Source organism: Lycium barbarum, chromosome 6, assembly GCF_019175385.1.
Source record: "Lycium barbarum isolate Lr01 chromosome 6, ASM1917538v2, whole genome shotgun sequence".
In the NCBI taxonomy this organism is placed as follows: domain Eukaryota; kingdom Viridiplantae; phylum Streptophyta; class Magnoliopsida; order Solanales; family Solanaceae; genus Lycium; species Lycium barbarum.
In genome coordinates, this window is record NC_083342.1 from 396,643 (window position 1) to 452,146 (window position 55,504).

The window sequence follows — 55,504 nt, forward strand, 5'->3', positions numbered from 1 at the left end:
TCGCTTGCACATAATTTCAGAAAAAGCAAATTTTCATCAGAATGAAATCGTCGTATCTTCTGTGCAGAAGTTCATGAAGAGTCCTAAGTTTTCTGAAGCCAGTGCTCTCTATCGTCAGACCAAATAAAAGTTTCATAAGTTTAATGAAGAATTTACTATAGTTAGATGACCATTTAAGTTATTCACTCGGTTAACTGGAGAGTTAAACATTGTGAACACAATAACCTGATAGAAGGGTCTTTGCTAACTACCAAGCAAAACAAATTAGAACAAAAACAATTCTAAGCCTGCATGGTTAGAGTATGACAAAGGAAAACAGAGGCCATATAATTGCTTCAAACTTTCCAGATTCCAGATTAATTAATGTCAAATTGAATCACCTATAACCAAAATTGTCCATATTCTTGTTAACAATCATGTCAGGAAGGAAATCTTTTTTAATGGGTTAAAATCACAGCGGGTAGTATATTAGTTATAGAGGCATAAGTGAGCCAATAATTTGACGGTGAGGGTATTTTTGATACCAGCATCAAACGGAGGGTATAATTGATCAATTTCCAATAGTTGAGGAGTAATTTTGGATTTTTCCCTAATATATTAACAGTATAAAGTAGAACAACATACCAAGTGTATTCCCATAGTTGAAGTCTGGATTAACAGTATAAAGTATTATAGGAATTAAAAGTTAGCGATTTCTTGTAGTATGAACAATGCATATGTATCGATACTTTTTTATAATTTTCTCAATACAACAAAATAAGAACCAACGGTAAAGTAAATAATAGTGATTTGGTCCAAGATAAGCAAAAAAAGAGATTCTTCATGTGATGGTGTCGATCGAATTATTAAGATTTAGACCATTGTCAATCTTTTTCTTCTTTATATTTTCTCACTTTCTTTCCCTATATATACACACAATTCTAGCCTTTAGCAATAGTATGTCATAGCCTCTTTGTATTGCTCAAACAGATTTTAAGAATTCTTTAAATTCAATATTTCCTTTCCTTTTTACGTAAACAAAAAAAATGGAGAACCAAAAGCAACGCCAAGCTGCTTACACGAAGAGAAGCCTCTTGGACCAGGTCATATTTTTATTTAATTACTTAGTCACATGTAATTATTTCTTAAATTTAAATACAAAATTCACAACTCATTCAAAATTTAGGAAATGGGTGTGCTCTATTTGACATCTAGTACTATTATCTGAAAAGATATTAGTTTTATTGTGGAGTTTCAATTTCAAAAAAACTAAATCACTCTTGAGTCTTGATACTTGCGTCAAACTAATAAGCACATAGCTTTTCGTATACACCTTTATCTCTAACTATGATCAATAATATGTGTAATATATATTGAGATATATAAGTATTATTTTAATAATAATTTATTAATATTATTTTGTAGTCTAAGAGACGTGTCTTTTGATACGTAAGGGTTGTGTTGAGTCCAAATGATATCTAGCCAACTTACTTTAAAAGTTGTGTCCTAATCGTTGTCTTTGAAAATATTTTTTTAAAAAAAAAGTGCCTCGTCTATAATCTATGTTGAACATCATTCTTCTAATTGTCCTACTGCCAATTCAAGGATTTGAGTGGTTCTTTAAAGTTCTTGATAGTATCCTAGTTCCTTGCAACTCTTCGTCCACTCTTATTAATTCTTTTGGGTTGAGTTCTTACTACTAAAAAACTGCTGAAAACCGACCAAAAAAAATTGATATAAGCGACTACACGAGGTCGGTTTCTGAAAAAATGCGACCTCAAAACCGACCACAAAAGTAGGTCTGGTATGGGTTGGTCACAAATAATTAGCGACCTCATGAGGTCGGACAAAAGCGACCACACGTGGTCAGTACATGATTAGTCCCAAAAAAAGAAAAATTAACATACCGATACATGATTAGTCCAAAAAAAAGAAAAATTAACATACCGACCTCATGCGGTCGGTATAAGCACACATGGGGTCTGTAAATTATGAGTTTTTTTTTTCAAGTTACCGACCTCATGTGGTCGGTACATTGAATTTTTTTTTTTTTGTTACCGACCACATGTGGTCGGTATATTAACACATGGGGTCTGTTAATTATATGAGTTTTTTTTTTAGTATATTGAAAATTTTATTTATTTATTTTTCTGTTACCGACCACATGAGGTCGGTAACTATAAATTTATGAATAATGACACAATCATGAACTGACTTCATGTAGTCGGGTTCTTTAAAATCTGGATATTGATATGAACACAACCGACCTCATGTGGTCGGTTTCTTTAAAATGTGCAAAATGATATGAACACAACCAACCACATGAGGTTGGTTTCTTTAAAATCTGGAAAATGAAATTAAAATAACTGACCTCATGAGGTCAGTTTTCTGCAAAAAACAATTGGTAGCATTCTGCTACTTTTGCCACTGCCCACCTACCAACAATGCAAGCCAGTTCTATATTTTGCTAAAACCAGCTCAAATAGCTACCAACAAGCACATATAATAACGTGCTACAACCCGCACTAAATCAAATTCAACTAGAAACTACTTCAAAGTTGAATCAAAATGTAATTCAACATTCACAAAAACATTAAACTACTTCAACCTTTACAAACATCCACAAAACATTATACTTATACTAGTCTACACGAAGTTAGTCTACAACATCAAACTAAACATCCACCAAACACTTTCACATTTTTACAAATCCACCAAAAAATTTATAAGTGTGTAAGATACATAAAATTCAACCATGTCGTTCTATGTTTGACACGTGCTCCCCATCATCATCACCACTACTTGGCTCATCTACAAGTCCCAGTTCTTGACCAACCTCTCGATGTCGTGCCCTAGATTGAGAATGGGGAGATCGACGCTTGGAGCTACGAGCGTCATCAGGACAAGGGGGAATTCCCCTCGAAGAAAGTAATAAGTCTAATTGAGCTTTCATACCGCAAATTGCTTATCCCTCCGTCTCTCCCTATCCTCTGCAGCCTGTAGCTGCTCGTCCCTCCGCCTATCCCTAGCCTCCGAGGCCTGTAACTGCATAGCTAGCTCAAGAATCTTCTGCTCCATGGTCATAACACTCTGCTCCTGGTGTAATATTGCAGGACTTACAACTGCTGCAGATAGCAGCAGCTCACTTGTACTGTTGCTGGTCTTTCTCAGACATGCATCAGACCAATTTTGCTGGTTTTCACTAAGTACTGTGCAAAGTCACAAGGAAAGATGCAGAGCAAAAGTCCTAGTTTTGCTGGTTTTTTGAGAATTGCTACTGGAAGTACTAATAGATAGAAAGTGTAGTGACTCTAGTATGGATAGAAATTTAGTGGCAGCAGCAGGTTACACTTCAGGAATTTATTAGTGGACTTTGCTTAAAAAAAATGCAAGTTAGCTAAAGCAATGTGCCTATAAATTCGTTCTGATCCATTTGGAGTTGATATGTGTAGCAACTCGAACAAAGAAAGAGACCTCTTTCAAAAGTTACAAAAAGAATAACTAGCAATTGAACTAGCAATTAATATCATATAGTATAACAGAATATTTTTTATCATATTGTAAACTATATCAGCCTTGACTCCTATAGAACATCAGAATGGCATTGAGGAAACTCAACCAATGAGTTATAACACATAAATAGCAAATGGGGTAGATTTCTAACTGAATGTTGCTCATAAATCACCAAAAGATATAGTTTTATGGGAATAAAGTGAAGGCACCAAATACTACTCAATGCGCCCTTTCCCCACATAGATTTGACTCGTCCATCTATGGAAACTTGGCAAGCAATACTTTTACAATTCCCTTAATAGTTTGAGTTTGAATTAGACTTACGTAGGACTGCTTAAGCCCGTTCCTCAACCCATTTGTCTGGTTCTTGACTGTTTTTCTTCTTCTTCACGTGAGTGATTCTAAATGCCTCATCTTGAGGCAATATCCTCTTTTCTTTGAGTTCCTGCAAAAAGAATAATTGAGTAATTAATAAAGAAAATGAAATAAATTGATTATCCTACAATAGGACTAAAGGAAAAATACCAGCTCCTTCCTCACGACCGCTTGGCTCTTAACCCCACTAGTGTGTAGGGAGCCACCTTTCGTAGAATTTCTGGCCTTCTTCCCTGTTTCACTTTGTTTCTTAAATTCATCAGATGCCCAGATGCCCAGTACTACAATAGCTTGTTATAGGCCTCCGGCTGGATCCAATCAGGCTTCGCTTGGTCTTCACGAACCCTTCCTAATGCATCCTTTAGCGGCTGCCCTGCTTTCCTCTCGAAGTTTTGGGCGACATGAGCTTCATGTTCCGGGAGCCAGAAACACTTTCTCTGCAATGAATAGCAATTAGTTTATTAATAATGAATCAATCAATATTATAGTAAACTAGCAAATCTACCCGCGCTTCGCGCGGTCATAAAAAAATAACAATATGGCTAAATAATTGTGTTTTATAAAAGAAAATGTTATGATCGCAAATGTTAGGAGTTGTTTGAAACTGCGAATTGTGTCGTTTGTTCATTGTGTAAAGACCGAATCTTGAAACAAGTTCCACATTCTACAAAGGTTGTGGCATCGCAAGAACAGCAGCATAGTCAATTCGCCAATTTTTCTTGGACTTTCAACAAGAGGAATTACAATTAGGAAGCGCTGAAATTACAAAGCCGAAGAAGTTCTTGATCTCCGTTGCATATCAAGTGGTGGAGAAACTGTGGCTCACAAAGAATCACTTAAGGTTTTTTCTTCATAGAGGGAGCTGTCGTGAATGATAAATTTGTCGATTGTTGTCTTTAAAGGTCTAAATCTCCTTTCTAATTAGCTTAGTTGATAACAAGCTTTAATTATCTATACTTGCTTATTTTCCATTCCTTGAATCTACATCAACTTGTATTGGTTAATTATTGAAGAGTAGCAATTTAGTAAACACAAAGTGTAGACATGCTATTTTGCTTGAATCGAAACATTAAAATACACTAAGCATAACGTTGAGATGAACCCTAAAGTCCTTTGTCAGCTAGCACCTCTCTAAAATAACTCGACTCGCCTATATTTCGTTCATGAATCATAAAAACCTTCAGCGATCAAAGAATATCTAGCAACAGTAAACTCCAAAGGAAAACACCCTTACCCATTATTTGAATAAAAATAATAAATTCATATACCTTAAAGGTTAAATAGATCTGTCTCTTCTGATCTGGTTCCATCTTGCCCCAAGTTGGCGAGTCCGTGAAACAACCCTGTACAACCTCTTTAACCTTGGTATAAGAGGTAAGTAATGCATCGCCTTAAAAGCAACTATTTTCCCGCTATGAGCTCGCTTAAAACGAGCTTTTCCACAAAACTTACAAGATTCTAGACCGACGTCATCCTTATAGTATAACATGCATCCATTTTCACAACAATCAATTCTGTAGGACGAGAGTCCTAACTTTGACACCAATCTCTTTGTCTTGTAGTAGTTAACAGGTATCTGTAGATTCGGGTCAATTAATTCACGTATAAGGCTAATCACAGCATCCATTGCCCCTTGAGGAACATTCTAATCTGCTTTGATACTTATTAATCTAACAACAATAGACAATTGAAGTGGGGACTCCCGTCACACAAAGGCCGACTAGCATCTTTCAACTGTTCAAAAAAACAACTAGCTTCCTCATTAGGATCATCTTCAACATGGTTACCGGATTCAAAATCGGAATGCATCCCATAAGCATCCTGAATCATGTTGTGCATTCTATAATTTTGGACATCAGGTTTCGCTGCCCTACCACTTTCACCAACAACAAAGTTTTGAAATCCTCCCAAACTAGTATCCGTTTCTCCATGACTAGTCCATACTGTATAATTTAATTGAAAGCCGTGAGTATAGAGATGAAGCCTAACAATCTCTGGTGTCTCATAATTCCTACATGGACATTTCTCACAAGGACACCTAACCAAGCCTTCGATTATAAAAGGTTCAAGTGTCATTGCATATTCAACAAAGGCAACGACACCGTCCATAAATTCTTGCCTCATCCCCCCTCTACCGTCATTTGTTCTAGTATACATCCAACTACGAGATTCCATCTACATAAATTACACAAGATTTGAAATTGTTAATACACAAATTCAATGTTTAATTTAAACATTAAAATATATCGTACAGAATGGAATTTGTAGAAGTGGTGTGACATACTTGCTGTTTTGGGTTGCTGCTAAATGCTTTAAATCCTATGGGAAGAGAACATGGTGGTAATTTTTACTAACTCAGTTTTCTGTTTTGCAGGTCTTTGCTATGCAAGGGAACACATAAACACCAAATGGGGTGAAAGCTGGAGAGATGCTTGTATCACTAATCTTAGTGTCAGTCAAGTCACATATCGAAGTAGGTGAGTGCTGCATCAAAGATAAATAGCGAGAGAACCAAACCACAAACAATGGGTGCAATCATTCAAACCAAGAAGGAATCATTTTTGTATTCAAACCAAGAAGGAAAATAATTAGTTTATTCTCTAACCTGCAAACTTAGATAAATAAGTGAAGATGTGGAGGGTGATATAGTACATTTTTATATTTAAAACATTTATTTTAACTTCAATAAAATAACCAAACTTACCACAATATCCTTATTTTAAGTTCTGTGGGTGCTACCCTAAGCCTGCTTCTAAAAACAACAAATTATCGGACAAATGAAAGCTTAAAAGCTACTTCACCCAACCATCTCTGCTAGCATACATCAACAAAGCACTAAAACCAAGAGTTCAAAGTGGAGCAAAATTGAGTGAGTTGAAACGAGTAATTTACCATTTGATAAATAAACATGATGTGCCATATATTGGAAAGTAAACAAAGAGCATATTAAGCAATGAGAAATAAGAAAGAGTAGTACGAAGTACTAACCTTAACTGTTCGATAGAGTAGTACGAGCACTATCCAAACAAGCTAAGTTCGCACATTAAACGTGACTAAATCTACCAATGCTAATTTGCAGCCACCAGGCTTAGTATCTGAGAATGGAAAATAAATCGAATGGTCCATCAAATTATTACCCCTTCACAGAAATTAACAAATTTACCAACTTTCCATTTTAACCAATCAAAATCTTCATAACAGAATTAAAACCTAATGTTAATGGATGGGGGGGCTGTCATTAATAGACCTTAATCTTCAGAACAGAGTTAAAACCTAACCCTAGAACTAAAACCTAATCCTAAAAGAAGATTCTGTGATAAATCACAAAAACTGTTGGAAAACCGACCAAAAAGGAAAAAAAATACCTCGGTTGGACGGTGGACGGCGACGGCGACGGAGACGGCGGGAACTGGGCTACAGACGGCGGGCAATGAGCGATGGGCGATGGGCGGCGATAGGCGGCGATGGCTGAAATCGAGGCAATGAAAAGAGGGGGAAATGAAAAATGGGGAAAAGTGGTGTTAGCTATGTGATATCAATTTGATTTAGCGACATCATGAGGTCCGTTACCGTAATTTAATTATTTTTATTTTAAAATGTTCCGACCTCGTGTGGTCGGTAATTGAAAAATTGTTTTTAGATATTTTTAATTATGTATTCCGATCACATGAGGTCGCCTAATTAAATATATATTTAATTTTTTAAAAATATTTACCGACCTCGTGTAGTCGGTATTGTTTAGCATGACAACTTTGCGACCTATTGAGGTCAGTCATGTGTTTTGTGGAATTTATTATTAAATTACCGACTTCAGGAAGTCGGTCTTTTAAAGAAAAAAAATTATAAAATTAAAAGCATGCTTATACCGACCTCATGAGGTCGTTTTTTTTTTCCGACCTCACTGAAGTCGGTTTTAGTAGGTCGTTTTTCAGCAGTTTTTTAGTAGTGTCTTGTGGTAGAAGAAATTAAATAGCGCAACTTTGATTCCAGAGTAGGCATTGTATCTTGGGGATGGACTTTTCAGTTAACCACTTATACAGTGTGGGGAAATTATTATCCTAAAGATAGTTTCCTGGAAGCACCTTGTTATATCCCGCATTTTTCGTATTCGGATAATTTAAGGTAATTGCGGGAGATTAAGAGCAAGATATAATTTTGATCTTGTTTGGTGTACAAGTTGCTTATGAAAAATTTAGAAGCGGAATTAATGAGGAAGGTCAAGGGCATAAAGGGAAATTCGCAATATGACTCGTGGGAATATGGAGGAAAGACGAAGGGCAAATTTGGAATTCGGAAAAATTATTTTCATGAATTACAAGAATTAGCCAAAATAATTGAACTTGAAAAATTTGCAAGAAAGCCAAAGGCCCAACCGGCCATAGGGCATGGGCTAGGCCCAAGTTAAATTAATTCATGGAAATTAAATATATGACTAAGTCATCTTTTGCTAGCATTCTCTAGAAATTTCAAGATCAAGCAAGAACAAGAGAAAGAGGAGAAAAACAACTAGGGTCTTTCGGCCAAGAGAAAATTCCCAAGAAAAATTTGCAAAAATTCTCCAAAAATCATTTTCTACCAAGTAAAGGGTGCTTGACAAGGTGGAGTTGTTGTTGAAGCAAGAAAGATTCACAATCATTCAAGTTACCAAGTTGTGGTCAAGTGAGAAGTTGAAGAAGAAAGGTGAACTCTAATCTTGTTTTATATGTTATACATGGTTTATATGTGTTGTAGTATGCTAAAATAGATGAAATTCATGAAGGAGAGAAATATAGTACATGGTCGTGCATATATATATTTATGTGTAGGAGTCATGCTTCAATTATTTTAATTAGTGTTTGGTTGTTATTGTTGTGAATGATATGTGGAAATTGGAAGTTGAATGAGTTTGGAGAGATTGTAGTGGTGTGTACATGTTGGAGCCGTGTGTGTGTGCATGGTGTATGTGGTCGTGTATATGGCATATGTAACCATGTATATGTGTTGAATTATTGAGAAATAATGAGCAAGTTATATTTAATATTTTAGTTGTTGTGTTGTAGATTTCACATTTGTAAGTAAAGACTTGATAAGTTGGTGAAGCATTGGCAATTGGAAGATTGTGTATATTGAAAAAAATAATGTTCTTGCATGGATATCATGTAATGATATTAGCATGATGTTGATGGAATATATATTGTAAGGTTGCTATGGTGTTCATTGAAGTCGGAAGGTTTTGAAGAAAGTAGTAAATTGAGATCATGCATATTGAATGGAATATGTGAATTGCTAGTGTGATTGTTGAATTATGTTAATAGTTTGGCCGGGTTTGAATTCCCGGATTGTGATTGATGAGAATTTGGTTGTGTTGAATATTGAGGATGGTGTATTTACAGAGGAAATGCTGCCGAAATTTCGGTAGCCAAGTGTTTCCTTAAGATTCTAACTCTAAGAATCCTAATAAGAGTTTTGGTAAACATGACCAATTTGCAGATTTTGACGAGATTGCGACGTGAATTCGGAATAGCAAAAGAGGCGGAAAGAGGTATGTAAGGCTTCACCCTTCTTTCTATGGCATGTCTTAGTTGTAATAAGTTGGGTACGAGCCTCGGGGACAACTCGGTTCCCCGGAATCCGCACCTAAAGTTTTCCACTTTTTGTTCAATAGAATTGAACTAGAAAGTGTGCCAATTGTTGGAAAAACCTCCTACACCCTTAGAACTTGTATAAATGGGACCCGATTACCCTAAGACCCTCACAAGTAATGCTATGACACGTAACATACGTAAATCGTATACGCTACCTCATTCGGCCCGAGGTGGGCCCGTTACTCTCGGATTTTTCTATAATCGTGGTTGACTTACTTGAAGTAAATCCAAAGGGGACTTTTGATCCCAATCTCGTTACCGAATGATAAGTACTATGACTACTCTAATGAGAATGTTTCTGTGAGGATAATGATAATTACAATGTTAGACAAAAGAATGTACCTTTGATAAGTACGACCGGAACGACTCTATGACTAAGATGACTAAGCTAAGTATCTTATGTAAACATGAAAGTGATACACTAATTTGTGAATCGTATTTATATTTCCTAGCTATATCTTTATTTTCTCTGACTCCAAAGACTATGACGGTCATCTATGATGCCCACGATTTCATTCTACGGTCACTGTAATATTATTCTCCGTTGCTAGTCTCGCCTTAAAATACTTGTTCCTTCAAGGTGAGACAAAGCTATAACTAGCATTCCATAACGTAATCGGAGGTCACCGACCTTACGTCACTCCGATGGATACATGATTTTCCTTGGCTCTTGTGTGCTTATATGATATATGTATATAAAACAGGTATATGCGTATGGATATGTATATATAAATAAGATAAGTAATTGTATATGAGACGTGTATATGTATAAAAGATAAGCAAACGTATATGTATATGTGTATGGGGAAAGGGGAAGGGTCACTGTTATATCACCACCTGATTCAGCTGGATTCCATCCTGGACGCGGGATGCCCTGACGCGGGATATGGGAGAGCCGTACGCGGCGTCTGTATATATATAATGTATGCTACCTATATATGATGTAATGTGTTGGGACACCGTTGGGGAGGGGGCTTGGGAGAGCCGATTGTATTCGGCGTCTATAAATGTGAGCAAAAGGCACCGTTACTGAAATGTATTGTTTTCTGTACACGAGAATAAGTAATATATAAATGTTAATTCCTATGCTTATGAAAAGAAACGTTTCAAAGACGAAAGGACAAGCCTACATGACAGCCGGCCTGAAAAGGGGCCTTCCTATGCACAGGTTACTTTCTTGCCTCGTTATATGCCCTGTGACTCCATGATATTATTAATCGTACTCTATGTTACTGCTTGTATTATTTTCTATGCCTTACATACTCGGTACACTATTCGTACTGACGTCCCTTCTTGTGGACGCTGCGTTCCATGCCGCGCAGGTCAGCAGACAGGTGGACTTGATCCTTAGGAGCTCTGCCAGCAGTACTCTACAGTGCTCCAGTCGTTCCAGAGCCTTATTTCAGTGGTACTATTTTGTGTATATATAATCTCGGGCACGATAGTACTCGGCCCTTTCTATGTATAAGTGTACTATGTCTAGAGGCTCGTAGGCAGATATGTACAGCCAGTCAAGTATAGTTAGATATATGGTGTTTTGGCATGTTAATGTTGTTGTATAAAGTAATAACGAAGTCTACTAGTTCATGTTCAGAATGACGCTACTAATGTTAATGTTCAAAAAAAAAATGGCTCTGTTTACTCGGCTTGCTAAGAGGTAAAGGTAATATGGTAGACAAGGGGTGCTCGGTACAAGTATCGGGTACTCGTCACGGCCCCTAAGTCGGGTCGTGACACACCTTGCCTATTCGTTTCGTGTTTTCTATTATTGAATTCTCTTCCATTGATTTCTCTTTAATTTTGTTTATTAAATTTAACTTGCACAAAGTTACTCCATTGTATTAATTTGAATATTCTGCAACAATTTTAGGATATTAATTTCTTCTCCAATGGAGTATTCTTTGTTGCGTAAGCCATTTCAAGATGTGGAGAGACTCGAAAAATTCAAAAATATGGACTACAAGTTTTGGAGTACTGTCTAGCATTTCGAAAATTCTGAAGGCTGTATAAATGAAGAAATTGCTGAAACAATTCGAAAGTGAAGGATATGTTCGACGAGTTTGATTATGACAATACCGATGAAAGACCACTAGCATGGTATTTATATGATTCTACCATGTCCAATAGGCAGGAAGCAAATCAAAGAAGGAGAAAAAGAAGTTGGCTTACTAATAAAAGGCCATATGATTTTCTCTTTTATAACTGGGATATGAATATTAGACAAGATGAAAGTCTTTTTGATGAGCATGTGATCAGGCCACTTGATCATCTGGTGACATATATAAGTCTCAACTGAAGTACTGTAAGCGCAAAACAGTAAAGGTGATGGAGTCAAGTATAAAGTGGCAGTATAATCGGGTTCTACTTTCTTTACTCCGCTTGTTATTTATTTATGAATTTCTATTCTCTGTGTTTGGATGAAATTCATTGAGATAAACATTATTAGATAACTTACGTACTTTATGATGATCTTGAAATGCATGGTAAATTTAGGAATAACATATTTGATATGCTTATGGTGATTTGTTATTCCAGACATGCAAAATTTAAAACATCATTAATCGGCTTAGTTATGTCACATAAAGGTCATGTGGAATTTAATTTCAAATTGTGAAATGATATGAAGTATTTAAATTGGATAGATCATTTATCATGAATTTGATATCTCTTGAGAGAAGCATAATATATCTTTACTCTGTGTATTGTGTGTGCTTGACAAAAGAAAATGTACATTAATTGAGTTTGGTGATTCCTCTAAACTTGAGTTTATACATTATTATTTCAATATAATTGAGAATATTTACATTACTACAAGAATATATTTGTCTCCTATGTCAATGTACTTTGGCAGTACCATGAAGTATTTCTTTCTCATCTAAAGAGATTGGAGAAGGTGTGAGAGTCAACTTTAAAAGTTGCTAGGCTTGGAAGAACTGAAAATTTTGATCCTGGTAAGCTTTCAGAAATGAAACAAGGTAAAGTGTTTGGCGAGTATTTAGAGAATAGTATATACATATATTTAGAAGATATTTATGTTTAACTTATGAACTAATAAAATGTGGTGAAAATATTGGAGGAAATTATTTGCACTTGTGAATCACTATATTTTGAGATCTATTTTAAGTGATTCTTAGTCTATTTTTTTTATGAGGTACCCATTATTAAGAAAGAGTCTGCTTGATGAACAAGATTGATGATTCGCCACGGAATTTCACTTGGCGAGGTTACGAAGAATGACAGTGTCTTCTCATACAGAAGGAGAACCATTCATTCGGTAAGTACTTTGAAAATAATCGAGGCACAATTATGTGACAGTATACTTCTTGTGAAGAAACGGTACGTAAAATTTATTTGGTGAGTATCTTCCTGCAACTAATTAAATATTAACAACTTTTGAGGGGGGGAAAAAAAGAGACAAGAGAATGGTTAATATATTAAGTATGGCAACACAAGAGGCTAACCATTCTTATGTACTGTGATACTACATTAAGTGTAGCTTATAATCAAATATTGATAGATCTTCTCATTAAACATCCATTATATGAGAAGACAGTGTAGTCGTGGGAAACATTAGGCTATTACCATTTTAATAAAGATAATCTAGAATGGCATCTACTCCTTCATGTGAATGTCAGTCATAACTGAAAATTCATATTCTAAGAGTTCAATGCAAGGATTAGTCTTCATGAATTATCCTTGAAATGTTAACACTGAGGTTACATTTCCGGTGCATAAATATACTCAAGGAATAGTGGGGGTGACAATACATACAAATGAGTTGCTATTCCTTTAAAGCCCATGTTTAACTATATGCACTGCTTTTCCACAAAACGATAAGGCTGAACTTTGTTCTTAACAATCTCGAGCTTATAAAGTGGGGTGATAGAGCGGTTGTGGACACCCTTGATGATGAGATTGTCTATGCAAATAATAAAGTGAGAGGCCGCTTTTTAGGGACTTTAATGGTGAATCCTAAAGAACTTGTTGAACAGGATTGAGCGCAAGACCCATATTTAACGGCGCCGCCATTGCAGAACAAGAACTAATGTGTAATACGAATATGAATTTATATTCATATTCATTCTAAAGGTTTAAGGCTAGTTAGCTACCTTTAGTTATGTATTATACAAATACCCAATAATATCCTTCGTGCGTTTTTAAGTCCTCACGTTTTTAAGTCCTCACATTATTATTAAATAATAAGTGGGGGATTGTAATATATATTGAGATATATAAGTATTATTTTAATAATAATTTATTAATATTATTTTGTAGTCTAAGAGACGTGACTTTTGATACGTAAGGGTTGTGTTGAGTCCAAAGGATATCTAACCAACTTACTTTAAAAGTTGTGTCCTAATCGTTGTCTTTGATTTTTTTTTTTTTTTTTTAAATAGAGCCTCGTCTATATTCTATGTTGAACATCATTCTTCTAATTGTCCTTCTGCCAATTCAAGGATTTGAGTTGTTCTTTAAAGTTCCTGATATTATCCTTGTTCCTTGCAACTCTTCATTCACTCTTACTAATTCTTTTGGGTAGAGTTCTTGTGGCAGGAGAAATCAAAGCGTGCAACTTTGATTCCAGAGTAGGCATTGAATCCCGGGGATGGACTTTTCCGTTAACCACTTGTACAGTTTGGGGAAAATTATTATCCTAAAGATAGTTCCTGGAAGCACCTTGCCTATTCGTTTCGTGTTTTTTATTATTGAATTCTCATCCATTGATTTCTCTTTAATTTTGTTTATTAAATTTGACTTGCACAAAGTTACTCCATTGTATTATTTTGAATATTCTGCAACAATATGTATTATCATCTCACGCTATCACTTAACTGTAATAAGCTAATGTAGTTTGGTGTAAATATTGGACGATGGAAAAGTTTTTTCAGTTTGAGTTTTTCACTCATTACGATTAAAAAATTATTACTTCTTCCGTCCTAATTTATTTGGATAACTTATTGGAGTCGGTCAAATGATAATGAATCTATAGCTATAAATAATATTTAATACCGTCAGTGAATAAAATTTGATCTGTTATTTGTTACAAAAGTGAATAATTTAAATTATAACTAGTATTTTTGTGCAGGGATACCTTGATGAACAATTTATTCATCTTGAAGAATTGCAAGATGATGCAAACCCTAACTTTCTTGAAGAAGTTGTCAAGCTATTTTACACAGATTTAGTCAGATTTATTCGCAATATTGAACTTGCACTGTAATTTTTTTTTTATATATGAATATCATAAGTCATAATAGTGCTAATTAAGTTAACTTCGATCCCTTTTAGATTATCTAAAAAAATGGAACCATAGGCACTAATGCTTAATATTTTTTCCAGACAAATCTCTTTCTACGCGGAAAAGACAAATATTCATGAAAACTCAAGTGTGTCATCACTATTTTAAAAAAGAGTATAATCATCAATACTATCCTTGACGATAAGGGTTGTCACTAAAACTATCACTTTTTGTGACGACCTCTTCGAGTTGTAATAAAGACGTTCATTTTTGTGACAACTAAAGAAAGGCATAATGCAATAATAAGCCCTCAAACTTAGCTTCAAATGATAAGTATGACGTCAAAATTATTGTGTTTGATTGAATCATATATTATACACTGTACGTCCATCGATCTCTGCACAAATATATGTGCATGCATGTGAGTGGGCGTGGGCCTGCCACTGCACAGTGTATGCAAAGAGTAGTTTTGCATGCCCTTTGCACAAGCCTCCGTTCCTTTTGGTTACAAAAACACTACAATAGAATTGGCATGCAATAAAACCTAGCCCGTGACAGTTAGAGGTGGATTTAAAATTTTTTGAACATGGGTGCACCACTAAAAAAAAAAAAAAAGAAAGCGTTAAATGAGAATTCATCCATGTTCCTCTATGTAAATAACTAAGCTTTTCACCAAGTGTAGCCACCAATCTTTTTGGAGAAAGGATGCCATTAGATCAGTTTTAGTAAATATGTACATAAAATACCTAATTTTGCAAAGAGACCAAAGTTTAACGAGCCCTATAATTAAGGCTATAAATTCTCCGCTGGTGCCAGCAATATTAATATGTCTACTAGTAGTGCATACATAATAGAGTAGTAGAAATGCTTCTCCACCTAGTTCTATATAATTAACTATATCAATCTATGTAGTATTAGTTTTTGAATATTTTTTTGAGTTCATCACTGCAAATGACAATTAAGAGAGGTGGATTTTTAATAGTAGAAGATGTCCACATAAGATGATAATATTCCTATAGTACAGTTTGTTCCTTATCATCAGCATATACAAGAAAATGATTGGAAAGACGACCAATTTTTACCAATGAAAGGAAAATGATAGCCTCCAATCATATTCTAATACCTTTTAATTTATTAACCCATCCACCCACTTCCATAAAGGTAAATAAATATATGTGACCACGAATCTTTAATACTTTGCCATACTAGGGGATATATAGTGAGAGGTCAATGGGTTCTATTTGGTTTCATTGAATTTAGTGGAAGGAGAATAAAGCACATGCCTTGTTTTTTTCTTATATTTTGGACATTTAGTTGACATACCTTTTGATATATATAATGAGACACATTGAGGACTGTCTCTAAGTTTGTATACGTATTATTCCACACTATAAATGAAAGCCTACGTATTATGAACTATACTTGGGATATAATCTTAATTATATCATTACTTGTTATCAATTATAGTAGTAACTAGTACAAAACACGTTCATTTTGGAAAGCGTGCAAGACTCTTTTTTAATTTATGTGAACTCATTTGACTAAGCACGGAGTTTAAGAATAAAAAGAAGATTTTTAAATTTGTTGTGTTAAATGAATTACATATATTTCGTGTGGTTATAAATCATTGCTTAAGGTTAAATTATTTCCAAAAATAGATTTTTTTTTTTTGCACGGTCTAATAAGAAAATAGATTCATATAGATTGAAATGGATGGAATATTAAATCTACAAATCTTTAAGGAAATAAATGAAATGCGAAAGCGTATATGAATCCATGAATATCATGAAAATCTTTAGTTTTGCGGGTATCATGGACCTTCCAAATTAGGCGGCAAGGCATATGAATTTCAAAGAATATAATTCTCTTTTCCAACGACGCGATATTAGAAAAATAAATATGATTGCATATATTTGCTTTCTTTATTTCTAATTTGTCTCTATCATTAATCCTAAAATAGACCCTAAAATAGACCAGGATATCAGAAAATTTGGGGATAAAGCCAATTTTGGGATTGTTATTTAAAATATATCTAACATTGCAATATATTAGAGCTCGTTCGATAAGAGGTTTTAGATAAAATAGTCATGATATTATATGTGGTATTATTTTGTATCATGTTTGGTTGATATTTTGGGACATGTATAACTTATACCGGGATTACTTAATACACCAAAGGGTATATTATTTTATACCACCACTACCATGGGATAACTAACCCATAGATAGCTTATATATGGATAAGAAGCTAACTAACATAACTAGCCTTGTTTTGTTCCAAGAAACCTATAACGGCCAAGCATCCAAGGATATAATTGCAACAAATTGTTTTTTAGTTTAAAAAATAAATAAATATTCAAATGGTATCTTTTGTGTCCAGTTTTAGTGCAATGAACCAACCACCATACAAAAAATAATCTTTTGTATTACTAAATCATATACTCCCTTTGTCTCAATTTATGTGATACACTTTCATTTTTAGTCTTTCCAGAAAAGAATGATACATTTTCTTATTTGACAATAATCTAACTTTAAACTTTACCTTTTACGTTTAACGAGATGATCTATAACCACACAAATATCTTTGACTTATTTTTAGACCACAAGATTCAAAAGTCCTCCTTTATTTTTTAAACTCCTTGTCCAGTCAAACTATATCGCATAAATTGAAAGAAGGAAGTATTACTAATCCCTGCATTAATAATCCATGTATAACTTATCTTCGAACCAAATGACCTTAAAGTTTAGCGACAACTGATTTGAGCGGCCAAAATTTGTGATGTACATATGGATTCGACTTAGCGAGTTTGCTGATACTTAAGTACATCACGCGATGTATTATATTTTGGTTTATTTCTTGGTGAAATTAAACTATTTAATGTAGGTATTGTTAACTAATTAAAGTCAAAATGAGAGGTTGGCTACAAGTTCACCCAATCACAAAAAAAAATAAAAAATAGTGATCCGTTGCAAATACCTCATCGCTAAAAAATTGGGATCTGTTGCAAATACCTCATCGCTAATCATTGGTAAATAAAACTAGTGACATATATTTACTGCTTAGCGATAGAAAATTTATCCATTAGTATTTCCTGCTTTTTTAGTTTGTTGACATAAACATGTATTTTTTTTTATCATTGACAAAGTAAATGAACAAGGGTAGTAAACTAGCTTTAGAGACAGATGGATGGGATACAACAAATGGAAAATGAACTGGACACAAAAATATTGATGGACAGAACTGCTGAACAAGGTGGGTAAACCTGGTCTGGGACATGACCTACTCAAGAGAGTTGCAGACAAACAAAACACATGAACTGTGTCTGCAAATATGTTCCAACACAGGGATAAGTGCGACAAATAGACTAGACACATAGAGCAAGACAAGAGTAGATGGGCTAGGTCTATAAAGATGTTCCATTCTATATGCTAGTGTGAGGTAAGGGGAATGAACCATGTCTGAGACATGTTCTTAGAGTTTAGATATGAAGAGGTGTGCAAATACAAAAGACATGGGAAAAAAGTGTGTGAGAGCATAAGGGTCCATATGCAAACAAATAAAAACAGGGGGAAGCAGGATGTGTGATTAAGCTTATCCTGATAAAGATGGAGTTGATTGAATCAAGTCCAAGAACATATTCCAGCTCAGAGTCTTATTGCGAGCAGGCGGTGAATGAACCAGGTACTTGAACCAGGTCCAAGAACATGTTCTAGCTCACAGTCCTACTGTGAGTAGGATTTGTATTTTATGGTAAAGACTTGGCGAACAGGTTTGCCGAATTTCTTGCCATAATTGTCAAGATACTTCAGAGTCCTACAAGGATACTGAATCCGCGTTGAAAGTAAGAATCCCAAGTCAACTCAAACCCTAACTCTCATAATGGGCCTTATCACGTAGGGATTAAGTTCAACCGACTTGAGGCAAACCTAGAGCTATAAATATTCAAGTCATGCCATGAAGAAAGTTTGCACATTCACAAAGAGAGAAATCGGACTATTGAGCGAATACAATCAATGTTATATTGTGTCTTCTGATTCCAGAAGTGCCACCTAATACTATGAAGAAGATTGAAGAAATAGTTTCATAGAGTTTATGTGTTACAGTTCTTTGTTTATCGAGTTATACCTTTATCCGCTTTCATAGAAGCATAAATTATAGATATACACAATTACTCATATTTATAGATATACACAATTACTCATATTCAACTCCAAGTTGGGATAACTTGGAGTGGGCTCAACAGTCTGGGAGATTGTTGAGATAGGAATTAGAGTATAGTTCCTAGGTTACAGAGTTTGTAACTTGAATTTGCACAGGCTCACAGTTGTAGTGGATTTTGGGGAAAAAATCCTACAGAGCTGTAGGTCATGTTTTTTCGCCCTTGTGAGCTGGGTGGTTTCTACATAAAATTGTTGTGTCCTTTACTTTATTGTTCTTTACTATTCCGCAAACACTAAGCTTGGAACAGGTAGAGTACTAACGTGTTCTATCCCATAGACGAAAACTTGTTATCAACCATAATCTGAACCAGTGATTAATAAACAAGATTATTTTTTATTAATCAAAACTAGTGAAAAATAGATGAACAAAAATGTAGAAGAAGTATATAATCTTTTGAGCCCACAAGATGCTTGAGTGTCCTTAAGGAATTATAACCCCCTCACTGTTGGCAAAGGATCTGGGTGACTTCCTCCCAAGATAGAACGGAAGAACGTTTCTGTAGTAGCGGCAATGCACACCACAGAACTCCGGCGAACTCAAATAACGGAGCAAATCACAGGACACTTACAGCAGTTTGACAAAAATGATGTAGAAGAAGTTAAGAATTTTTAATGCATGAAGTTCGTTGTGCTATCAAAATGAGGCGAAGCCTCTGGAATTTATAGCCAGAATTTTTGAACGGAAATACTTGTTCTAAATAGGTATGGTGCCTGTTCGGAGAAGACTTGGCTTTTCCAAAAAAGAAAATGGTCGTTGGGAATGTTTCGCGAAAATTAAATTAAATTTTGCGCGGAAATGATATGAAAATTAAATTATGAATTTGGAAAAATAAATTTGGCCCAAAAAGATTATCAATCAATCTCTTTCCAAATCTGAAGCCAAGCCGGGCGATCACGACGACGCGAGGGGAGGTCCTGTTCTTAACCTTTTATGAGCTAGAGGATGTGTTTTGATATATAAACACACAATTCTCCCTTTCCACTACCAATGTGGTAAAAAGTGCTCTTCTAAAAGGAACTTTGCTCAAATTTTCAATTTTTATTTCTCCCTCCATTTCTCATTCACACCAACTGATCTTTAAAGCTTAAGCTTAAAATTTCAACAAATCTAATACTGCGTAAGATAGAAAGTAAGTTGTGCAACTCAACATAGTGGTTCGAGAGAAAACAAAAGACTTGGAATATATATAGAATGCGCTAGAAAATGTGTAAAACTTTTACTGGCAAAAGATTCGTCAACGTGATGTCCAATTATTTCTATTTGTGTCCATCATGGATGGGTAGGTATATACAAGAGCATGTTAATTAATGGACTAAAAAATGAGAGTTTGATCACAAGGAGAACTAAGCTTTTTCAATAATAAATGTTTGTTTATACTCAATCTTTACCTCAAAGTATATCAAATTGTTATGTTTAAATAACAAAAGTCAATGTATTAAACATATACATACATATATTTATTCACTACCAAGCTAGAAAATCACTAATTTTTGACATCGTCTCGCTGGAAATCGGCTCGTTGGCAAGGGATTTCCGATGGAAAAGCCATTGGAAACGTTACCAATGAGCTACGAATTCATAGATAAAAGTTAGCGATTTCTTGTAGTATGAACAATGCATATTTATTGATACTTTTTTATACTTTTCTCAATACAACCAAATAAGAACCAATGGTAAAGTAAATAATAAGGATTTGGTCCAAGAGAAGAAAAAAAGAGGTTCTACATGTGATAGTGTCGATCGAATTATTAAGATTTGGACCATTTATCAATCTTTTTCTTCTTTGTATTTTCTCACTTTCTTTCCCTATATATACATACAATTCTAGTCTTTATATTATTCCTCAAACAGATTTTAATACTTCTTTAAATTCAATATTTCCATTCTTTTTTACGTAAACAAAAAAATGGAGAACCAAAAGCAACGCCAAGCTGCTCACTTGAGGAGAAGCCTCTTGGACCAGGTCATATTTTTATTTAATTATAGACACATGTGATTATTTCTTAAATTTAAATACAAAATTCATAAATCATTCTAACTTTAGGAAATGAGTGTGCTCTATTTGAAATGTAGTACTATTATATGAAAAGATAATAGTTTTGTGGAGTTTCAATTTCAATAAAACTTAATCACTCTTGATATTTACGTCAAACTAATATACACACATAGCTTTTCGTATACACCTTTATCTCTAACTATGGTCAATAATATGTATTATCATCTCACGCTATCACTTATATAATTGTAATAAGCTAATCTAGTGTGGTGTAACTATTGGATGATGGAAAAGTTTTTTCAGTTTGAGTTTTTCACTTATTACGATTAAAAAATTATTACTTCTTCCGTCCTAATTTATATGGATAACTTGTTGGAGTCAGTCAAATGATAATGAATCTATAGCTATAAATATTATTTTATACTATCAATGAATAAAATTTAATTTGTTATTTGTTACAAAGGTGAATAATTTTAATTATAACTAGCTACTATTTTTGTGCAGGGATACCTTGATGAACAATTTATTCATCTTGAAGAATTGCAAGATGATGCAAACCCTAACTTTGTTGAAGAAGTTGTCAAGCTATTTTATACGGATTCAGCCAGATTTATTCGCAATATTGAACTTGCACTGTAAGAAGTTATTTTTTTTAATATAAATATCATACGACATAACAGTGTTAATTAAGTTAACTTCGATTCCTTTTAGATTATCTAAAAAAAATGGAACCATAGGCACTAAAGCTTAATATTTTTTCCAGACAAATCTCTTTCTACGCGGAAAAGACAAATATTCGTGAAAACTCAAGTGTAGTTGTCACTATTGAAAAAAAGAGTATAATCATCAATACTATCCTTGACGATGAGGGTTGTGACTAAAACTATCACTTTTTGTGACGACCTCTTCGAGTTGTAATAAAGATGTTCATTTTTGTGACAACTAAAGAAATAGCCACGGAAAATCTTATTTCTTGACATGCAAGTTATTTGTTAAACTGCCTCAACTTTTCTGTTATATAAATGCCTATATATTATTGCATGCGAAAAATGAAAAAAAAATCACAAAATGCTAAATTCGGTCTTGGTTATTACAAGTAGGCTAACATATATATAAAGCTGTCATGTATTACAAGTAGGCTGACATATAAATAAAATTGTCATAAATAGGTATATATATAGACACATCAACAACTCATCTTATTTATAATATCAACGTGATATATACTTAAAAAACAGGGGAAATCCCAACTTAATTCCCCATGTCATTCACCAAGTCATTTCTCTAATTCCTCAGCACCACTTACAATATATACATCATGCAGGAAACTATATAAGAAATTGTAATATTTGTAATTAATGCTTACCCAAATATTGTTTTTCTTTTGTTCTATGCAGGGAAAATGGACCCTATGATTTTGCTAGGCTGGATAATTTGATGTACCAATTCAAGGGTAGCAGCTCAAGGTATCATGTCCAAGTTCGCAATTATACATCTATAATTATTTAGAGTTTACGGGTATTATTTATGTACTGAAGGTACGAAAAAATATTTACACAATATATCAGACTTGAAAAATAATTGTAGGTAATTCTATATTATAATTTTAGTTGGTAATCTAGAATAAATTTTCAAGTAGCATTCTATGACATGTTAAAATACACTAATAATATAAAATTGATATGCTATTGATGTACTATATAAACTCAGATGCTATATATTTTTGTACTTACGTTGAGAGTTCACCTTTTCAAAGAATAACAAAAAAGATAGAAAAGTTTAATGAATCTATTTGGGTCCACATTTGGACCTCCCTATGAATATAGTCAAACTATAAAAGTTTGTGAATAATGATCAACCAATTATTGAGCACGGTTGAAAAAACAAGTAAAATTCTTATTTTCGTATTCCACTTAGACGTTCTAGTCATTTTTTGCTTGATTCTACAATCCTCTTTTTTCTCCTGATCTCCACATTTGTTTCACCTCAAATTTAGCAGCTTCTTTTTCCCCAACATTTTAATTGTTTTAGAGTAATAATAAACATGGTAACTTTACCAAAAAGGGAACTGAACAAATTGGAGTTTTTTTTTTTTTTTTTTTTTTGGCAGATTGGTTACTTTTCCACTTTGTATCACTTAAAGAATATCCTTATCTTTAGCGTGCGCACACACACAAAAAAAAAAACTAATTCTTTTTCTTGATTCCTAGACAAATAGATAAGTGTAGTGGAGAATCAAATCATTTGGGAGGTTGTATTATGACTTTTTCTAAGATTATGTATAGTGCTTCATTTGCATGCATGTATCTCCATATATATTTTTATCATTAAATTTCCCTTTCTCAAATTGTCCCACTTCTTTTTTGGTTATGTCTATTAATTATAGATTTATCGCATATTTACTGATAGTGTAAATAATTTTTTATACCATATTAGTGCAATTTAATCAATTGTAAATGTTGTTTACCTTATTTTTCTTGTTACTAGTTCCACTAATTATGGTCAGTTGCCTTTAATTACGTTTAAGGTAACCTGATAATGTAAGAAAAAATTATCAATATGTAAAATTTATCAAGTTGAACCCGTTTTTGTTCAAAAGGTATATATTCTAGACAAATAATGTGGCTTATTGCGTCTAAACTTAGACATCTCGAACACTAAAAGTACCCATACGCGGTACCTTCAGTATATGTATTTATCTTTACTAAAATGAATTACAATATCTAATATTAGACTTTTGTTGCAGCATTGGTGCCCGAAGAGTAAAAAGACAATGCTCTCAGTTTCAGGAATATTGTAATGCAAAAAATATAGAAGGGTAAAGTATCTTGCCTTCTTCTACTTATAGCTAGTTTCCTTGATGTAACAACAATATTTGAAAAGGTTAAGAAGTTATTTATTCTACTCTAAAGTTAATTATCAACTCATGTTTGTTATAAATATGTAGATTTTTACATGTAATTTAATTTGATTGTACAAAAGTATTATAGTGTGTCAGTGTACAAAACTTCTAACCTTATTATTTATGGACCAAATTTTGCAGGTGCAAGAACACATTCCAAGGAGTGAAACAAGAGTATGCTACTCTAAAGACTAAGCTTGAGGCTTACTTTCAGTTTCAGGTCTCTCTCTCTAATAAGATACATAGGCAAATGTAGTATAGTTGAAGAATTTTGAAACGCATATATTACCTCTGGTCCATATTAATTATCTGTCTTTTACAGTTATTGCATAAGCCAAAGACATTAAATAACCTTAATTATTAGAGTATTTAACTAAAAATATAATCTCACTTATTAATTAGCACTCCACTGTTTTTAGAGCATAACTAAGGTGATTTTTTGAAAAGAAGTCATAAATACTTTTTGTTTTTTCTAAAAACAAGTATCTTTTAAAGCAAATTCAGTTTACCAAAACGACAAACGAATAATATGGACAGGAAGTAGTGTTTATTATATTTGCGTTTATTGCCGCGACCGAGTAACGAATTCAATGATCGATCTTTTATTCCCATTGTCTTAAAATTTTGAATATGTAATTAAATGATGTTATATATGGCTCCTAACTTTTTTTTTTTTTTTTTTTTTTTTTACCATTTTAACTCTGTAGATGGAAAGGTAAAGCTTCAGCTTATGTTTGATGTCCAAAGCAGCATCAGATTCGAAATGAACAAGCCCCTCATGGTCTTCTCTCAAGTTGCTTAATAAGGATATTGCTGAATTTATATAAATGATATGTAGAATCTTCTTATCATGAAATAATATTAACAATATGGTACTGAATAAATGTCAGCCATTCTGTTGTATAAACCCTGTCAAAGCTTATTAATGCAAAGTTCTTGTTTCCAATAGAAAAGTTCCTCTTTTATTTTATATTTCCTGAAAAAGTAATCAAAATTGACACCCTGAGGCCTCCATGGAAGCATACATGTAAATACTTATCCGCATACGATTACATCAAATCAAACAATTTAACCTTAGCAGATGAAAACTACAGAACAATAACATATCCAGTGAAATCTCACAATAAGGGGTCTGGGAAGGGTAAAGCGTACGCAGACCTTACCCCTATCTCGGAAGATAGAGAGGTTGTTTCCGAAAGACCCTCTGCTCATACCTTAGGAGATGAAAACTAAAGATTAAATATCACTTAACCAAGGTTAGGTGGTAATAATGTGTATGAAAAGATTTGGTTAAATTGGTTGGGTTTTACGTCCTTTGTTTTTTTTGACTTTTAAACATTGTGTCACGTCATTAACTTGTTAAAAAAAAAAAAATCCCACTAAGAGTATATTGTGGAGCGACATAGCAATAATAAAGTGACTTTTATGTTACAAAATAAAAAATTAAAGAAAAAACTTTGTTATACCATTTTCAATAATTGAGTGAGTTTTGTATTATAAAATAAATAAAAGTAACTCTATTACACCATTTCCAATAGTTAGGTGACCATATAAGCAATCAACTCCCATAACATTATCCAACCTAACATTCCAGAAAATCATTTAGCTGAAAAATCAACTTTCAATGCCAGAAAGATGATGCTACATCATAACTAAACTTTTGAATTTCTCAAATGATCGTCCAACTTAATAATTCTTACAAAATCTTTATTTGTTTCTTAAATAAACTCAGTTATTTTCTTCTACTATAAGGATGAATGAGCTAGACGTAGAGTTATATCAACTGAAATGACTCTAAAGCGGATCCATCTGAGCAAAATGAACAACTTGGCTAAACCAAACCCCATATTAAGCCAAAAAATATATACATTTTCATATTAGTGTTTAGATTAATCGATTCAATCGCTTGCACATATTTTCAGAAAAAGCATTTTTTCATCAGAATGAAATCGTCGTACCTTCTGTGCAAAAGTTCATGAAGAGTCCTAAGTTTTCTGAAGCCAGTGCTCTCTATCGTCAGACCAAATAAAAGTTTCATAAGTTTAATGAAGAATTTACTATAGTTGGATGGCCATTTAAATTATTCTTGATTAACTGGGGAGTTAAACATTGTGAACACAATAACCTCATAGAAAAGTCTTTGCTAACTACCAAGCAAAACAAAAGAAAAACAATTCTAAGCCTGCATGGTTAAAGTTCAACAATTCTAAGTCTGCATGGTTAGAGTATGAAAAAGCAAAACAGAGACCATATACTTGCTTCAAACTTTCCAGATTCCAGATTAATTAATGTCAAATTGAATCAGCTATACCCAAAATTGTCCATATTCTTGTTAACAAACATGTCAGTAAGGAAATCTTTTTTTAATGGGTTAAAATGACAGCGGCTAGTATGTTAGTTATAGAGGCATAAGTGAGCCAATAATTTAACTGTGAGGGTATTTTTTATACCAGAATCAAACGGAGGGTATAATTGATCAATTTCCAATAGTTGAGGAGTAATTTTGGACCTTTTCCCTAATATATTAACAGTATAAAGTACAACAACAACATACCAAGTGTATTCCCATATATAGTTGAAGTCTGGATTAACTGTATAAAGTATTATAGGAATTAAAAGTTAGCGATTTCTTGTAGTCTGAACAAATGCATATGTATCTATACTTTTTTATACTTTTCTCAATATATATATATAACAAAATAAGAACCAATGGTAAAGTAAATAATAGGGATTTGGTCCAAAAGAAGAAAAAAAAAAGAGTTTCTTCATGTGATGGTGTCGATCGAATTATTAAGATTTGGACCATTTGTCAATCTTTTTCTTCTTTATATATATTTTCTCACTTTCTTTCCCTATATATACATACAATTCTAGCCTTTAGCAATAGTATGCCATAGCCTCTTTGTATTGCTTAAACAGATTTTAAGAATTCTTTAAATTCAATATTTCCTTTCCTTTTTGCGTAAACAAAAAATGGAGAACCAAAAGCAACGCCAAGATGCTTACATGAGGAGAAGCCTCGTGGACCAGGTCATATTTTTATGTAATTACTTAGTCACATGTAATTATTTCTTAAATTTAAATACAAAATTCACAAATCATTCTAACTTTAGGAAATGAGTGTGCTCTATTTAACATTTAGTACTATTAGATGAAAAGATATTAGTTTTTGTGGAGTTTCAATTTAAAAAAAAAACTTAATCACTCTTGAGTCTTGATACTTAAGTCAAACTAATAAACACATAGCTTTTCGTATACACCTTTATCTCTAACTATGGTCAATAATATGTATTATCATCTCACGCTATCACTTAACTGTAATAAGCTAATGTAGTTTGGTGTAAATATTGGACGATGGAAAAGTTTTTTCAGTTTGAGTTTTTCACTCATTACAATTAAAAAATTATTACTCCTTCCGTCCTAATTTATGTGGATAACTTATTGGAGTCGGTCAAATGATAATGAATCTATAGCTATAAATAATATTTTATACAGTCAGTGAATAAAATTTAATTTTTTATTTATTACAAAGGTGAATAATTTAAATTATAACTAGTATTTTTGTGCAGGGATACCTTGATGAACAATTTATTCATCTTGAAAAATTGCAAGATGATGCAAACCCTAACTTTGTTGAAGAAGTTGTCAAGCTATTTTACACAGATTAAGCCAGATTTATTCGCTATATTGAACTTGCACTGTAAGAAGTTTTTTTTTATATGAATATCATAAGTCATAACAGTGTTAATTAAGTTAACTTCAATCCCTTTTAGATTATCTAATTCTTAGGTAAGTCAAATATTTTTTCCACACAATTCTTTTTCTACGCGGAAAAGACAAATATTCGTGAAAACTCAAGTGTAGTTGTCACTATTGAAAAAAAGAGTATAATCATCAATACTATCTTTGACGATAAGGGTTGTCACTAAAACTATCACTTTTTGTGACGACCTCTTCGAGTTGTAATAATGACGTTTATTTTTGTGACAACTACAGAAAGACATAATGCATAAACAAGCTCTTAAACTTGATCTCAGTTAACAAATATGCCCTCAAAATTATTGTGATTAGTTGAACCATATATTATACATTGTACGTCCATCGATCTCTGCACAAATATATGTGCATGCATGTGAGTGGGCGTGGGCCTGCCACTGCGCAGTGTACGCAAAGAGTAGTTTTCATGCCCCTCTGCACAAGCTTCCGTTCCTTTTGGTTACAAAAACAATACAATAGAATTGGCATGCAATAAAACCTAACCCGTGACAGTCAGAGGTGGATCTAGAACTTCTTGAATATGGGTGCACCACTAAAAAAAAAAACATTAAGTGAGAATTGATTCATGTTCCTCTATGTAAATAACTAAGCTTTCCACCAAGTGCGGCCGCCAATCTTTTTGTAGCAAGGATGCCATTAGATCAGTTTTAGTAAATATGTTCATAAAATACCTAATTTTGCGAAGAATCCATAGTTTAACGTGCCCTATAATTAAGGCTATTAATTCTCCGCTGGTGCCAGCAATATTAATATGTCTACTAGTAGTGCGTACATAATAGAGTAGTAGAAATGCTTCTCCACTAAGTTCTATATAATTAACTATATCAATCTATGTAGTATTAATTTTTGAATATTTTTTTTGAGTTCATCACTGCAAATGACAATTAAGAGAGTTGGATTTTTAATAGTAGAAGATGTCCACATAAGATGATAATATTCTTATATATAGTACAGTTTATTCCTTATCATCAGCATATTCAAGAAAATGATTGGAAAGACAGACCAATTTTTACCAAAGAAAGGAAAATGATAGCCTCCAATCATATTCTGATACCTTTTAATTTATTAACCCATCCACCCACTTCCATAAAGGTAAATATATATATGTGACCACGAATCTTTAATACTTTGCCATACTAGGGGATATATAGTGAGAGGTCAATGGGTTCTATTTGGTTTCATTGAATTTGGTGGAAGGGGAATAAAGTACATGCCTAGTTTTTTTTCTTATATTTGGACATTTAGTTGACATACCTTTATCCGCTTTCATAGAAGCATAAATTATAGATATACACAATTAGCCAAATTCAACTCCAAGTTGAGATAACTTGGAGTGGGCTCAACAGTCTGGGAGATTGTTGAGATAGGAATTAGAGTATAGTTCCTACGTTACAGAGTTTGTAACTTGAATTTGCACAGGCTTGCAGTTGTAGTGGGTTTTGGGAAAATTTTTACACAGGTGTAGGTCGTGTTTTTTTCGCCCTTGTGAGCTGGGTGGTTTCCACATAAAAATTATTGTGTCCTTTACTTTTTTGTTCTTTGTTATTCCGCAAATGCTAAGCTTGAAATAGGTAGAGTAATATGTTCTATTCCATAGACGTCTAATACTGCGTAAGATAGAAAGTAAGTTGTGCAACTCAACATAGTGGCTCGAGAGAAATTAAAACAAAGGACTTGGAATATATATAGAATGCACTTGAAAATGTATAAAACTTTTACTGGCAAAAGATTGGTCAACTTGATGTCCAGTTTTTCTATTTGTGTCCATCATGGATGGGAAGGTATATACAAGAGCATGTTAATTAATGGACTGAAAATGAGAGTTTGATAACAAGGAGAACTAAGCTTTTTCAATAATAAATGTTTGTTCATACTCAATCTTTACCTCAAAATATATTAAGTTATTATGTTTAAATAACAAAAGTCAATATAGTAAACACAGACATACATATATTTATTCACTACCAAGCTAGAAAATCACTAATTTTCGACATCGTCTAGTAGGAAATCGGCTCGTCGGCAAGGGATTTCCGAAGGAAAAGCCATTGGAAACGTTACCAATGAGCTAGGAATTCGTAGATAAAAGTTAGCAATTTCCTGTAGCATGAATAATGCATATTTATTGATACTTTTTTATACTTTTCTTAATACAACAAAATAAGAACCAACGGTAAAGTAAATAATAGGGATTTGGTCCAAGAGAAGAAAAAAAAAGAGGTTCTTCATGTGATGTTGTCGATCGAATTATTAAGATTTGGACCATTTATCAATCTTTTTCTTCTTTGTATTTTCTCACTTTCTTTCCCTATATATACATACAATTCTAGTCTTTAGCAATAGTATGTCATAGCCTCTTTGTATTCTTCAAACAGATTTTAATACTTCTTTAGATTCAATATTTCCATTTCTTTTTACGCAAACAAAAAAATGGAGAACCAAAAGCAACGCCAAGCTGCTTACATGAGGAGAAGCCTCTTGGACCAGGTCATATTTTTATTTAATTACTTAGTCACATGTAATTATTTCTTAAATTTAAATACAAAATTCACAAATCACTCTAACTTTAGGAAATGGGTGTGCTCTATTTGACATGTAATACTATTATACGAAAAGATATTAGTTTTTATGGAATTTCAAATTCAAAAAAATTAATCACTCTTGATACTTAAGTCAAACTAATAAACACATAGCTTTTTGTATACACCTTTATCTCTAACTATGGTCAATAATATGTCTTATCATCTCACGCTATCCCTGTAATAAGCTAATGTAGTTTAGTGTAAATATTGGACGATGGAAAAGTTTTTTCAGTTTGAGTTTTTCCCTTATTACGATTAAAAAACTATTACTTCTTCCATCCTAATTTATGTGGATAACTTGTTTGAGTCGGTCAAATGATAATGAATCTATAGCTATAAATAATATTTTATACAATCAGTGAATAAGATTTAAATTGTTATTTGTTACAAAGGTGAATAATTTTAATTATAACTAATATTTTTATGCAGGGATACCTTGATGATCAATTTATTCATCTTGAAGAATTGCAAGATGATGCAAACCCTAACTTTGTTGAAGAAGTTGTCAAGCTATTTTATACAGATTCAGCCAGATTTATTCGCAATATTGAACTTGCACTGTAAGAAGTTTTTTTTATATGAATATCATAAGTCATAACAGTGTTAATCAAGTTAACTTCGATCCCTTTTAGATTGGAATCATAAGCACTAATGCTTAGGTAAGTCAAATGTTTTTTCAGCAAATCTTTTTCTACGCAGAAAAGACAAATATTTGTGAAAACTCAAGTGTAGTTGTCACTATTGAAACAAAAAGAGTATAATCATCAATACCATCCTTGAAGATACGGGTTGTCACTAAAACTATAACTTTTTGTGACGACCTCTTCGAGTTGTAATAAAGACGTTCATTTTTGTGACAACTAAAGAAATCGCCACGAAAAAATCTTATTTCTTGACATGCAAGTTATTTGTTAAACCGCCTCAACTTTAATTTTTTGTTGTGCCTATATATTATTGCATGTAGAAAATGAAAAGAACCACAAAATGCTAAATTCGGTTTCGTTTATTACAAGTAGGCTGACATATTTATAAAATTGTCATGAATAAGTATATATATAAACATGTCAACAACTCATCTTGTTTATAATATCAACGTGATATATCACTTAAAAAACAGGGCAAAACTCATTTTTCCCCAACTTAATTCCCCATGTCATTCACCAATTCATTTCTCTAATTCCTCAGCACCACTTAAAATATATACATCATGCAGGAAACTATATAAGAAATTGTAATATTTGTAATTAATGCTTACCCAAATATTGTTTTTCTTTTGTTCTATGCAGGGAAAACGGACCCCATGATTTTGCTAGGCTGGATAATTTGATGTACCAATTCAAGGGTAGCAGCTCAAGGTATCATGTCCAAGTTCACAATAATACATCTATAATTATTTAGAGTTTATGAGTATTATATATGTACTGAAGGTACAAAAACTATTTACACAATAGATCGGACTTCAAAGATAATGGTGATTCTCTATTATAATTTTAGTTCGTAATCTAGAATAAATTATCAAGTAGCATTCTATAACATGTTAAAATACACTAATAACATAAAATTGATATGTTATTGATGCATATAAATTTAGATCCTCTATATTTTGTACTTACGTTATGAATTCACCTTTTCAAAGAATAACAAAAAAGATAGTCAAAGTTCAATGAATCTATTTGGGTCCACATTTGGACCTCCCTTTGAATATAGTCAAACTATAAAAGTTTGTGAATAATAATCAACCAATTATTCAGTAGGGTTGAAAAAACAAGTAAAATTCTTATTCTCATATTCCACTTAGTCATTTTTTGCATGATTCTGCAATCCTCTTTTTTCTTCTGATCTCCACATTTTTCACCTCAAATTTAGCAGCTTCTTTTTCCCCAACATTTTAGTTGTTTTATAGTAATAAACTGTAGTGGAGGTTTTTTTTTTTTTTTTTTTTTTTTTTGGCAGAATGATTACTTTTCCACTTTGAATCACTAAAGAATATCCTTATCTTTAGTACACACACAAAAAAGTAATTCTTTTTCTTGATTCCTAGACAAATATATAATTGTAGTGGAGAATCTAATCATTTGGGAGGTTGTATCATGACTTTTTCTAAGATTATGTATACTGCTTCATTTGCATGCATGTATCTCCATATACACTTTTATCATTAAATTTCCCTTTCTCAAATTGTCCCACTTCTTTTTTTTGGTTATGTCTATTAATTAAGGATTTATCGCATATTTACTGATCGAGTAAATAATTTTTTTATACCATATTAGTGCAATTTAATCCATATTAAATGTCGCTTACCTTATTTTTCTTGTTACTATAGTTCAACTAATTATTGTTTGTTGTCTTTAATTACATCTAAGGTAACCTGATAATGTAAGAAAAAATATCAATATGTAAAAGTTATCAAGTTGAACCCTTTTTTGTTCAAAAGGTATTCTCGACAAATAATATTGCTTATTGCGTCTAAACTTAGACATCTCGAACTCTAGAAGTACCCATACGCCGTACCTTCAGTATATGTGTTTCTCTTTACTAAATGAATTACAATATTTAATATTAGAACTTTTGTTGCAGCATTGGTGCCAGAAGAGTAAAAAGACAATGTTCTCAGTTTCAGGAATATTGTAATGCAAAAAATATAGAAGGGTAAAGTATCTTGTCTTCGCCTACTTATAGCTAGTTTCCTTGATGTAACAACAGTATTTGAAAAGATTAAGAAGTTATTTATTCTACTCTTAAAGTTAATTATCAACTCATGTTTGTTATAAATATGTTAATTGTTATATGCAATTTAATCTGATTGTACAAAAGTATTATAGACTGTCAGTGTACAAAACTTCTAATCTTATTATTTATGGACCAAATTTTGCAGGTGCAAGAACACATTCCAAGGAGTGAAACAAGAGTATGCTACTCTAAAGACTAAGCTTGAGGCTTACTTTCAGGTCTCTCTCTCTAATAAGATACATAGGCAAATGTAGTATAGTTGAAGAATTTTGAAACGCATATATTACCTCTGGTCCATATTAATTATCTGTCTTTTACAGTTATTGCATAAGCCAAAGACATTAAATAACCTTAATTATTAGAGTATTTGTCTAAAAATATAATCTCGCTTATTAATTATCACTCCACTGTTTTTAGAGCATAACTAAGGTGATTTTTTGAAAAGAAGTCATAAATACTTCCTATCTTTTCTAAAACAAGTATCTTTCAAAGCAAATTCAGTTTACCAAAACGACCGAGTGACGAATTCAATGATTGATCTTTTATTCCCATTGTCTTAAAATTTTGAATATGTAATTAAATGATGTTATATATGGCTCCTAACTTTTTTTTTTTTTTTTTTTTTTTTTTTTACCATTTTAACTCTGTAGATGGAAAGGTAAAGCTTCAGCTTATGTTTGATGTCCAAAGCAGCATCAGATTCAAAATGAACAAGCCCCTCATGGTCTTCCCTCAAGTAGCTTAATAAGGATATTGCTGCATTTATATAAATGATATGTAGAATCTTCTTATCATGAAATAATATTAACAATATGGTACAGAAAAAATGTCCGCCATTTTGTTGTATAAAACCTGTCAAAGCTTATTAAAGCAAAGTTCATGTTTCCAATAGAAAAGTTCCTTTTTCATTTTATATTTCCTGAAAAATAAATCAAAATTGACACCGGCCTCCATGAAAGCATACATGTAAATACTTATCCGCATAAGATTACATCAAATGAAACAATATAATTTAACCAAAACTAAAGATTAAATATCACTTAACCAAGGTTAGGTGGTAATAACGTGTATGAAAAGATCTGGTTAAATTGGTTGTGTTTTACGTCCTTTGTTTTTTTTTTTACTTTTACACATTGTGTCATGTCATTAACTTGTTACAAAAAATATATTTTCCCACTAAGAGTATATTGTGGAGCGACATAGCAATGATAAAGTGACTTTTATGTTACAAAATAAAAAATTAAAGAAAAAACTTTGTTACACCATCCCGGATAATTGATTGAGTCTTGTATTATAAAATAAAGAAAAGTAACTCTATTACACCATTTCCAATAGTTAGGTGACCATATAAGCAATCAACTCCCATCACATTATCCAACCTAACATTCCAGAAAATCATTTAGTAGAAAAATCAACTTTCAATGCCAGAAAGATGATGCCACATCATAACTAAACTTTCGAATTTCTCAAATGATCATCCAACTTAATAATTCTTACAAAATATTTATTTGTTTCTTAAATAAACTCAGTTATATATTTTCTTCTACTATAAGGATGAATGCATTGAAACTTTAAGTCAGTTAATGCATATCGCCTAAGTCACCTCACGGAGGTTCAAAGTACCAACCTGCATTCTTTTTAACTCTCCTTCTAAAGGAAGGAAAGTTGAGCTTATTCATTCTGAGTGGTCCTCTAGCTTCCATCGGCAAGTCGCCTTCATTCAAAAAAAATTCTAGGGACTTGTATTCTTGTTGCGTATTTAGCTAGGGCATCTGCCACCTCATTTCCTTCTCTATAGCAATGTTGTATTGAGATGTTTCTATGAGCCATCTTTGACTTAATGCTTTCTATGATGCCATGTAATCTCCAAGGAGGTTTAAGGGAACCCTCAATCATTTGTACAACCATCTTGGAATCCAATTCTACTTCAAGGGCTTCGAAGGGATGATTGACACACCAAGAAATACCTACTAGCGCTGCATATGCTTCACTATAATTGTTAGTGCAGAATTGGGATGAATGTGCAAAGGACATGACCATATCCCCATTTCTGTTCCTAACAATACCTCCAGCTCCTGCTTTGTTTTGATTTTCCATGTATCTGCCATCCGTGCTGAGCTTCCAAGTGTTGCCTATTGGTTTACTCCACCTGATCATCTTACTTGTTATCACTGCTTTGAAATTTTCCATTTGTAAACAAACTTTGCTCCAGTTCTAGGTGTAGTCTATGGATTTGAATTTCTTTTTGATTGCCACCTTGATCTGAAATAAAGATTTGGAAGCATATATTAGAAGCAGTAATATTTTTGAATTCAAATTTCTTAGTGCACCTTGCTCTCCAAATTTCCCAGCATACCATCATTGGAGTGATAAGTAGGAGGAATTTGTGAACAATATTTCTTGGTTTTTGTCTCCACCATTGCCAAAGAACTGTTTGGACTGTTGAGCCAGTAATGCTAATCCCCAGAGGTCTGGTAATGATTTTCCATGTTTGTTTTGCAAGCTCACTTTGTGCAAAAATATGATTACCAGTTTCCACACATGCAGTCCTGCAACAACAACAACTAGCACCTTTGTCAATGTTAAATCTTGAGAGATTAGCATCCAGAGGGAGATTTTTCTTTAAAGGCTTCCAAATGAAGAAAGAAACCTTGAAAGGAATTTATGTTATCCATATGTAATTATAGATGGGAGGGGCTACTCGTTTATTTCTCAGTAAATCAAAATCACTGGAACATGTAAAAAATCCATTACTATTCGGATTCCAAATAGCCCGGTCCTTTTCATCTTCCTTACCAATGTGAATACTTTTGATCAGATTCAAAGTATCTCTTGATAAGGAAAAAGGATTATCATCCAGCTCCCATTGCTGATTCATTAAGAAATATTTGACTTTTACATTACCTGGCTTGACAGTAGGATTTAGCATCTGATAAAGAGACCCTTGTTGAGTCCAGTTATCCCACCAAAAAAGAATATTACCTGAGTTAATGTTCCAACTGATGTTGGCCTCAATTTTATCTCTGATATGAAGTAAATCTTTCCAGGCAGTCGAGTCTTTTGGAGCAATTATCTTAGAGTTGATATTGCTTCTCTGGCAATACTTTGCTTTAATAAATTGTGCCCACAAAGAAGGTTCTGTTCTCAATCTCCACCATCTTTTAGCAGCAAAAGTATGACAGATGTCGAGTAAAGTCCTGAAACCCAGACCCCCTTCTTTGGTAGGATAACTCATGTTATCCCAAGAGGACCAGTGATAACTATTTTTTCCTTCTTTCTCTCCCCAAAAGAAATTAGCAAACTGCATTTCAATCTCATAGAGAGTTGTAACAGGTGGCATTAAAGCAGCAAATATGTGTAAGGCTTGTGATTGTAAAAACATGCTTAATAATGGTGGCCTTACCTCCCGGGGATAAGAATCTTCCTTGCCAACCTGCAATCTTATTAAGAACCTTTTTGGAAATATCAGAAAAATAAGAGATTCTTTTCCTACCACTGTATATAGGACAACCTAAATAAGTGAGGGGGAAAGAAGATTGTTTGTAACCGGTCCACCTTCTTATCCTCCTGTTATAAATCCTGTCAGTCTTACTATGGGTGATAAAGAAGGTCTTATCATTGTTAATCTCCTGTCCAGAAGCATTTTGATATAACCTTAGCAGATTCATTATGAGCTTAATAGAAAATTTATCAACAGAAGTGAATAGGACAAGGTCATCGGCATAGCTAAGGTGATTAATTTGGGGCCCTTTTTTATGCATGGAAAAATTAATGAACTTATCATTATGATTAAGATGATTCAAGGTTCTTGACAGAGTTTCAGCAGCAATAATAAAAAGAGCAGGAGATAGAGGGTCTCCCTGTTTTAAGCCTCTAGATGATTTAAAGAAACCATATATAGCACCATTTATTATGACAGAATACCAGTTGTTAGAGATCAATCTAAAAACAATCTTGATAAACAATTTATCAAATCCCATCTTTCTAAGAACAGAAATTAGGAAATTCCAAGACAATTTATCATAAGCATTGGACATATCTAATTTAAAAACAATATTGCAGCTCTCCGGGTTAGGTCTAATACCATGAATGATCTCTTGTGTTAAGAGAATATTCTCGGTAATTTGCCTACCTTTCACAAAACCAGATTGATTCTCAGAAATAATCTTAGGCAAAATACTGTTAATCCTTAAAGTAAGAATTTTAGACAGAATTTTGTTTGAAAAGTTACTAAGACTAATAGGTCTGAGCTTAGAGAAACAACCAGGCGAAGTAACTTTAGGAATCAGAGTCAAACAAGAACGAGTATAGAACTTTGTGAGTTCAGAACCATGAAAGAATGACAGAACAAAGGATATTACCTCTCTTTTGATGATGTCCCAGCAGTGTTGGAAAAAATGACCATTAAATCCATCTGGTCCTGCACAACTATTAGGGTCCATAGAATCTATTGCCATTTTAATCTCTTCTACTGTGGGATATCTTGTTAAAAGGTAGTTGTCCTCAGTACCAGATTGTCACATCCTCTAATAAAGTCCAAATTCATATCCCTTGAGTTCCCAATGAAAATTTCACTGAAATGCTCAATTGCATCTTTGGAGATATTTGCGTTACCTTCGACCCATTGATCATTTCGATCTTTAATCTTATAAATTTGGGCTCTTCTTCTCCTCGCCTTGATAGTACTGTGAAAGTACTTTGTATTGGAATCCCCTTCTTCTGCCCATTTGATTCTAGCTTTTTGTCTTAAAATAGAATTTTCCATTTTCAACCATTTGATGTATTCAACTTTTGTCTTATTAACCTGCAATCTATCAGTATCAACATCAGAGTTTAAATATGCAGTTTATGCATCTGAAACTTCCTTCTCAAATTTCTTGACATTTTCAAACACATCACCAATACTGTTTCTGGACCACTTACTAAGCTCTCTAGCCAAAGTTTTCAGCTTTTGTTGTAATATCCACATAGGGTTTCCATATAATTCTGTTTCCCAGACTGTTTTAACCAAAAGAAGAAATTCTTTTTGGTCAGTCCAAAAATTAAGAAATTTGAAGTATTTAATTACCTGTTGGTTGTCATTGGTGCAATTGACAAGTAGTAAATTATGATCAGACCCAGTCTTAGATAAATGCTCCACATTAATGTTTGGGAACCTAGTACTCCATTATTCATTGTGTAGCAACCTATCCAATCTCATATGAATTCTCTCCGTACCTCCTCTCCCATTGCACCAAGTGTGAATATTACCTACAAAACCAGCATCTGTCATACCACAATCATCCATACAATTTATAAAATCAAAACATGTACTTAATCTAAACGGAACACCCCCTTTCTTTTCTTCGGCTTCCATTATAGAGTTAAAATCTCCCCCGATGGCCCATGGGCCATCAATGATGGAATTCAAGTCTCTTAACTTCTGCCAAAGATACCTCCTTTTATTTGCTTTAGATCTGGCATAAACAGTTGTTATCTAGAAATTATCCGTGCTCGCCTGTAAATGAATCTGCAAGGTAACTTGTTGTCTAGTTTTGGAGACCACTGAACAAACAAGTTAGAATTCCAAAATATCCAAATTTTACTATGAGAGTTGGAGATGGCATGATCGAACCCCATCCTTCTCCTAAACTTCTCGATTTTGTTACTAGTATGAAAAGGTTCTTGTAAAGTTATAAAATCAATTTTGTTAAGTCTAACAATCTTAATAACTCTGTCCAGAGCACCCTTGGAGGTTATCCCTCTAATATTCCAAATTATGTATTTAATCATAAAGGAACTTCGGGGGATAAGACAACCTTTTCAGATTATTCCGGTTTTTCTGACAAATTATTTTTGTTTCCCTTTTTGTTCTTCCTACCTTTCTTGTTTTTTTACCTCTTGGTGACAAACCTTGTTGTAATATTGCTTGATCTCTTTCTTGTGTAATAGGGTCCTTGCATTCTTTTGGAGTTAGAGCAAAGACTTCAAATAAACTGTCAAGGATTTGTGCTTCTTCTTCTTCTTCTTCAGAAACGTCTAAGAAGCTACCAGAAACTTCCTCATCCGAAGATATTTCGGCAATTTGTTCTTCACTGGTATCGTAGCAATACTCCTGATCTGAATTATTTTCTAGATCAGTGCCTTGTCTATTTTCAGGGGGAATGAACTCAATGTTTCCCAAATCAATCTCTATCCTGCCTCCTTTTAGTTGTAAACACGCAGTATCTGCTGTTGTAGGAGACATATGATCCTTTAGTATTCCTCTTGAACTGCTGCCTTGGCTATCCGCTGTTTCATTCACTTCTAAACCTTGATTGACTTCCATACTGTTCTGGTGTTGCTCCTCTATCCGCTTCTTTCCATTTAAAGGTTTGTCAGATTCTTCGAAGGGCTCTTGAGCATTACCCGATCTTGGTTTCTGTTTTACCCATAACATGTTCTTAAGAAATCTAGCTGCAGTAACCTTCTTTTTTCTCTTCTTTTGCTTCTTTTTTTGGCCTTTGGCTCCTACACCTTTGTTTTCATATTGCTTGTTTTCTTCGTCAAATTTTTGCATCTCAACAGGATTTATTTCGTTACCATGCTTGCTGTTTGCAGTGACAATTTGGTCGACTGGCAGCTTGCTGTTTCCAGTGGAAGCGTCTGGCTGCTGGCTGTTTCCAATGGTAGCGACTGGCTTCTTGCTGTTTCCAGTGGCAGCGACTGGCTGCTCGCTGTTTCCAGTGGCAGCGACTACAATTTGGTCGCTTGGTCGATTAGTCTGTTTTCCACTGGTGTTTAGGCTTTTAATCCCCTGCCCCTCGACCTGAGAAATAGCCTGTTGATTAATTTGAGTAGTCCTCTAATTCCCCTGCTTCTTCTCTGTTTTGTTGGCAGCCTTTTTCCCAGTTCCTCTAGCATGATCGTTTCCATTCCGAGTGTTGGTATTATTTAAGACCTTCTTATTTTTCCTCCTGTTAACTTCGGTGATGCCATCCTCCTCATGTTCAGTTCTATCCAAATTTGAGGTATTTGGATCATTTTGCCTTTGATGGTATTATGTCCATCATTTTTTCCAGTATTCAAATTTTGTTGTTGTATTTCCCCCTTTTCGGACTGATTCTGCCTGGGCTGTCCTTCCGCTGCTAACTTTTGAACCCTTTCCTTTTCCTTTTCCACCCTTCTACATTGGATTATTGAATACCCTAGCATTTTACATTGAGTACAAAACTTGGGGGCATTCTCATATTCAAGCTTCTGATAGAATCCTTTGCGAGGGCAATTTTCATTTTTAGTACCAAGGAAGATAGAGTTAATTTTAGTCTTGGTGAGATTGACCTCGACTCTCACTTTTGCCATACTTGGCCTGGTCCTATTCTCAGTGGCAGGATCCATCATAAGAGGGGTTCCTATCGGGGCTACTATTTGTTTTATATAATTCCATGAATGTAAGTGAAAGGGCAAACCAGGTAATAGAACCCAAACAGGAACTACCGGAGAATCCTCATGCGGTTTGAACTCCGGCGTTCACTTTTCTAACCACATAACTTGTTCATCAATTTCAATGGAGCGTCTATACCACACTGTCTTAAAATCATCCTCATTTGAGAAATCTAGAAAGACTATACGATAATCATAAACACCAATTGTAACTTTACCTCTAACAGTGATTATCTCTGCAAATCTTGCTCGTAGCTTTTCTATTTGGGGCCTTGATCGAATAAACTTCCCAACCAAAGTAAATTTACATTCATCAGACATTACACCATAATATTCCCCATTGTTGAATAACACAGCTGGTACTCCATTATGAGTGGTGTATTTGGCGGTAATTTTTGGGTTCCCTAATCGAATTTGTTTCAAGATAGGAGCTTTAGGGTTTTGAATTGCTTTAGCATAGTTGTAATTAGAGGGAATTTGGTCCGTAGCTTTGGTTGGAATAGTGATTACTGTTGGAGGCTCGTTGAAACACGCTGATTCCGGCGTCCCCATGGGGCCGGAGAGTGAGATTCAAGCCTAAGAATGGGGGATGTTGCCTTTGTGTAGAGAGAAAAGTTTTTTGTGCTTTGTTCAACTATGAAAATGTTCGTATTACAAAGGATTGCTAGTTATTTACTCAGTTAACTGGGGAATTAAACATTGTGAACACAATAACCTGATAGAAAGGTCTTTGCTAACTACCAAGCAAAACAAATTAAAACAAAAACAATTCTAAGCCTGCATGGTTAGAGTATTGAAAAGCAAAATAGAGACCATATAATTGCTTCAAACTTTCCAGATTCCAGATTAATTAATGTCAAATTGCATCAGCTATAACCAAAATTGTCCATATTCTTGTTAACAACCATGTCAGGAAGGAAATCTTTTTTAATGGGTTAAAATCATAGCGGGTAGTATATTAGTTATAGAGGCATAAGTGAGCCAATAATTTAACGGTGAGTGTATTTTTGATACCAAAATCAAACGGAGGGTATAATTGATCAATTTCCAATAGTTGAGGAGTAATTTTGGACCTTTTCCCTAATATATTAACAATATAAAGTAGAACAACAACATACCAAGTGTATTCCCATAGTTGAAGTCTGGATTAACAGTATAAAGTATTATAGGAATTAAAAGTTAGCGATTTCTTGTAGTATGAACAATGCATATGTAGAGATACTTTTTTATACTTTTCTCAATACAGCAAAATAAGAACCAATGATAAAGTAAATAATAGGGATTTGGTCCTAGAGAAGAAAAAAAAGAAAAAAAAGAGAAGAGGTTCTTTATGTGATGGTGTCGATCGAATTATTAAGATTTAGATCATTTATCAATCTTTCTCTTCTTTATATTTTCTCACTTTTTCCCCTATATATACATACAATTCTAGTCTTTAGCAATAGTATGTCATAGCCTCTATGTATTGCTCAAACAGATTTTAAGAATTCTTTGAATTCAATATTTCCTTTCCTGTATACGTAAACAAAAAAATGGAGAACCAAAAGCAACGCCAAGCTGCTTACATGAGGAGAAGCCTCTTGGACTAGGTCATATTTTTATTTAATTACTTAGGCACATGTAATTATTTCTTAAATTTAAATACAAAATTCACAAATCATTCTAGCTTTAGAAAATGGGTGTGCTCTATTTGACATCTAGTACTACTATATGAAAAGATATTAGTTTTATTGTGGAGTTTCAATTTCAAAAAAACTTAATCACTCTTGAGTCTTGATACTTACGTCAAACTAATAAACACTTAGCTTTTCGTATACACCTTTATCTCTACCTATGGTCAATAAAACATATGTATTATCATCTCACGCTATCACTGAACTAGAATAAGCTAATGTAGTTTGGTGTAAATATTGGACGATGGAAAAGTTTTTTCAGTTTGAGTTTTTCACTTATTACCATTAAAATATTATTACTTCTTCCGTCCTAATTTATGTGGATAACTTATTGGAGTCGGTCAAATGATAATGAATCTATAGCTATAAATAATACTTTATACAGTCAGTGAATATAATTTAATTTGTTATTTGTTACAAAGGTGAATAATTTAAATTATAACTAGTATTTTTGTGCAAGGATACCTTGATGAACAATTTATTCATCTTGAAGAATGGCAAGATGATGCAAACCCTAACTTTGTTGAAGAAGTTGTCAAGCTATTTTACACAGATTCAGTAAGATTTATTCACAATATTGAACTTGCACTGTAAGAAGTTATTTTTTTATATGAATATCATAAGTCATAACAGTGTTAATTAAGTTAACTTCGATCCCTTTTAGATTATCTAATGCTTAGGTAAGTCAAATATTTTTTCCAGACAAATCTTTTTCTACGCGGAAAAGACAAATATTCGTGAAAACTCAAGTGTAGTTGTCACTATTGAAAAAAAGAGTATAATCATCAATACTATATATCCTTGACGATAAGGTTGTCACTAAAACTATCACTTTTTGTGACGACCTCTTCGAGTTGTAATAAAGACGTTCATTATTGTGACAACTAAAGAAAGGCAGAATGCATAAACAAGTCCTCAAATTTAGCCCCAGCCGGCAAGTATGCCCTCAAAATTATTGTGTTTGGTTGAACCATATATTATACATTGTACGTCCATCGATCTCTGCACAAATATATGTGCATGCATGTGAGTGGGCGTGGGCCTGTGACTGCGCAGTGTACGCAAAGAGTAGTTTTGCATGCCACTGTGCACAAGCCTCCGTTCCTTTTGGTTACAAAGACACTACAATAGAATTGGCATGCAATAAAACCTAGCCCGTGATCAGTGGCAGAGCTAAGTGGTGGCTAGGCTGTTCACCCGACCCCACTTCGGCAAAAAATTATCATATATACACCAGATTAAAATTATTTTTTATGTATAAATAGTAGATGTTGAACCCCCTTGGCTTACTCGTTTCTTACTCTTTTATATTTTTGAACCCCGTGGTGAAAAATTCTAGCTCCGTCACTGTCCGTGAAAGTCAGAGGTGGATCTAGAACTTTTTGACCATGCACACTACAAGAAAAAATATATTTGGCAGCAATTTTTTTTTTGTTGCCATAGATTGATTATTATTGCAAAAAGTACTTTTGACAATTATTTTTTTTTGTTGCATAGACTTTTTCCCACGGCTGTTATTGCAAGAACGCGCAACAACTTTTTTTGTTTTGCCAAAAGTACTTTTTGCAACAATAAGCAATACTATGGCAACAAAAAACTTCATTTGCCAACAAGAAAACTAAGTTGTTGTCAAATATTAAATTTTTTGTTGCCATTTCGATGCTTTCTTGTAGTGATGAGTGCACCACTAAAAAAAAAAGGAAGTGTTAAGTGAGAATTGATCTATGTTCCTCTATGTAAATAACTAAGCTTTCCACCAAGTGCAGTCGCTAATCTTTTTGGAGCAAGGAGATGCCATTAGATCAACTTTAAAAAATATATACATAAAATATCTAATTTTTCGAAGAGACCATAATTTATAAACGTGCCCTATAATTAAGGCTATAAATTCTCCGCTGGTGCCAGCAATATTAAGGATATATTAATATGTCTACTTGTAGTGCGAAGATAATAGAGTAGTAGAAATGCTTCTCCACCCAGTTCTATATAATTAACTATATCAATCTATGTATATATTAATTTTTGAATATTTTTTTGAGTTCATAACTGCAAATGACAATTAAAAGAGGTGGTGTTTTAATAGTAGAAGTTGTCCACATAAGATGATAATATTCCTATAGTACAGTTTATTCCTTATCATCAGCATATACAAGAAATTGATTGGAAAGACGACCAATTTTTACCAATGAAAGGAAAATGATAGCCTCCAATCATATTCTGATACCTTTTGAATTTATTAACCCATCCACAAGTAAATATATATATATATATATATATATATATATATATGTGACCACGAATCTTTAATACTTTGCCATACTGGGGGATAGTGAGAGGTCAATGGGTTCTATTTGGTTTCATTGAATTTGGTGGAAGGGGAATAAAGCACATGCCTTGTTTTTTTCTTATATTTTGGACATTTAGTTGACATACCTTTTGATATAGATAATGAGACACATTGAGGACTGTCTCTAAGTTTGTATACGTATTATTCCACACTATAAATGAAAGCCTACGTACTATGAACTATACTTGGGATATACTCTTATATCATTACTTGTTATCAAGCACAGTAGTAACTAGTAGTATAAAACACATTTATTTTGGAAAGCGTGCAGGATATATCATATTGCTTTTGTTTTAATTTATGTAAACCTATTTGACTAGACACAGAGTTTAAGAATAAAAAGAAGATTTTTAAATTTGTTGTGTTAAATGAGTCACATATGTTTCATGTGGTTATAATTAAATCATTGCATAAAGGTAAAATGTTTCCAACTATAAAAATAGGTTATTCATTTTTGCACGGCTTAATAAGGAAATAAGTTCACATAAATTGAAACGGATGGAATATTAAATCTACAAATCATTAAGGAAATAAATGAAATGTGAAAGCGTATCTGAATCCATGAATATCATGAAAATCTTTAGTTTTGCGGTTATTGATGGACCTTCCAAATTAGGCGGCAAAGGCATATGAATTTCAAAGAATATAATTCTCTTTTCCAACGACGAGATATTAGAAAAAATTTATGTCTGATCTGAGGGACCATTACTCTATTTATGATTGCACATATTTACTTTCTTTATTTCTAATTTGGCTCTATCATTAATCCTAAAATAGACCAGGATACCAGAAAAATTGGGGATAAAGCCACTTTTAGGATTGTTGTTTAAAATATATCTAACATTGCAATATATTAGAGCTCGTTTGATAAGAGGTCTTAGATTTAATAGTCATGATATTATATGTGGTATTATTTTCTATCATGTTTGGTTGACATTTTGGGGCATGTATAACTAATACCGGGATTATTTAATACACCAAAGGGTATATTATTTTATATGACCACTACCATGGGATAACTAATCCATAGATAGCTTATAATATATGGATAAAAAGCTAAATGACATAACTAGCCTTGTTTTGTTCCAAGAAACCTATAACGGCCAAGCATCCAAGGATATAATTGCAACAAATTGCTTTTTAGTTTTAAAAATAAATAAATATTCAAATGTTATCTTTTGTGTCCAGTTTTAGTGCAATGAACCAAACACCATAAAAAACAAAAAATCTTTGTATTACTAATTCATATACTCCCTGTTCCAATTTATGTGATACACTTTCCTTTTTAGTCTGTCCAAAAAAGAATGATGCATTTTCTTATTTGACAACAATCTAACTTTAAACTGTCTGCAAATGTGTTCCAACACAGGGATAAGTGCGGCCATAGACCAGACACAAAGAGCAAGACAAGGGTAGATGGACCAGGTCTATAAAGATGTTCCATCCTATATGCTGGTGTAAGTTAAGGGGAATGAACCATGTCTGAGACATGTTCTTCAGAGTTTAGATATGAAGAGGTGTGCAAATACAACAGACAGGGGAAAGAAGTGTGTGAGAGCAGAAGGGTCCATATGCAGACAGATAAAAACAGGGGGAAGCAGGATGTGTGATTAAGCTTATCCTGATGAAGATGGAGTTGATCGAATCAAGTCCAAGAACATGTTCCAGCTCAGAGTCTTGCTGCGAGCAGGCAGTGAATGAACCAGGTACTTGAACCAGGTCCAAGAACATGTTCTAGCTCACAGTCCTACAGTGAGTAGGATTTGTATTTTATGGTAAAGACTTGGCGAACAAGTTTGCCGGATTTCTTGCCATAATTGTCAAGATACTTCGGACTCCTACAAGGATACAGCTCAAACCCTAACTCTCATAATGGGCCTTATCACGTAGGGGTTAAGTTCAACCGACTTGAGGCAAACCTAGAGCTATAAATATTCAAGTCATGCCATGAAGAAAGTTTGCACATTCACAAAGAGAGAAATCAGAATATTGAGCGAATACAATCAATGTTATATTGAGTCTTCTGATTCCAGAAGTGCCACCTGATACTACGAAGAAGATTGAAGAAATAGTTTCAAAGAGTTTATGTGTTACAGTTCTTGAGTCTAGATTTGTGTATTAGGTTGTTTATCGAGTTGTACCTTATCCACTTTCATAGAAGCGTAAATTATAGATATACACAATTAGTCAAATTCAACTCCAAGTTGGGATAACTTGGAGTGGGCTCAACAGTCTGGGAGATTGTTGAGATAAGAATTAGAGTAAAGTTCCTAGGTTACAGAGTTTGTAATTTGAATTTGCACAGGCTCACAGTTGTAGTGGGTTTTGGGAAAAATCCTACAAAGGTGTAGATCGTATTTTTTTCGCCCTTGTGAGCTGGGTGGTTTCCACATAAAATTGTTGTGTCCTTTACTTTCTTGTTCTTTACTATTCCGCAAACGCTAAGCTTGGAACAAGTAAAGTGTTCTATCCCATTGACAAATCTAATACTGCGTAAGATAGAAAGTAAGTTGTGCAACTCACCATAATGGCTCGAGAGAAAACAAAGGACATGGAATATATATAGAATGCACAAGAAAGTGTGTAAAACTTTTACAGGCAAAAGATTCGTCAACTTGATGTCCAATTATTTCTATTTGTGTCCATCATGGATGGGAAGGTATACACAAGAGCATGTTAATTAATGGACTGAGAACTAAGCTTTTTCAATAGTAAATGTTTGTTCATACTCAATCTTTACCTCAAAATATATTAAGTTATTATGTTTAAATAACAAAAGTCAATATATTAAACACAGACATACATATATTTATTCACTGCCAAGCTAGAAAGGTCGGCATCGTCTCGTTGGAAATCAGCTCGTCGGCAAGGTATTTCCGATGGAAAAGCCATTGGAAACGTTACCAACGAGCTAGGATGAACAATGCATATGAACAATGCATATGTATCGTTGATGAACAATTTATTCATCTTGGTGATGCATTTATTGTTCATACAAGAAATAATTTATTTATTTATTACAAAGGTGAATAATTTAAATTATAACTAGTATTTTTGTGTAGGGATACCTTGATGAACAATTTATTCATCTTGAAGAATTGCAAGATGATGCAAACCCTAACTTTGTTGAAGAAGTTGTCAAGCTATTTTACACAGATTCAGCCAAATTTATTCGCAATATTGAACTTGCACAGTAAGAAGTTATTTTTATATATGAATATCATAAGTTATAACAATGTTAATTAAGTTAACTTCGATCCCTTTTATATTATCTAATGCTTAGGTAAGTCAAATATTTTTTTCCCTCTTTCTACGCCGAAAAGACAAATATTCGTGAAAACTCAAGTGTAGTTGTCACTATTGAAAAAAAGAGTACAATCATCAATACTATCCTTGCGGATAAGGGTTGTCACTAAAACTATCACTTTTTGTGATGATCCCTTCGAGTTCTAATAAGACGTTTATTTTTGTGGCAAGTAAAGAAATCGCCACGAAGAATCTTATTTTTTGACATGCAAGTTATATGTTCAACCGACTCTAACTCTTTTTGTTATGCCTATATATTATTGCATGCAGAAAATGAACAAAACCACAAAATGCTAAATTCGGTCTCGATTATTATAAGTAGGCTGACATATATATAAAATTGTCATGAATAAGTATATATATAGACACGTCAACAACTCATCTTATTTATAATATCAACGTGATATATCACTTAAAAAACAGGGGAAAACTCATTTTCTCTCAACTTAATTCCCCATGTCATTCACCAAGTCATTTCTCTAATTCCTCTGCGCCACTTACAATATATACATCATCCAACTATGTAAGAAATTGTAATATTTGTTATTAATGCTTACCAAATATTGTTTTTCTTTTGTTCTATGCACGGAAAACGGACCGATTTTGCTAGGCTGGATAATTTGATGTACCAATTCAAGGGTAGCAGCTCAAAGTAGCATGTCCAAGTTCACAATAATGCATCCATAATTATTTAGAGTTTATGAGTATTATATTTGTACTGAAGGTACAAAAAATATTTACACAATAGATCGGACTTGAAAATAATTGCAGATAATTCTATATTATAATTTTAGTTGGTAATCTAGAATAAATTTTCAAGTAGCATTCTATAACATGTAAAAATACACTAATATTATAAAATTGATATGTTATTGATGTACTATATAAACTTAGATCCTATATATTTTTGTATTTACGTTGAGAGTTCACCTTTTCAAAGAATAACCAAAAAGATAGAAAAGTTTAATGAATCTATATGGGTCCACATTTGGCCATCCCTTTGAATAATGATCAACAAATTATTGAGTAGGGTTGAAAAAACAAGTAAAATTCTTATTCTCATATTCCGCTTAGACGTTCTAGTCATTTTCCGCTTTATTCTGCAATCCTCTTTTGTCTTCTGATCTCCACAATTTTTTCACCTCAAATTTAGCAGCTTCTTTTTCCCCAACATTTTAATTGTTTTATAGTAATAAACATGGTAACCTTACGAAAAAGGGAATTGAACAAATTGGATTTTTATTTTTTATTTTTTCGCAGAATGGTTACTTTTCCACTCTGAATCACTTAAGAATATCCTTATCTTTAGTACACTAAAAAAAAAGTAATTATTTTTCTTGATTCCTAGACAAATATATAATTGTAGTGGAGAATCAAATCATTTGGGAGGTTGTATAATGACTTTTTCTAAGATTATGTATACTGCTTCATTTGCATGCATGTATCTCCATATATACTTTTATCATTAAATTTCCCTGTCTCAAATTTTCCCACTTTTTTTTTTTTTGGTTATGTCTATTAATTATGGATTTATCGCATATTTACTGATAGAGTAAATATTTTTTTATACCATATTACTGCAATTTAATCCATTGTAAATGTTGCTTACCTTATTTTTCATGCTACTCTAGTTCCACTAATTATGATTAGTTGCCTTTAATTACGTCTAAAGTAACCTGATAATGTAAGAAAAAATATCAATATGTAAAAGTTATCAAGTTGAACCCGTTTTTGTTCAAAAGGTATATATTCTCGACAAATAATATTGGTTATTGCGTCTAAACTTAGACATCTCGAACACTAGAAGTATCCATACGCCGTACCTTCAGTATATGTATTTATCTTTACTAAAATGAATTACAATATTTTTAATATTAGAACTTTTGTTGCAGCATTGGTGCCCGAAGAGTAAAAACACAATGTTCTCAGTTTCAGGAATATTGTAATGCAAAAAATATAGAAGGGTAAAGTATCTTGCCTTCTCTTACTTATAGCTAGTTTCCTTGATGTAACAACAATATCTGAAAAGGTTAAAGAAGTTATTTATTCCACTCTAAAGTTAATTATCAACTCATGTTTGTTATAAATATTTTAATTGTTACATGTAATTTAATCTGATTGTGCAAAAGTATTATAGATTGTCGGTGTACAGAACGTCTAACCTTATTATTTATGGATCAAATTTTGCCGGTGCAAAAACACATTCGAAGGAGTGAAACAAGAGTATGCTACTCTAAAGACTAAGGTTGAGACTTATTTCAGGTCTCTCTCTAATAAGATACACGGGCAAATGTAGTATAGTTGAAAAATTTTGCAACGCATATATTACCTCTGGTCCATATTATTTGTCTTTTGCAGTTATTGCATAAGCCAAAGAAATTAAATAACCTTAATTCTTAGGGTATTTGTCTAAAAATATAATCTCACTTATTAATTAGCACTCCACTGTTTTTAGAGCATAACTAAGGTGATTTTTTGAAAAGAAGTCATAAATACTTCTTGTTTTTTCTAAAAACAAGTATCTTTCAAAGCAAATTCAGTTTACCAAAACGACAAACGAATATTATATTTGCATTTATTGCCGCGACCGAGTAACGAATTCACTGATCGATCTTTTATTCCCATTGTCTTAAAATTTTGAATATGTAATTATTAAATGATGCTATATATGGCTCCTAACTTTTTATTTTTTTTACCATTTTAACTCTGTAGATGGAAAGGTAAAGCTTCAGCTTATGTTTGATGTCCAAAGCAGCATCAGATTCGAAATGAACAAGCCCCTCATGGTCTTCCCTCAAGTAGCTTAATAAGGATATTGCTGCATTTATATAAATGATATATAGAATCTTCTTATCATGAAATAATATTAACAATATGGTACTGAAAAAATGTCAGCCATTCTGTTGTATAAAACCTGTCAAAGCTATTAATGCAAAGTTCTTGTTTCCAATAGAAAAGTTCCTCTTTTATTTTATATTTCCTGAAAAATTAATCAAAATTGACGCCGTGAAGCCTCCATGGAAACATATATACATGTAAATACTTATCCGGATACGATTACATCAATTGAAACAATTTAACCTTAGCAAATGAAAATTAAAGATTAAATATCACTTAACCAAGGTTAGGTGGTAATAATGTGTATGAAAAGATCTGGTTAAATTGGTTGGTTTTACGACCTTTGTTTTTTGACTTTTAAACATTGTGTCACGTCATTAACTTGTTACAAAAAATATATTTTCCCATTGAGAGTATTGTGGAGCGACATAGCAATAATAAAGTGAATTTTATGTTACAAAAAGAAAAAAAAAGAAAAAAAAACTTTGTTACACCATTTCCAATAATTGAGTGACTTTTGTATTATAAAATAAAGAAAAGTAACTCTATTATGTTGAAGATAAGGATCCTGATATACAAGATATATCAGGATATACATAGGATATACATGAAGATATTGGATATGCATTGTATGCAGTTGGTTATCTGACTAACTGGAGTCTCATATGTATTCAATCTCTTGTACTTAGTTAGTTATGATAAGTCTTAGACTAGTATAGTTAAGCTTGAATAGAACTCTCTAATGTATATCACTTATAGTAGGCTAAGGTCTCTTGTATTTACTCCTATAAAGGAAGATGTTGTACACGACTATATTCATCATCAATAACAAATCTTTTCCCTCTGATTTGGCTTAAGAATTCTACATGGTATCAGAGCAATAGAACTCTTCTTGCTGTTTTAGTTGTAAACATCTTGAAACTACACTTTTCTATCCATTCTCAATTGCTCCAAACACACCTACTGCTAATACTCTCTCAACTTCATCACTGCACCACCTTATTGCTTCATGTTCCATTAAACTTAAACCAACAAACTACTTGACCTGGAGAACACAGATGTGGCAACTTATTCAAGTAATGAGGTTGACATACCTCATCAAGGAAGAGGTAAGAGTACCATCATCTAAGAAAGGAACAAGAAAAACTGCTGAAACTGACTCTGAGGGAACTGCAGACAGCAGTAGTAAGAAAGATTGGGAAGAGAAAGATGTCCTTCTCAGGAGTTGGATTTCAGGAACTCTAATAGAAGAGAGTATGTACCTGATAGTAGGATGCACCAGTGCTAAAGGGATGTGGCAATGTTTGGAGGAAGCCTACCTTCAAGCAACCAAAGATAAGGAGTTTCAACTTAAACAACAACTGCAAAATGTTAAGTTGGGAACCAAGAAGATTGATGATTATATTAGGGAGTTCAAAGGCATCTGTGATGGACTTGCAGCCATACACAAGTCTGTTGATGAAGATAGGAAAGTGATCAACTTTGCTAGAGGTTTAGGTCTCAAATACAAGACCTTCAGAACTGTCATGCTAGGCAAGGCACCATATCCTACTCTAAACCAATTTGTCAATGCACTCAGAGGCTTTGACATAAGAGAGGATGAAGAAAAAGTGTCGTAGCAAAAATTTAACATGGCATTCTCTGCTCAAAGAGGTAGAGGAAGAGGAAACTACTCTCAAAGAGGCAGAGGAAACAATAACTTCAACTCAAAAGAAAGAGGTTTCAGGCCTGCTGGCCAAAGAAACAACAGTTAAAACAGTCAGAACAATTCAGGTGGAACTCAAAACAAAGGGAAAGATGCATCTAAGGCATGTCAAATTTGTGGTAGAAATAACCACACAGCTTTAAAGTGTTTCTACAGGTGGAATTATTCATACTAGGCACCAGATGAGTTGCCACAAGCATTAAGTGTTATAAATTTGCAGAACACATCCTGTACAGATGATTCAATGTATATGGATTCAGGAGCAACCACTAACTTGACAAACAACTGAGGTATTTTATCTGAACTTAAAAGTTATAATGGTTCTTATAAGATTGTTATTGGAAATGGTTCAAAGTTAGATATTACTCATGTTGGAAACACAACTAAAGAAGGACTGAAACTAAATTAGGTTCTTGTAGTAGCACATATCAGTAAGAATTTACTTTCAGTCAGCAAAATTGCAAAGGATAACTCATGCACTCTTGAATTTGATGAGTCTCATTTTGTTGTTAAGGACAAGAAGACAAGGAGTCTGCTGGCCAAGGGAACTAAAAAGGAAGGCCTATATGCATTAGAGGATAACAACTTGTTTGCCTTAACTGCTGCACAAGACTGGAAGAAAACAAACACAATTTGGCATAATAGATTAAGACATCCTAGTTTAAGATCTTTACAAATTTTGAGTAGAAGTAGTTGCATTGATGTTAGTAGTTGGAATAAAGTGCCTAGTGTTTGTTCTAGTTGTCAGTTAAGGAAGAGTTGTAAAGTACCTTTTGGCTTTGAGAAATAAAATTGAAAAAGAACTTTTATTAAAAATCCATTGTGATCTGTGGGGTCCTGCTCCAGTTGAATCATCTCAACATATGATATATTATGTGGTGTTTGTTGATGATCATACAAGATATTCATGGGTCTATCCATTGAGAAAGAAGTCAGACTTCTTTGACACTTTTCTCAAATTTCAGAAAATGGTAGAAAAGCAGTTTTCAAAGGTCATAAAGATATTTCAGTGTGATGGAGGTGGTGAATTCATAAAAACTAAGTTCATCAAACATATGAAGGATTTTGGTATCATAAGACATATTTCTTGTCCTAACACACCAGAACAAAATGGAATTGCTGAAAGGAAACACAAGCATATGTTGAAACTGGACTAACTCTACTGTTTCATGCAAAGTTGCCTTTATTCCTATGGGTAGAAGCATTTTTGACAGCAGTGTTCCTCATAAACAGACTGCCTTCATCAGTTTTAAAAATGGAAACACCTTTTGTTAAGTTGTTTGGTGCTCAACCTGACTACAACAGTCTAAAGGTGTTTGGATGTAGGTGTTTTCCATACATAAAAGGCAGTACAAAGTTTAGTCCAAAAACTTATCCTTGTGTGTTTATAGGATACAATAGTTTGCATAAGGGATATAGGTGTTATCATCCTCCAACAAGAAGAGTGTATGTTTCTAGACATGTGATCTTTATGAGTCTCTACTACCTTATGTGCACTCAGATCAGAAGGAGGCAAACCCTGATGTTTCAACTCACTTAGCTATTTTTACTGAGTTTTTCTCTAAGTTACAGGTGCAAAATCTAGAAGAAATGCTACCTAGTGATCATGCTCTTGCGAATACTGATGCTGTCATTTCAGAGGAGGTGCCCACAGATGATGCAACTACTCGGCATGATATGCTGCAGTTTACTACAGCTGATGATGATGAAGCAGCAACTAATCAGGATCATGCATCAGACATATAAGTTCTTAATGATGATCAGGTTTCAAGTAGTGACTCTGATGACAACATGGAGACAAATACAGCACAAGACAACATTGTGTCTGTAAATAATCCTCAAGGAATACAGCTGGAGGTGGACGTCTCAAAATGGTTCAATCCTCCTAGTGATGCAGTTCATGTTTCACATCAAGCAAATGCAGATCCAGATTCACCAGTAGAAGTTATAGGTCCTACAATCTCTGGTGAACAAGGACATCACATGATGACAAGGTACAAGGCTAGGACTGCTCCCACAGCACATGTTTCCCTTACTGCTAGCAAAGTAGAAACATACAAGGAACCAACAAACGTTAAAGAAGCCTTGAAGAGTCCACACTGGCTTGCAGCAAGCAAGAGGAGATTAATGCCTTGCATAATAACAACACTTGGATACTGGTGCCAAAAACAACAGGAATGAACATAGTTGGCTCAAAATAGGTGTTCAAAACCAAGTTGAAGGCAGATGGAACCATAGACAGACACAAAGCAAGACTAGTTGCTACAGGCTTTTCTCAGCTTGAAGGAATTCACTTTGAGGAAACTTTCAGCCCTATGATTAAAGCTACTACTATAAGAGTTGTAATGTCAGTTGCAATCAGCTCAAACTGGAAAATCAGACAGCTAGATGTCAAGAATGTATTCCTTCATAGTCATTTACAAGAAGAGGTGTTTATGAGCCAACCTTCAGGATTCACTGATCTCAGGTATCCAAATCATGTGTGTTCTTTAAAGAAAGCATTGTATGGACTCAAACAAGATCCTAGAGCTTGGTTTGATAGGTTTAGTTTGCACTTACTTCACCTAGGATTCATATGTAGCAAAACAGATTCTTCCTTATTCACTTTGCATTACAAAAGAGGAACCATTTTACTTCTGTTATATGTGGATGATATCATAATAACAGGAAGTAATCATGAGAATGTCTCAAAGGTGGTCACCACATTAGGCAAAGAATTTGCAATGAAGGATCTTGGATCACTTCATTTCTTCTTAGGTATTGAAGTCAAACAGTTCTCAGGAGGAATTCATTTGAGTCAAGGCAAGTATGCAGCTGAACTCCTGCATAAGATTTATATGACACTAGTAAAGGCAGTACATACACCTTTGGCTCAGAAACATGGCCTACAAGAAGTAACAGGCAGCCCTGTTGATGTCTCTTTGTACAGAAGCATTGTTGGGAGTTTACAGTACTTAACACTCACCAGGCCTGATATCACTCATGCAGTCAACTTGGCTAGCAAGTTTATGCAGAATCCAAATAGTGAACACCTTCAAGGTGTAAAAAAGATCCTCAGATATGTCAAAGGAACTCTGCATCATGGACTCAAAATCATTTCATAGGCTACTTGTAGGTTATATGGTTACTCAGATGCAGACTGGGGAGGCTGTACAACAACTAGGAGATCAACTACAGGCTACAACATCTATCTAGGAGCAAACTGCATTTCTTGGGCATCCAAGAAACAATCTACAGTGGCAAGATCAAGTGCTGAAGCTGAATATAGAGCATTAGCATCTACTACAGCTGCGACGAC

The 55,504-nt window shown here is 33.5% G+C and overlaps 2 protein-coding genes and 1 long non-coding RNA gene across 4 annotated transcripts; 2 read left to right on the top strand and 1 right to left on the bottom strand.

Moving 5' to 3' along the window:
* Positions 1 to 2,560: 2,560 nt before the first annotated feature.
* Positions 2,561 to 7,421, bottom strand: LOC132600347 (uncharacterized). Of its 2 annotated transcripts, XR_009567181.1 has the most exons (5): positions 7,233 to 7,421; positions 6,856 to 6,962; positions 5,136 to 6,042; positions 4,018 to 4,304; positions 2,561 to 3,937 (listed from the first exon to the last, which is right to left on the bottom strand). It is a non-coding gene; the product is annotated as an uncharacterized LOC132600347 (long non-coding RNA). The 2 variants fall into 2 exon arrangements; XR_009567182.1 differs by lacking the exon at positions 5,136 to 6,042.
* A 13,374-nt stretch (positions 7,422 to 20,795) lies between these two features.
* Positions 20,796 to 24,803, top strand: LOC132599427 (histidine-containing phosphotransfer protein 4-like). The gene is made up of 6 exons (XM_060312802.1): positions 20,796 to 20,915; positions 21,453 to 21,583; positions 22,346 to 22,414; positions 23,695 to 23,766; positions 23,992 to 24,070; positions 24,558 to 24,803. The coding sequence occupies exons 1-6, from the start codon at positions 20,859 to 20,861 to the stop codon at positions 24,567 to 24,569; spliced, it is 420 nt and encodes a 139-aa protein (XP_060168785.1). The 5' UTR covers positions 20,796 to 20,858; the 3' UTR covers positions 24,570 to 24,803.
* Positions 24,804 to 29,953: 5,150 nt separating this feature from the next.
* LOC132599428 (histidine-containing phosphotransfer protein 4-like) lies at positions 29,954 to 33,844 on the top strand. Its single transcript, XM_060312803.1, has 6 exons — positions 29,954 to 30,111; positions 30,636 to 30,766; positions 31,493 to 31,561; positions 32,784 to 32,855; positions 33,082 to 33,154; positions 33,587 to 33,844. Exons 1-6 carry the CDS (start codon positions 30,055 to 30,057, stop codon positions 33,596 to 33,598), a joined length of 414 nt encoding a protein of 137 aa, XP_060168786.1. The 5' UTR covers positions 29,954 to 30,054; the 3' UTR covers positions 33,599 to 33,844.
* Positions 33,845 to 55,504: the final 21,660 nt, after the last annotated feature.

Bases quoted from the DNA above. Each gene is read 5' to 3' on its own strand.
- LOC132599427 (XM_060312802.1), top strand. From the start codon at position 20,859: ATGGAGAACCAAAAGCAACGCCAAGCTGCTCACTTGAGGAGAAGCCTC. The intron at 20,916-21,452 runs GTCATATTTTTA...ATTTTTGTGCAG, and splicing joins GGAGAAGCCTCTTGGACCAG to GGATACCTTGATGAACAATT. The intron at 22,415-23,694 runs GTATCATGTCCA...CTTTTGTTGCAG, and splicing joins TTCAAGGGTAGCAGCTCAAG to CATTGGTGCCCGAAGAGTAA.
- LOC132599428 (XM_060312803.1), top strand. From the start codon at position 30,055: ATGGAGAACCAAAAGCAACGCCAAGCTGCTTACATGAGGAGAAGCCTC. The intron at 30,767-31,492 runs GTAAGAAGTTTT...TGTTCTATGCAG, and splicing joins CGCAATATTGAACTTGCACT to GGAAAACGGACCCCATGATT. The intron at 32,856-33,081 runs GTAAAGTATCTT...CAAATTTTGCAG, and splicing joins AATGCAAAAAATATAGAAGG to GTGCAAGAACACATTCCAAG.